The following is a 72,089-nucleotide window of genomic DNA, read 5'->3' on the forward strand; positions in this document are numbered from 1 at the left end:
AAACTTGTTGGCAAAATGGTAAGTGTTTGTTTATAAAATAAAAAAATGGTTTTATTTTTATATGTTGTTTGACGTATTGTGTTTTTAATAGGATAAGATTATTTTAAATTCTAATATTTTAAATTTTGTCTGCTTATATTTTTGGATATTTGATATAAACTTTTTTGTTTTATTTTATAGGAAAGTTCGTCAAAAGATGGCGTACCTGAGTTCGATTGGGAGAGCGTGTCATCCAGATTATTGGACGAATACGAGAAAAAAATCTGGTCCCATTTCTACGTCGAATCCAAACAAAATGTTCTAGTAAGTTTTGGATTTTAATTTTTTACTAATTTGTAAATATAAAACAAATCATGAATAACTATTATTGTTTTTTATTTTACTTAATTTAAATCATTTTTTTGTAGCAAAATACTTCTGATTTACTTTTAGCTATTTTATAATAAAATTCGCAATTACACTTATTCTATTGAAGGATATTTACCATACAAAGCCATAAAATTGTTCCCAAAGCCTGGTTTAGTGCTTTTATTATATAAGATATTTACGACTCTTTTCAATTCTACATTGACGTTTAGAAATGCTTAATACCTTTGCCCGTAAATAATACAACAAGTTTAGACATTAAAAAAGTTAAACTATACTGTGAAATTTCAAGTTTATAACCCAGTTATACTGAAAGCTAAATGCAGTAAAACGGGTCAATAGGTAGTGACGTAATCTATTTACTCAAGAATTTTGACACAGTGATTTAATATGAACCCAACAACGCCACATTACCAGGTAATAGTATGTAGATAGGCTCAATAAGTTTAACAGATAAAAGTTTTAGAGTAACAGTGGTACTCCTTTCGAAGGATATGTTTTTTTGAATTAGTTCAAACCAGTTTATATTTGTTTTAAAGTGTTATGTCATTGTATGACATTTATTCAACTGTTTTACGATTTATTTTTTGACTGAAAAACCTAACTCGGTTTGTCTAGTTTTAAAGGGCGTGTTATTGTAATCGTTTTTTACGATGTCTTATAAAATAAACTAAACAATTATTTTTTATACTGATAAAAAGAGGAAGTTTAGTTTTTAAATTGTAGCTCAAATTTTGACATAACAATTTAAATTAGAAAGCCCACACTACATTTTCGCAAAAAAAGAAATAAAATGGAAAAGAAAAAGTTGCTAAAATAAATTGTTTACAATTTAAACTAAATTGTAAATTTGCGCACAATAAAGTTTAGTTTAAGTTTTATGTCTCGTAGAAATCTATTACAGCTTCGTGTGGGATGTCGTTTCCCAATTTCAGAAATACATTAATCCGCGGATCGTTATAGCACGTCATATTACAAACAACAACGCTATCTCCTGCCGAGATTTGCGGTCAGTATTCGACTCTATTTATTTCCGCGTTATCAAATAGCGGGCTATGTAACAAACCAAGTTTAAAATTCACACAAATTTCGTTTTGGTGAAATGTTTGGCAATGTTTTGACGTGATTTGGCAAAGTCCATACAGCATTGGAAATATTTTTGTGTGCGCCTTAATTAAACTTGCATTTATTACACCTGTATGTCGCATGTGTCTGAGGAATTTTGTTTACTTAGGAAGGGTTGGTTAGTAAATGGATTGTTAATAGCGCGTGAATTAAACACTGAGTGTATTTAATCACCCAAGGAGTCGCTGTAATCGTTTTGTCTGGGTTTTAGTGTACTTTTACGAACGCTAAGTTGCGAAAAAGTCGACAAGAAGTTTTTTTATTACTTTGTCGGAGTATCTTTATGTGATAGTTTTAACTCATGCGAGGGTACACGTTTTACACAGTTTTTTGAATAAGAAAGTAAGGGTAACGCTCATTTCTTTCGCTGTATTTGATGTGTTTTTATCTAATTGATGTTGGTTTAAAATCACAACAACTAGAGACAGGTATCGCGAGCAATTATTTAAAGATCATTGAAGTCGATTTTGTTTAGCTTGTGATTCCTTTCGCATTGTAAATCGGGATTCAGTTTCAATAGAAATTCATCCAAGGACCACCTGCGTGTTCTATTTATTCTTATCTGCGGCTGTTGATGGATCGGAAATTTTGGCATTGGCCATGCTAGGTCTAGATAGCTCGACTTAACTTTTTTATTAACCAGTAAATTGGTTATTAAATAAAACTCCTTGTACGTAGTGTTAAGGCTAGAGTAGATGATTTAGAATTGGGAATTTTTAAAAGTTAAATTATTCAATGTTTTAGAACGTTATAAATATATTATTCCTTTCTATCGGTTATTAAATGTTGATGATGTGCGTTTGATTACATGAGCTTTATTAAATGTAATGGAAAAAGATAAGGGAAAGTTAGCTGGAACAACGATTAAGTCAGCCAGCACTTCCAACGTAGCAAAACCCAGGGAAAAAGCGTTGGCACAAGAATCAAAACGCACCACCGATTCGTCCGTAAACACCGAACTAACTTCGATATGCGAAAATGAGGAACTTAAAACGCTTGCAAAGCGAGACAGTGAAATATCGAATAATTCTACAGTGTCAAAAACCGACACAGACGATGTATCATCTACCAGTAACGAGACATCTAAGCAAAGTTCTAACCGCACAGGTTCTGGAAATCGGAAAAATAAAGCCTTTTCTAAAAGAACGGTATCTTCTCCTCTTATCCTTGGACGCAAACCCGACAAAGCTCCCTTCTCTTCCTCTTTTGCGCCCAGTAGTAGTAACCACTCAACCATATCAGGGCCTGCTTCTACGTCATCACGCCAAACTGTGTCGTCATCGCGAATTTCCGATTTCATTCCGTCTCTTAGAGGCTATATGGGGGGCAGTATGGCAAAAATTTTGCCAGTCGGTGATGCTAACAGTCGCTTGCTTAACCTGTCCATAAAACGGGACTGGACACAGGTTGATGTAGTGTTAAGGTATATGGAAAAGGGTGACCCCGAGTTATATGTAGTAGATGATGTAAGTATTGGATTTTAGGGGCAAATATAGTATTTCAACATTTATTGCTTACAAAATCGAATTCTACTCATCTAAAATTACGCAACCTAAATTTGTTCAGTGTAAATTGAGGCATTTTATTATGCGTTTACGCACAAGGCAACGTGCTTAAGTACAATGTTTTATTTATTATATTGATCGTATTTTAAACATTGAAATATGCAAATTTTGTTTCAGGAAACTGGAGTAAATCCTTTTATGTTGGCGGCCAGAGACAATAGATTAGTGATCGTGGAAAGGTTGATAGACATGGGAGTCAATGTAAACGACAGAGCCAGGGTAACTATATTATATTAGTTAATTTGAATTTAATAAACAATAAATAAATAAATTCAATCTGTTTAAAAAAAAACTATACTATATACTTTATACCCATTTAATTTAAAAACTATTATTTTATTTTAAACAAAAAAATGATTTATTTTAGTAACGGCCATATAAATATCAAACTTATTTAATTTGTCATAACTGAATGCTGTTTATTGCACATATATTAATGTTTGTTGATTTGCATTAGTGTCTTGGTTTTTAATTAAAAAGTCAACGGATCGAAGGTTTAATATCATTCAGTTACTAAGTAACAAAGTTTGCTTATAATTATTTAAACTGTTTGACGCACTTGCTGAAATTCCCAATTTCTTGCCGTAATTTAAATGGCGGTTTTAGTTGATCGAAATTTGGGAATTTTTGCTTTAAGTGCTGGGCCTTTAACCAAAACGTGTATTTTTTAAATAATAAAATATTTCACATCACGGGAGGTGTTTGCCAAGTATTATAATGTAAATACAAATTACTTTCAGCACTACTTTATTTTAAATTTATTTGGTGTACACATACTGAAGTTATATTGTTAAAAGGAATACAGTTATTCATATAGAAAGCTTGTGTAAAAGATAACAACGTTATCTTAAATTTATAATCTTATCCCTTGACTAATGTAATTAAGCTAAAAAAAGAAGTTAAAAGTTTTTTAAAGAAAGGCTAAAATATCAAAAATGTAAAAGAGATAAATTAATTAATATTTAAGATGTCAGTAAATAGAAAGCGACCTGCCAAAAAGGTAATTTAAAAATACCTAAAAATCTAATTTGACTATTTTTATATGATTTTTGTGTATTATAGGACGGCCAAGCAGCAATTCATTACGCTGTTCAAAATGGACGAGAAGATATTGTCAATTTACTTATTAAGAAAAAAGTGGATTTAAACGTGAAAGGAGGGGTAAGTGATTTTAGTAATTATTATAACAGTTTTAACAGTTTTAAATTGCATTTGAAGGGTAGTTAAATTAGGCTTTCAACCTGAAATAGCTAATTTATTTTTTGAATACAACTATTTATGTTCTACAGCAAAACAATAACATGTTGAGCTATATGAAAAAAACAATTTTTTATACTAATTGGGGTGATTTTTTAGGAAAAACAGCAACTACCCTTGCACATGGCTTGTTCTAGATCGGGTAACAACGCGTCAGCCGTATCTCAAGCCGTGATTCGAGCCGCACATAAATCAGCCAGACTGGAAAAAGATGCGGTAACTTGTTTTGTTTTTTTAGCCTCAAAAAATAAATATTCCGTCGTTAGTCGACAAGATTTAATTGTGGCGAGAGTTTAAACAGCTGACGTCATATTTTAAACTTAGGCGGTTTGATTAACAAATATGTGTTGAAATAAGAAAATTAGGGAAGTAAAGTTCAAAAGACAATATAACCACTTTTTTTTATAATTTCGTAATTGGTTATGTTACTATTCAAGTTTTTAATTCTTAGCACTTGGCTTTAACTACGTGATTTGTTTAAATACAGCTGATTTAAGTAAGGCTTCCTTATTTATTTTACTGTTTTGGTTCTTATTAGTTAAAGGGTGTGCCAGGTTTAAATATTTCTTTTTAAATGGGACTTCCGTGTATCGGTAACTTTTGATCACAATACAACAATACAAAGTCAGGTTTACTTAAAGGCGCTGGCACAATGCAAACGCATTGACTTATCGGTCAACTACTTAAAAAATACCTTTACTTTAAACAAATGAACCTTTAGAATGGAAATATTGCTTTGTTTTTGGCCATCGAAGCTAACAACCAGGCCGCGTATCGCGACTTGTTACTTCAGCAAGTCGACGAGCAACTGAGATATCAAAATCCTCGTACTGGCGAGACTGTGTTGCACATGGCTTGCGAAAAACGAGATGCTGAGATGGTGAGGCTATTCTGCAAAAAGGGGTCACCTATAAACGTACAAAATGTAAGTGGTGGTGTTGCATTTTTTAATCCATAAATTTATGCTATTTGTAAAGGTTTTTAAATAAACAAACAACCTTAACTTAGTAGGACAACTAAACATTGGTTATGATCATAAGATCGACTTGTAAATTTGTCTAATATTTTTTTTACAAACTACACTTCCTAAAATTACACTTTTTTACTTGTTTAGAATGAAGGCTCGACAGCACTACATATTGCATCTTCCATGGGCGATCCAGTAATAATCGAATGTTTATATTTACACAAAGCTGATCCAACTTTACTGGACAAACTTGATCGCACACCTTTACACATTGCTGCAGAAAAGGGTAAGATCTCAAAGCCTAGGTACAATTTACAATATTATTAAGTTAAATGCAAAAGTTTAGATAATTAATATATTGTTTAAGTAGTTTTGACGGTATTCGCTTAGATTATTGAAAACCATTTCAGCAAATGGCATACTCTCTCGAAAACTAAAATTTTAAAGCAACAATTCACAGAAATTCAGATTAACATTTTTTTGAAATAAAAAGGCAAATTCTTAACGAGGGTTAGGGTAGGAAGGTGTTAATAAAAAATTTCTTACTGTTAGTAAAATGGCGTTTTTTTTAAATATGGCTTTCGTACAATTGTATATTCGATAAAATTATTTTCGGTGAAGCGACAGCAATCCGTATTTATGATGACTTTGATGTGTTTGCAATACCACAGGGGTAAACACTTAGGTGTTTATATTTATTATAAATTTTGATGTTATTTTCAAGGCGTGGTGTTAAAATATTTGTTAAACATGAAATAATTTTCACCTCCGATAAATTTTGGTATTTAGAAGTTGTTAACATTTGATTTAAATTTTTGGTGGTTAAGTGTTTTTAAAACTACTGAAAGCCTATTACAAACAGTCAAATTTTTTATTGTTTTCTATTGTGTGTTGACAAAAAATCTGTATGTTTCTTTTTCATTAGCAATATAAATACTTGCTTGTTTGTTATTGAAAAGTAAAGGTATTAAAATCAAGATTACCAAACAAACTTTTTGTATTGAATTGTAATAAATTAATTTTATTAGTAGTTTATACAATGCATTACAAGGGTTTTTATGTTACATTTACTATACACCATTCTAAATTGTATGCAATATGATGAATTAAATACTCAAATTTACAATAAGTGATTAAATTTATTTCATCGTTAGGACATACTGCTGTGGTTGATCTGCTGGTCGAACGATTTCCTAAAACAGTTCTTCGCAGAACTCGGGTAAATACACTTTGTTAGTTACTCCTTGTGTAAATTCAGTACAAGTTGTAATAGTCAAATTCTGATAAACTGTAGGTTAAACACACAACACTTTGCAATGAATGCAAATTTGTATTTTTTAAGCTAATAAATTTATTGAAGTCTATGTATTGTTGCACATATTTATTTAAAGTTAATGTTTTTAGGATGGCAGTACGTTAATGCATATCGCATCCGAATGTGGTCATCCTGAAACTGCACTGGCGTTTTTAAAGAAAGGAGTTCCACTGCACATGCCCAACAAATCGGGTAACTAATTTTAACTGTTATTTTTATTAAAAATATAAAATCCTAAAATTCATTTATGTTTTCAAAAATAGAATTTTAAATTTTTAAAGATTTTTTTTCGTAAATTTTAGGAGCTGTATGCTTGCATTCTGCTGCCAAGAACAACCACGTCGACGTCGTAAAAACTTTGTTGATGAAAGGAGCTCATGTTGATGCTAGAACCAAAGTAAGTTTATCAAAACATGAATTGATAATTTAAATATGTAGACAATTTGTACCTAACTTGAAGTTTATTACCCTAGCTTAGTTTTTAGCATTTTACTTCTTTTTTTGATGTTCTGTTAAAATTGTTGTGAACAAAATATTTAAAGCTTTTACACTACAGTTGATATCTCTTGAAAATTAGTCTTTTTGTAAACATAGGACAAGTTGACAGCTTTGCATGTAGCAGTTCAAAATTGTCGCCCGTTTGTCGTTCAAATGTTATTAGGATTTGGAGCTCCAGTTCAAATCAAAGGAGGCGACCAACAAGAAACACCGCTGCATCTCGCTGCACAAATATCAGATGGTCAGTAAAGTCAATTTTTCTAATGATAAAATTTCTAATTCGATTTATTAAAAACGAAGTCTCGATATGGCATGTATTATTTATTAAATTTTTAGATAACCTAAAAGCCTTCCCTTCACATTCTTTTTTTACCGGTATTCGTTTCTTAATTCTTATTTCTGTTTTGCAAAGATATTTGTAATGTATTTTTATGTTATAGTTTTATAAATTTTTAACCGTTTTAGGGGAGCAAGTATCTGAGATGTTAATTAAGTCTGGTGCTGATGTGAATTGTGCAAGGGAAGATGGAGAAACTGCAGTGCACATGGCAGCAAGAAAAGGAAACTTAAAAACCTTTAAACTTTTGTTGGAAGAGGGCGGTGATGCGAGGACACAATCAAAGGTAAATACAAAGGAATAAATGTTTCTTTTTAATATAGTTGAAAAAAATTACCATGCGTAGTTAAGTTATCTAGGGAAAACTGCCAAACTTATAAAAAAGCTAGGTTTTTCGTAAATTTAAAATGCTGAGTTTTTTTCCCTTAATATTTGTTTCATCTTGTACTTTTTAAGGTTGGAGAAAATGCTCTTCATCTTGCTGTACGTCATTGTAGATCTGAGATCGTGAATTTCACCATCGAATTTCTAAAGAAAACATTTTCGAAATACGATGCCACAATGTGTGTTAACATGGAAAATAAAGTAAGTTAGCCTTTTAATATTTACATCATACCTACATTGTTTCGATAGTATTGCAAATAGTGCAATGTAAAGGCGAAAAACCAAACACATTTTGCATAGAGTTAACTTTTATAACCATTAGCTCACATACTTGAATTAGATTTTACATCGTTTTTATTTTTTTTCAAAACTTAATTTTTTTGTTCTGACAGGAAGGTGAAACGCCTCTTCATATCGCAGCAGAACTTACAAAAGAACGAGCTCACTTTGAAAACGAAGAACTTGAAATAATTAAGAAGCTATTGGAATATGATGGAGATGTGAATTTTTGTACAAAACTAACTCAGGTTAATACAATGTTTACAGCATACACTATGGTATTTTTATTGTAAGACATATTACAATAACCCTAAACAATTAAGTCTACATGAGAATGTCAAATGACAAAGTATATAACATATTCTAATAAAAGGTAAACAAATGTAAAAAAAATAAACAAATTTCTTAATGCAAGTATTACTTTTCAGGAGACTCCTTTGCATTATTGTGCTCGAGCTGGCAACGACAAAATGTTGAGAATTCTACTTTCACACGTCAGCAAAAATCAAGAAAAAATGACAAGTATTATAAACCGGCAAGCTAAGGTAATGCTGCTAAAAATACTTACGTTTTTTTATATTGCTCCACCAACGAAATATACTTTTTGTTTAATCATAAAATGCGTTTTTTTGTTAAAACTTAGTTTTTTTTCTGTAGAACGGATGGTCTCCTCTGTTATTTGCAAGTGACGAAGGCCACCACGAATGTGTTGACGTTCTTTTAAACCAAAGTGCAAGAGTTGATGTTTTTGATGAGGTATGTGAACATTAATTAGTCTGTAACGAATCCGCCATATTGTTGTTTACTCTATAAGTCTTATCTATTTTTTGTCAAGTGTTTACACCAAGAGTCCCGTCTTTATACCTTATCATTATCACGTGTTCTGTATCACGTGACTAGTTGCTTTAACTGTTTAATTGTATTGTATATTGTTATTCGTGATACGAGTTTGTGGACGGTTGACGTAAATCTTACGAAATAAAATACTATAAAATATCAATAAGGCTTTTATGCAAAAAACTATCAGGCAAAATCGTAACAAGTTTTAAACCAAATACAAAATTACAAGTTGCTGTAATTCGATAAAATGTTATATAGGGTACTTAGTGCAACAACTTTTTTTATTCTGAAATATAGTTTACGAAAAATATGTGTATGACTATTATTTAACACATGCTAATTATTACAGAACGGTAAAGCAGCGTTACATCTTGCCGCTGAAAATGGTCACGACATTATAGCCGACATGTTGATACGCAAAAAAGCTTTTATAAATGCCAAGACCAAGTTGGGCTTGACGCCATTACATCTTGCTTCACAGCGAGGATACAAAACTTTAGTAAAAAAGCTTATCAAACCTGTCGGCTCGGACCATAAGGCTACAATCGATGCTTTAAGCTTAGTAAGTAGATTTGTTTGCCAAGTTAAATGACAATCATAATTCAATAAATATTTTAAGATTTTTCAACTTTTAAACACTTATTATTTTTTCCAACAAAAACATTTTTTAACCAAGTATACTTGTAGATTTTAAATTACTAGTTCAAATGTTAATTGAAAAATATTATAGTAACAGAGCCTTACTTTATTTTCAGGATAAAAAGACTCCACTTCATAAAGCTGCCGAGGATGGAAAATTTGAAGTTTGTGACATTTTGTTGGCTGCTGGAGCGGACGTGGAAGCTGCGGACAGTGTAAGAATATTAATTAAAACAAAATTTTAACATTTTAAGTATTTGAATATTTTAGTTGGAAGATTCGACCTAAACGTAACCCTGTTACAGCTAAATCAAATCAAAATTAACTAAGTTGATATATTGGGTGTTATTAAATTAAGTATTTTTTAAATTAATTTTTACCCAGAATGGACAAACACCATTGCACTTAGCAGCAGAAAACGATCATTCCAACGTCGTAAAACTATTCCTGGCACGTCGCAGTGACTTGGTCACAGTTGCCAACAAGAACGGGGCCACCTGTGCACATATTGCTGCTTCGAAAGGAAGCGTGGCAGTCATTCGAGAACTTTTAAATTCCAATAAAGAAAGTGTCACAACAGCAACTGACGCGGTTTGTATATTAAGTTAAATAGATTTTATTTAAACGGTGCATGTTTGATATAAGTTGACAATTTCTGTATCACAAGTTACCAAGATGTATAAAAACATTTAAATAAATCAGCATATGCTTGTACTTAAAACTACATTTTTAAACTTATCTTAAAAATTTTTTTTTTTTTGAAATTAATTTTAGACGTCAAACTCAACTGCACTTCACATAGCAGCAAGTAGAGGTCATGCTGAAGTAGTTACTGAACTAATTCTGAATGGTGCTAACTTAATGGACGAAGACGCGGTAAATACTTGTACAGCTACATCTTTAGGGCATGAATAAAGCAAAGTGTTAACTGTTAACCATCTTAATATGTGGATGTGTTTTTTTCTTATAGTTAATATAAAGTTAGCTTACGGCTGTCGTTGCTGATAGATAAACTCCATTTTTTTTTAAATTTGTTTTTAGGTATTTACCGCCTTAAAATGTAAGTGTTATTTTAATAAATGTTTTATCAACTTGATTTTTAAAGGATGGTATGAACGCATTACATTTAAGTGCAAAATATGGACACTGCAACGTTATCGAAATACTGAGTCGAAACAAATCGGCAATCGAAGAAAAAATGAATAAATCTTTAACGAAATTATGGCAAACTGTTTCATCAAAAACTGGATTTAATGTTTTACACATAGCTACGCAATCCGGAAACGTAAATTTTGTTTTAAAATTTTAACAAGTCTTTTATATATTTTAAAACTATATCAACCGTAATGTGTTTTATAATTAGGAAGAATTTGCCAGAGAAATGTTGCATCGAATAAGTGCAGCCGAAGCAAGTAAGTTGCCTGGAATCAAAATCGACGATGCCAGAGAAACAACACGAGATGTGAGTAAAGGCATTTTATTAAAAATAATGACAACATCCTCACACTCTAAAAAACCTAAAACCGATTTTTAAGTGATTTCAAAAAAATTCAAACCAAAAGAATGTGATAAAACCCCTGCGCTTGATTATCAGAAAATTGATACTTGATACTTAGAAGTGTGTATAGAAGTAATAAAATATTTACGATAAAATTTATAGCACGGTTTTACACCTCTCCATTTGGCCTCGCAATCAGGTCACGTGAACCTAGTGCGCATGATTTTAAATTATCCTGGAGTTCGTGTGGAAGCATCCAGTGTTGTACAGGTACAATCTTAACAAACTAGATTCTAATTGATTACTTTAATATGAAATTGAAAAGATTATATTTGCATCAATTAGAGATACATCTATAATTTAAATCTTTTAAAAATCATAACTTTGTTTAACTCTTCAGAAAGTTACGCCTCTACATTTAGCAGCACGGAGTGGTTTTGTGTCAGTGGTCGGGTTACTTTTAAGTAAGTCGATCACTCAGCTCCGAACAACTGATTCAAAGGGGTATACATGTTTGCATTACGCTGCCTGTTATGGACATTTAGATATGGCTTCTCTGCTGCTGGGTCAAGGCGCTGATATAGCATCAGCGGACAGGGTATTTAAAGTTTTGGTTGTGTTAAACTTAATATTATTGTGTTTGCCTTAGTTTACAACCAAATTTTTGGTATAATTTTTCTAAATTAAAAAAACTTTTTTGACCTTATGATTTAAATGTTATTTGTACATTGTTAGAATGGCATGACACCGCTGCATCTTGCTGCAAAATCGGGTTCGTTAAGTATGGTCAAACTACTCACCGAAGCAGGTGCACAAACTAACCAAGAAAATAAAGAAAGAAAGATAGCAATTCAGTTTGCGGCTTCTTCGAGACATTATGTAAGTTGAAAGTTTTGTAACTAGGATGTGAATAATATAGGTTGAATATGACACTTTTTTGCTTATTTTAATATTAAAAAAAATTGCTTATTTTTATTATGTTTAGTGCGTCGTAAGTTACTTACTGAAGTGCAATCACAATACTTACCAACTAATCGAGGACAAATCTTTTGTTTGCGACCTTATGCTAGTAGCAAAGTCGCCTTCCACCAACGACGCACCTAAGAAAATTTTAGCAACAAACAATAGAACTAATCGAAAAAATTCAAAGGATGATACACAAATGTCAAGTAACATGGCTATTTTGGAAGAGTTTATTTTATCATCTACTGCGCCTATAGACACTGCTACCAAATTATCAAGAGCTTTTTTACTGTCAAGTAATCGTGAAAAAGAGCAGGCTAAAGGGCTGGTAGACTGTGCTTGTTTTTGCGAAGACCTAGCAGTGGAATTGCTAGAAATTTGCAGGTAGATTTGCTAATTCAATACTAAAATCCAGTTTTATAGCGTACTAGCTTGTAAATATCAAAATTGCATGAGAAGTATTTAACCAATCCTTTACAATCTATATCAAAATCTTTAGATTGCGAAATTTAAAGTTAATGAAGTTTAAAAACACTTAACAATAAACTTAATGGCAAACTTAATTTTATGTTTTTCACAAAATAGTGCTACGAACGGGGCTAACGACATTTTAAAAGCAGTTGATCAACGTTCATCACCATTTTTAGATGTTCTAATCGAATGCGAACAGAAAAATGTTATTGCACACCCAGCAGTACAGAAATACCTTTCCGATATTTGGGTAACTATAACATTTAAATTAAGGTTGTTAAATATAATATTATGAATTTAAGGTGTTTGTAATAAATGTATTGAACTTTATTGAAAAAAACTTTGTTTGGATGTTAAAAATTTCGGACTAGAAACAGAAGTTAATGTTTAGGTTGGAAATCTTGGATGGTCAGACTGGAAACTAGTTTGTTTATTTTTTGCAATTCTTTTTATTCCTCTCCTGTGGTTGTTTCTTTCTTTGCCTTTGCCTGTTAAGCTTAACCGAACACCTATCATTAAATTTATGGTTTACCTCGTTAGTCACTTTTATATGGTAAGTAATGTTCTTAAATACATCTTACGGTAATTTAAGCTAGCCAGCGTTTTTTTTATTGTATTTTAAATGTAAGGCAACAATGATTAACGCAATTGGGTATAAGTGTTAAAATATTAAATGTAGACTAATGGTAAACTAAGTTACTTCCAAATAAACCTAAACATTTACAAATTTTAGGAATCTTTTTTGTTTGTTACTAGGTTACTCTTTTTGTATTAACTGTTGCTATACCTATTACACCAATTTACAATACACCAATTGTACCAACGTGGAATGAGTGGCTGTTGCTGGTGTGGGTTACTGGTGTTTTAGTTAACGAACTAACCAGTCCAGGAAAGCGTTCCGGTATAGCTCAAGTAAGTGAATATATTTAAACCAAAGCATTCCGTAGCTTTTTTCAAAAAGAAAATTTTGTAATGGTTTTGATAACTCTTTTGATAACTAATTTAGGACCTTGTATTTAGCATACATTTTTTGCAATTTAGAAATTAATAATCTAAAACAATTTTCTTTTTTTAGATACGTTCCATTGTAATAGTTTTATGTGCAATAGCGGTTGTAATTCATATTTCTTCGATTGCCTATCGGTTAACGCCCCCAGGTGGCGCTAACCAAACGTATTGGGACATTATTTATATTCGCAACATTTTAATCTCAGCCGCCATGACTTTTTCATTTGTGCAATTCTTAGAGTTTTTAAGGTAAAACATTATTTGAAATATTAAATATTTATATATAAATATTAAATCTCTAAATTGTCTAATTAAGACGCAGTATTATTTTGTTTCTAGTTTTCATTACCTTTTTGGGCCGTGGACGATTATTATTGAAGGTCTTTTAAATGACTTGTTTAAATTTGGTGTCATAGTTCTTATGTTTATCGTAAGTATTATTTAACTTAAAATACAGATAGAAATACGCCGGGTTGTGTAGTTTATTTTAAACGAAATGCATTTGTTGACAGGTTGCATTTACAATGTGGTTATCAGCGGTATATCAACCTGTGTACGTCAATGAAACTTCTACAATCGATATTGTGGGTAAGTTGAATGCCACGTTGCTTATATAAGTTTAAATGTGAGCTTTAAATATTCTTATATTTATTTATAAACATTTTTACCGATAGACGGAGTAAATGGCGGTGGAAGTTCTACAGCAAGACTTCTGACGCCACTTGACACATTTCAAATTCTATTTTTTGCTCTTTTTGGTTTAATCGAACCCGACAACCTTCCGCCCATAAGTAGAAATCCAGAATTCACAATTTATCTCGTTCAAATTGTGTTTGGTTTATATCACGTGATTACCTTGATCGTTTTGATCAATCTTCTCATTGCCATGATGTCGGATACATATCAAAGAATACAGGTAGGTTTTATATTACTTTAAGCTAGGCTACAGAGAATTTGTATATCAGCCAAACAAAATCAAATTTTGACTAAGATAAATTTACACCTTACGGCTTACAGCATCTAAGTACTTGATTGTATTGCAGGCTCAATCAGACACAGAATGGAAATTTGGTAGAGCAAAACTAATTCGAAATATGAAGAAGACAAGTTTGTCCCCAGCGCCTATCAATCTACTTGTTACTGCATATCAATATACTAAACTTACTATAAAACACAAAGGTTTATTAAAAATATTTTTCTGAAAATAGTTTTAATTTTACAATTATTTTTAGTATTTTAACTGGTTTGGTTAACATTTTAGGTCGAGCTTGTGATGTGGGCATGAACCACTCTGATGATGACGACATCGATAATTCGTTTGATGAAAACCCAAACACAATCATTTACAATCATAACAATGTAAATATTATTTTTTAGCAATAGGAATTACTGATAGATATCATACATATTATGTTATATAATAATACTGGCATAACTATAACATTACCATTGTGCGAGTTAAAGAAATTAAATTTGATGACATTTTGCAAATAATAGTAATCAACAAAAAAACAGTTGTTTGTTACTATAAGCATTGCCACATAACACAAAAAATTTGTTTTTTTAATTAATTTCCTTGGTATTATTATTTATTTAATAAATATTTAAATGGTAAAGGTTCATTCGAATTCGTCCAGCGCAAATGCTAACAAAAAGGATGGCGCTAATCAACCGAAAACCTTCACCCTGGAAAGCGCTAAAAGAAATGCTACTTTGGAGCGTGTGGTCGATTGGGAAACTATTAAACAAAAGTACTGGACAAGAAAGGTAAATATCACATTTAACTATAAATTGAAAGGATGATAAACAAACTTTTTTAACCTGAGCATTGGTTTATCAGAAAACTGTTACATGCAACTTTAGAAATGTCAGAGTTAAGTAAATTGTGCTTATTTTGGATTCGGTCTAAAAAAGTCAAACTCAAGTTTAAAAAAATGTTAAATATAATAATTTTTTGTCAGGGAATTACACAGTCGGGAGATTTACCCTTCAGTATTATACAGAGGGACAATTCAAACTCGTATGCAGTATCAAATGACTCACCTCATGCCATAAATCGAAAACAGCCAAGAAGTCATAACAATTCGAACGATGTAACTTTAAACGATAATATGCCACATACAGTTATATATAAATAAAGCTTACAATTTTAACTATTGCTTTGTTTATGAATATTTTTGACTTATTACTACACCCAACCTAAGTCATTTAAGCTTGTAAATGATAAATATGCAACGTCCAAAACTACAAGTTGCCAATATTGCCTACATTTGTTGTGTTACAACTTTTTTTGTCGACCAAGACTTAAAAGTAAAATGTAGATTAATAAACCTAAATGTATTTAGTTTTGTTGTAACTACCCAATTAAAAAAGAGTTGTGGTTAATAAGCAACACGTTGGCCAACCAGTTATAAAACAAATAATTTTCTTAAAACTTGTTAAATAAGATATTTTTCTAATCTAAATATATATTACACAAAATAACGTTTTTTTATAAAAATTGGGTATTAATTCATACATTTTAAATTTACCTAAAGTTAAAACAAAGTAAAATTAAACATTTAAAATCATAAATGTTTTATATTAAACTACACATATCGGTTACAAGTCTGAGATAATAACAATAACAAACAGATAAGAAAATAAAAAGGTAAAGAGATAGTTATTTAAAAACTAGTAGTAATAATTTTTATGAATAATTTATAACAAGTACATCTTTTTTTAGGAAATTTATTTTTTGAAGCTTTTAAGATTAAAAAAGAAAATATTTTCATAATTAAAATTCTTAAGTAGCCCATTTAAAGCGTAATACAACAAACATAAATAAAAAATACAATCGCTAAAAATCAGTTCATGTTCATTTATAAAGTGTTAAATATTGCAAAAGCTAAAAAAATATTTGTAAAGTATTCAGAAATAAGTGGGTAGCCTATTGTTTTAGTCAGTATAACCTCTAAAGCTTTTGTTAAAGTTTTGGAGGTCAATTACTTTTTTCGGATAACAAACCAGTTTATAAAGCATAACTCAATCCAATAAAAACATTCAGAAACATTATTCATCTTTGTTTGCTCTTTATTAAATTGTTGTTGAATTTCGATAGAGGTTTGAAAACTGGATGACGCTTTTTTATATTGACCTAGTTTGTATTTGCACTTTCCAATGCCAATATGACAATCAGAAATGTCAGTACTTTTTGAATCATGACGATCTTGTTCAAAGATTTGAAGAGAAAGTTGAAAACATGATAATGCTTTTTTAAATTGACTAAGTTTATATTTGCACAATCCGATCCAACAGCAACAATCAGCAATATAAGTTAGATCATCTCCCTGCGGAAGGATTTCAAGAAAATTGTTAAGTGCCTCTTTATGTTGAAAAAGTTCATATTTGCACCTTCCAAACCAATAATAAAAATCAAAAATACTGTCTTGAACATAATCAAATTTACCTGGAGCAGATGTTAAAATTTCTTTTTCATAATCCAAAGCATATTTGTAAATTTTAAAATTGTAACAAATGTATGGGACCAAGAATAATTTGTAGTTAGGTAAATCATCAGGTAAATTATCTTCTACCAATAAAAATATTATTACAAAAAATTCCACAAAACTTTTTAATCCAACTGTGTCATCTATAATTTTTTGTATTTCAGATTGCCGAACAACATCATTCTGGGATTTTCTTATCAGGTAGACCCTTGCTCTTATTTCACATGCAACAGCAACAGCAAATTTAAGATCACAGTACTCATTTTCTGGCAGAGTGAATGAAAAAAAGTCCAAAATGTCAAAAGAACTTTTTATTTTAGGGACAAAAAGTTGACCTGCGGTAGATATTATTAAAGTCGAACTTCTATAAATCATATTTTTCAAGTTGAGTTCGGATGTCATTTGTAATTGTTTAAACTGATCAATTAAATTAAAATTCTTGAAAATACTTTTAATATTTTTAAGCAGTGAGTTTTCAATTTGCTCTAAGGAAAAATCTACTCTTTTTTTTCAATAAAATTTTCAAACTGATAAAAAACTTGCTTATTACCAGCAACAAAACATGACGTCATCAACATATCAGCCAAATGGTAACCATTATTAATATCTTTATCTGACCCAATAAAACTTGCCATTTCACTAGCGGTTTGAATTAGTTCAAGTGTAAATGGTTTGTTTTTCGTTGTAAGTTGTCTTCCAAGTGGAAATTTACAAGCATATGGCATCATTCCATCAAAGGAAATCCCTAGGGGTGTAACAGCATCATAAAATTCAAGTGGATCTTTACTGCGCAAACCTGGAATATGAACTCGAGAAATATTTGTTTCTCCCAGATTAATCAAAATAATTTGAAATATTACAGAAAACCACCTGAAATATTCTTTTATTTCTTTTTGTTTATTTAATGGCAATTGGTCAATATTATTTTCAAGAATAATGATGTTTTCAAAATCAGAATAAGGAGTAATTTCTTTTCGAGCAAGAGATCCAAGTCCTACCAAAGCATATTTACATGGAAGTTTTCCCATTCTTCTTCTGCAAAACCCAGCGATACGTTTCATAATTTTTGTGTAATCTGCAGTTAAACTATTTTGCAGGTTGCACATAGCCTTAACTTTTTCACTTTTAAGTTTAGTAAATTTTGTGTTTGATATGTCTTCAGGAATAGGAGAAATAAATTTAAGTTTTTTATCAACCCTTTTTCTCATTATTTGGATGTCTTTAGCAATTTCTTTAGAGTAGGTAACTAAATCTGTTTCTCGATTTTTAGCATTTGCAACTTGAAGTATTTTAAAGCAAAATTGACAAAGATCTTTTTTAATTTTTTCCACATTTTCAGGATTTCTTACAATAGCGGCATTAAGCAAAGCTGCACTTTGTATTAATTCAATTTTGCAAGTGAATTTTGATCTTCTTGTATTGTAAAAATGGTTTAAAGCTTTATTTTTGTAAATTAAACCAAGTTTATGCAAAAATTTTGCAGATTCTTTAGAATCTTTCTCTTTACCATTATTATCACGAATTCCTTCTAGAATTTCCTTTTCTAAAACCATTTTTAGAAAACGAACTTTGTCTTGTTACTACCTGTTGCAATAAAATCCCTAAAAAAGTTTTTAAATATTGGTAATATATTGATAAACTCAAGATTACAAAAAAACAGTATTTAGTATACATTCTGCTTTAATTTTATTTAATAATATATACTAATTATTAGGAACTGTTTTATGTTTAAATCTAATTTAATTAGAATGTTATAAATCAATTTATCAGCATTAACGATTATTAAAGGTTTAAATAAATATAATTCCTTTCTTTAACCTACGTATTGTAGCTTGAACATTAAAAACAAAATGTTGTTTTTTATTACTGTAATACAATTATTACGTTATTGATATAATCCGTTAAGTTTTCTTATATATAACAACTAAAAAATTATTTCCATTTTAGATTAATGGTAATTATTTAACTAAAATTTAAAAAAATAGTATTCTTCGTTTTTATAAAAGCAATCTCTAAATAAAAAATGGCAAGTAGACTGTTTAACTGATTTCAAAACTATGTTTACAAAACTATTGCAAAACAGCTATTGACAAAATTAAGCGTAGTTGCTATACAGCTTTTTTAATTTATAAACCCTAGTTAATGTTTAATTTATAAACCCTAGTTAATGTTTTATATAAAGGCTGCGTCTAAAAAAATATTTGGTACCAAGTGATACACAAATATTGTTTGATACACAAATAGAGGTTTGAAAGCTAGATAACCCTTTTTTTATTTGCTAAGTTTGTATTTGCATTTTCCAATCCTGTAATAATAACCAGGGAAATTATTTTTAATAGTTGGATCTTGGTTAATTTTATAGGTGGGCACCGTTACTTGAAAAATCAACTTCGATAACAGGTGTTTCGTTAATAAAATCGTGAACTTCGATAAAACTATACCGTTACTTAAATACGAATGTATCGAAAGTTACGCTATAAAGGAACGCTATAAACCTTTTAGTGTTTTAAAACGAAATGGAGAATGCCAGTTGCGTGAATCACGTTTTATTAGAGAGCTTATTAAAGTCAAGTTTTGAATAAACTTCTATATTATTACGAATTTCTATATTATTATGAATATTTCGTGTTCACAAAATATTTAAAAAAAATATTAATATTCATAAAAGTTATGACACTTTTATTAAAAATTGATGAAATCTGAAAACCTAAAATATGAGGCAAATTTTATTTTGTATATTATTAGGTTAGGCTATGTCATATGGCTTTGTAATCAATTATTTTTTCGTTTGATTAACAAAAAGGGTTGGCAATAAGATTTTAAGATATTGTAATCGCATTATTGACACTTTTAGCCTTTTAATTATATTGAAATCAAGTTAAAAAGTATAATCTGTAAGCCTAATATTGTTTAAATTATAAAAACTTTTTTTTGGTTTTAATTTTTTTTTGAAAAAATGATGTAGTTGCAATAACGTAAAGCTTAACCATCCACCCTCAAGGCTTGAAAGTTAGTACCCTCGACTTTCGTCCAGACTTCCCATGTTCAAACCCAGCTAAGAGCGCAAATATTATATTTTTATTATGTTTTGATATCTTAGACGAAATCTTAGATAACGAGTTAAAAAATTAAACATTGTTTGTTTATTGTATCAAAACGCTTGTTTTTTTATTAAAAAAATGAAGATTGATATAAAGCTTTTAAAATTTAGTCCAATGTATATTTTGATATTATTAACTTAAGACAGGTTAAAAAATTAATTTTTGTTTGTTTATTATTTTTTAAAGCTTGTTTATTTATTAAAAATCGTTCAATTTTAGGCTTTCAAAATTTGGTATAATAAATATTCTGATATCACCAACTTTCAACTGGGTTAAAAAAAGGATTTTTGTTTGTTTAGTATATTTGAAATCTTGTTTGTTCATTAAAAACATGTATAATCTAACATATAACATAACATTATTAACTTAAAACTGGTTTTAATATCAATTATTTTGTTTATTAAAATTTGAAAAAAAATAATAATCATTCACTCGGGTAATTGTATATGTAAATATCAATAAAAAACTAGATTTATTTAATAAATAAAATATGGTTCGAAATTACTTGATAGTTTTTAACATAAAATTTTATAAATAAAAAAATATATGTATAAACATTAACTAAGAATATTACAAACCTTTGATTTTTAATAAACAAACCAGCATTTAAATATAACAAACAAACAAGAATTATTTTTTAATTCATTTTCAAATTATAAATATTATAAGATATAACCGACCAAAATTTAAAAACCTAATAACAACCTTTAAATTTTCATAAACAAACAATATTATTTAGTATTTAGTGACAAAAATAAAAATTTTAATTTATTTTCAAGTTATCAATATCATGATAAACAATTGACCATAATTTAAGAAATTAATAACAATCTTTAAATTTTAATAAACAAACACCTATTAATTAGTAATAAAAATAAAAATATTAATTTATTTTTGAGTTACTAATATCATTATATACAATTGACCAAAATCTAAAAAGTTAATAACAACCTTTAAATTTTAATAAATAAACACCTATTAATTAGTAATTAGTGATAATTAAATGTTGTAAATAGGAGAATGAAAACACAATCTGATAATAAACAACATAATAAAATTTCAAAACTGCAAATGTTCACAAACAAAAGTTATGTTAACTCAAAATTTACAGCTTATAAGACACTGGAAAAGATTAATAATAATAATAACAATAACAATATGTTTCGAAATCTAAGATTTCGAGCCATAATAATAAATACACTGACAATAACAATATGTTTCGAAATCTAAGATTTCGAACCATAATAAGGGTTCAATAGTAAATTAAAATAAAAAAATAATTAAATTAAAAAAATTATTTTACAGTTAAATTAAAAAAAAATGATTCAAAACATATTAAAGTTTTAAAAACTATTTTTTTTGTTATCTTAAAGTTAACTGAATTTTTAACATTCAGTTAAATACATAATTTAGCATTTTTTTAAAAACTAAAAAAGTTAAAAATTAAATAGATATTTATTTTTAAATTTAAGAAATTTAAATGATTGTTTGATGTGTTCGATAGTGTATCAAGTTTAAGAGCTTTAAAGTATTTGATTTAGTATGGGAATCTAAATAAATACATCCCAAAAAATAAATATTTATGTAGTAATAACAATATATCAAAGTTGGTTAATTAATGATAATTTTTGTAAATTTTTAAAAAAACTTGAAATATTTAACTGTTATTTAAATTTTTTGATTAACACAAAAAAATAATAACTTATTAAGAACAAAAATTTGTTACATACATTGTGATTCAATTTATATTTAAAAATGTAAAATATTAATTAACATGAAATATTATATAATCGCGGATAAAGCAATTTACATCTAAAACCATCCGAGCGTGATAAATAAAAACAGAAATCGAGGAGTTCCCCGAAGCGTCTTGAAGAAAATTGTAATTTCTTTTTTCTTTTTGATTAGGTTTTTCTCGCTTTCACGTAAATAGTTGGAAGGTTAACAAAAGAAGTTCATCAAGTGCAACCTAAAAATGACGAAGTTAAATTCATAGTTTTAACATGTTATTAATATTAACTGTTTACAAAAGTATTTCTTTATGCCAAAGTGTCTTGTTATATCTCTAATATTGTTATATCTCTACTGACGATCACAAAATTTCATTTCTGCGTTTATCAAGTTTAAATAAATTTAATTTGTTGATTACTTTTAGGTTTAAGGCTCGTTTGCTTTAACTTTTAAAATGTATTTGGCTTAAACAATCATAGTAAAATTTTATTTTTAAAGTACTTCAAAATAGTTGGATGTCGTTACTTTAACTTGAGATTATATTTATGTTAAAACACTCAAAAGAACCCCTAAGATAAAAAGAAAAATTCAAAAAATATTGAACAGAACAAAAATTACATCATTTTTACATTACGTATACAGTTTATATTCATATATCGCGTGTAATTTAAGTTTTCAAATTACGTTATGTAATATTTTATTAAATATATTTTTTGTTTTACAGGCAGTATTGATCATTACAACACATAACAACATCGGTTGTTCAACTTTATAAAATCATTTTTGTTTAATAAAATTGATCATAATATTTTTTTCTTATCGAAAGTCTTAAACATATGTATATAAATAAGTAACGCTTATATATCCAGTCCGGTAGCTCAACGCGTATTGCCATACTTTGTAAGTAGCAAAGTCTTAAGTTCGAAACCTAGCTTCCCCATCGAAAATAACTTTTTTTTCACGCATAGCTTTAGTCACGACCTGTAATATAAAAAAAATTTATGTTATGAATACGCAAAGAAAAAAGTGCACTTTTTTGTATGATCATTGGTCGAGCTAAGTATACAGTTTTAATGGGTCAAAAGGTCACGCGGACATATTTTTGGCCAATAATATTGCATACAAATTAAAAAAAAAAACTTTTAAATCAAAAAATAATTGTTTTGTTAGAACCGTAGGTCTTATTATAATGTTTACATAATATTTTTCGAAAATATTAATATTCATAAAAGTTATGATACTTTTATTAAAAATTGACAAAATCTCAAAACTTAAAATTTTATATTTAATTAAACGCGCATTGGCCTAACTAACATTCAAGATTAAACATTTTGCAAATATTTTCAGTAAAACAAAAGTCTGAGGTAATTTTTATTTTGGGTTTAATTAGGTCACGTGATATTTTTGGCCAATGATATTTGCATACAAATTTTTTTAAAAAATTAAAAATTTTAAATCGAAAAATAATTGTTGTGTTAGAACCGCACAGGTCCAATTACCGTGTTTACAAAATATTTTTCGAAAATATTAATATTCATAAAAATTATGAAATTTTTATTAAAAATTTATGAAATCTCAAAACCTAAAATTTTGTATTTTATTAGACGCGCATTGGCCTAACTAACATTCAAGATAAAACATTTCGCGAAAATTTTAAGTAAAACAAAAGTTTGAGGTAATTTTTATTTTGGGTTTAATTAAGTCACGTGATATTTTTGGCCAATGATATTGCATACAAATTTAAAAAAAAAAATAAAAAATTTTAAATCGAAAAATAGTTGTTGCGTTAGAACCGCACAGGTCCAATTACCGTGTTTACAAAATATTTTTCGAAAATATTAATATTCATAAAAGTTATGAAACTTTTATTAAAAATTTATGAAATCTAAAAATCTAAAATTTTATATTTAATTAGGCGCGCATTGGCCTAACTAACATTCAAGATAAAACATTTTGCAAAAATTTTGAGTAGAACTAAAGTTTGAGATAATTTTTATTTTGGGTTTAATTAGGTCACGTGATATTTTTGGCCAATGATATTGCATACAAATTTTTTGAAAAAAAATAAAAAATTTTAAATCGAAAAATAATTGTTGTGTTAGAACCGCACAGGTCCAATTACCGCGTTTACATAATATTTTTCGAAAATATTAATATTCATAAAAGTTATAAAACTTTTACTAAAAATTTATGAAATCTCAAAACCTAAAATTTTGTATTTTATTAGACGCGCATTGGCCTAACTAACATTCAAGATAAAACATTTCGCGAAGATTTTAAGTAAAATAAAAGTTTGAGGTAATTTTTATTGTGTGTTTAATTAGGTCACGTGATATTTTTGGCCAATGATATTGCATACAAATTTTTTTAAAATTGTTTTGTTAGAACCGTAGGTCTTATTATAATATTTACATAATATTTTTCGAAAATATTAATATTCATAAAAGTTATGATACTTTTATTAAAAATTGACAAAATCTCAAAACTTAAAATTTTATATTTAATTAGACGCGCATTGGCCTAACTAACATTCAAGATTAAACATTTTGCGAATATTTTCAGTAAAACAAAAGTCTGAGGTAATTTTTATTTTGGGTTTAATTAGGTCACGTGATATTTTTGGCCAATAATATTTGCATACAAATTTTTTTAAAAAATTAAAAATTTTAAATCGAAAAATAATTGTTGTGTTAGAACCGCACAGGTCCAATTACCGTGTTTACAAAATATTTTTCGAAAATATTAATATTCATAAAAATTATGAAATTTTTATTAAAAATTTATGAAATCTCAAAACCTAAAATTTTGTATTTTATTAGACGCGCATTGGCCTAACTAACATTCAAGATAAAACATTTCGCGAAAATTTTAAGTAAAACAAAAGTTTGAGGTAATTTTTATTTTGGGTTTAATTAAGTCACGTGATATTTTTGGCCAATGATATTGCATACAAATTTAAAAAAAAAAATAAAAAATTTTAAATCGAAAAATAGTTGTTGCGTTAGAACCGCACAGGTCCAATTACCGTGTTTACAAAATATTTTTCGAAAATATAAATATTCATAAAAGTTATGAAACTTTTATTAAAAATTTATGAAATCTAAAAATCTGAAATTTTATATTTAATTAGGCGCGCATTGGCCTAACTAACATTCAAGATAAAACATTTCGCGAAAATTTTCAGTAGAACTAAAGTTTGAGATAATTTTTATTTTGGGTTTAATTAGGTCACGTGATATTTTTGGCCAATGATATTGCATACAAATTTTTTGAAAAAAAATAAAAAATTTTAAATCGAAAAATAATTGTTGTGTTAGAACCGCACAGGTCCAATTACCGCGTTTACATAATATTTTTCGAAAATATTAATATTCATAAAAGTTATAAAACTTTTACTAAAAATTTATGAAATCTCAAAACCTAAAATTTTGTATTTTATTAGACGCACATTGGCCTAACTAACATTCAAGATAAAACATTTTGCAAAAATTTTAAGGAGAACAAAAGTTTGAGATAATTTTTTATTTTGAGTTTAATTAGGTCACGTGATATTTTTGGCCAATGATATTGCATACAATTTTTTTTTTTAAAATAACAAATTTTAAATCAAAAAATAATTGTTGTGTTAGAACCGCACACGTCCAATTACCATGTTTACAAAATATTTTTCGAAACTATTAATATTCATAAAAGTTATAAAACTTTTATTAAAAATTTATGAAATCTCAAAATCTGAAGTTTTATATTTAATTAGGCGCGCGTTGGCCTAACTAATATTCAAGATAAAACATTTTGCAAAAATTTTGAGTAAAACAAAAGTTTGAGATAATTTTTATTTTGGGTTTAATTAGGTCACGTTATATTTATGGCCAATGATATTTCATACAAATTTTTTGAATAAAAATAATACAAATTTTTTGAAAAAAAATAAAAAATTTTAAATCGAAAAATAATTGTTGTGTTAGAACCGCACAGGTCCAATTACCCGGTTTACAAAATATTTTTTGAAAATATTAATATTCATAAAAGTTATGAAACTTTTATTAAAAATTTATGAAATCTCAAAATCTGAAATTTTATATTTAATTAGGCGCGCGTTGGCCTAACTAACATTCAAGATAAAACATTTTGCAAAAATTTTGAGTAGAACAAAAGTTTGAGATAAGTTTTATTTTGGGTTTAATTAGGTCACGTGATATTTTTGGCCAATGATATTGCATACAAATTTAAAAAAAAAAATAAAAAATTTTAAATCGAAAAATAGTTGTTGCGTTTGAACCGCACAGGTCCAATTACCGTGTTTACAAAATATTTTTCGAAAATATTAATATTCATAAAAATTATGAAACTTTTATTAAAAATTTATGAAATCTCAAAACCTAAAATTTTGTATTTTATTAGACGCGCATTGGCCTAACTAACATTCAAGATAAAACATTTTGCGAAAATTTTAAGTAAAACAAAAGTTTGAGGTAATTTTTATTTTGGGTTTAATTAAGTCACGTGATATTTTTGGCCAATGATATTGCATACAAATTTAAAAAAAAAAATAAAAAATTTTAAATCGAAAAATAGTTGTTGCGTTAGAACCGCACAGGTCCAATTACCGTGTTTACAAAATATTTTTCGAAAATATTAATATTCATAAAAGTTATGAAACTTTTATTAAAAATTTATGAAATCTAAAAATCTAAAATTTTATATTTAATTAGGCGCGCATTGGCCTAACTAACATTCAAGATAAAACATTTTGCAAAAATTTTGAGTAGAACTAAAGTTTGAGATAATTTTTATTTTGGGTTTAATTAGGTCACGTGATATTTTTGGCCAATGATATTGCATACAAATTTTTTGAAAAAAAATAAAAAATTTTAAATCGAAAAATAATTGTTGTGTTAGAACCGCACAGGTCCAATTACCGCGTTTACATAATATTTTTCGAAAATATTAATATTCATAAAAGTTATAAAACTTTTACTAAAAATTTATGAAATCTCAAAACCTAAAATTTTGTATTTTATTAGACGCGCATTGGCCTAACTAACATTCAAGATAAAACATTTCGCGAAGATTTTAAGGAAAATAAAAGTTTGAGGTAATTTTTATTGTGGGTTTAATTAGGTCACGTGATATTTTTGGCCAATGATATTGCATACAAATTTTTTTAAAATTGTTTTGTTAGAACCGTAGGTCTTATTATAATGTTTACATAATATTTTTCGAAAATATTAATATTCATAAAAGTTATGATACTTTTATTAAAAATTGACAAAATCTCAAAACTTAAAATTTTATATTTAATTAGACGCGCATTGGCCTAACTAACATTCAAGATTAAACATTTTGCGAATATTTTCAGTAAAACAAAAGTCTGAGGTAATTTTTTTTTTGGGTTTAATTAGGTCACGTGATATTTTTGGCCAATGATATTTGCATACAAATTTTTTTAAAAAATTAAAAATTTTAAATCGAAAAATAATTGTTGTGTTAGAACCGCACAGGTCCAATTACCGTGTTTACAAAATATTTTTCGAAAATATTAATATTCATAAAAATTATGAAATTTTTATTAAAAATTTATGAAATCTCAAAACCTAAAATTTTGTATTTTATTAGACGCGCATTGGCCTAACTAACATTCAAGATAAAACATTTCGCGAAAATTTAAAGTAAAACAAAAGTTTGAGGTAATTTTTATTTTGGGTTTAATTAAGTCACGTGATATTTTTGGCCAATGATATTGCATACAAATTTAAAAAAAAAAATAAAAAATTTTAAATCGAAAAATAGTTGTTGCGTTAGAACCGCACAGGTCCAATTACCGTGTTTACAAAATATTTTTCGAAAATATAAATATTCATAAAAGTTATGAAACTTTTATTAAAAATTTATGAAATCTAAAAATCTAAAATTTTATATTTAATTAGGCGCGCATTGGCCTAACTAACATTCAAGATAAAACATTTCGCGAAAATTTTCAGTAGAACTAAAGTTTGAGATAATTTTTATTTTGGGTTTAATTAGGTCACGTGATATTTTTGGCCAATGATATTGCATACAAATTTTTTAAAAAAAAATTTTAAATCGAAAAATAATTGTTGTGTTAGAACCGCACAGGTCCAATTACCGTGTTTACAAAATATTTTTCAAAAATATTAATATTCATAAAAGTTATGAAACTTTTATTAAAAATTTATGAAATCTCAAAACCTAAAATTTTGTATTTTATTAGACGCACATTGGCCTAACTAACATTCAAGATAAAACATTTTGCAAAAATTTTAAGGAGAACAAAAGTTTGAGATAATTTTTTATTTTGGGTTTAATTAGGTCACGTGATATTTTTGGCCAATGATATTGCATACAATTTTTTTTTTTAAAATAACAAATTTTAAATCAAAAAATAATTGTTGTGTTAGAACCGCACACGTCCAATTACCGTGTTTACAAAATATTTTTCGAAACTATTAATATTCATAAAAGTTATAAAACTTTTATTAAAAATTAATGAAATCTCAAAATCTGAAGTTTTATATTTAATTAGGCGCGCGTTGGCCTAACTAACATTCAAGATAAAACATTTTGCAAAAATTTTGAGTAAAACAAAAGTTTGAGATAATTTTTATTTTGGGTTTAATTAGGTCACGTTATATTTATGGCCAATGATATTGCATACAAATTTTTTGAATGAAAATAATACAAATTTTTTGAAAAAAAATAAAAAATTTTAAATCGAAAAATAATTGTTGTGTTAGAACCGCACAGGTCCAATTACCCGGTTTACAAAATATTTTTTGAAAATATTAATATTCATAAAAGTTATGAAACTTTTATTAAAAATTTATGAAATCTCAAAATCTGAAATTTTATATTTAATTAGGCGCGCGTTGGCCTAACTAACATTCAAGATAAAACATTTTGCAAAAATTTTGAGTAGAACAAAAGTTTGAGATAAGTTTTATTTTGGGTTTAATTAGGTCACGTGATATTTTTGGCCAATGATATTGCATACAAATTTAAAAAAAAAAATAAAAAATTTTAAATCGAAAAATAGTTGTTGCGTTAGAACCGCACAGGTCCAATTACCGTGTTTACAAAATATTTTTCAAAAATATTAATATTCATAAAAGTTATGAAACTTTTATTAAAAATTTATGAAATCTCAAAACCTAAAATTTTGTATTTTATTAGACGCGCATTGGCCTAACTAACATTCAAGATAAAACATTTCGCGAAAATTTTAAGTAAAATAAAAGTTTGAGGTAATTTTTATTTTGGGTTTAATTAGGTCACGTGATATTTTTGGCCAATGATATTGCATACAAATTTTTTTAAAAAAAATAAAAAATTTTAAATCGAAAAATAATTGTTGTGTTAGAACTGCACAGGTCCAATTACCGTGTTTACAAAATATTTTTCGAAAATATTAATATTCATAAAAGTTATGAAACTTTTATTAAAAATTTATGAAATCTAAAAATCTAAAATTTCGTATTTTATTATACGCGCATTGGCCTAACTAACATTCAAGATAAAACATTTCGCGAAAATTTTCAGTAAAACAAAAGTTTGAGGTAATTTTTATTTTAGTTTTCATTAGGTCACGTGATATTTTTGGCCAATGATATTGCATACAAATTTTTTGAAAAAAAATAAAAAATTTTAAATCGAAAAATAATTGTTGTGTTAGAACCGCACAGGTCCAATTACCGTGTTTACAAAATATTTTTCAAAAATATTAATATTCATAAAAGTTATGAAACTTTTATTAAAAATTTATGAAATCTCAAAACCTAAAATTTTGTATTTTATTAGACGCACATTGGCCTAACTAACATTCAAGATAAAACATTTTGCAAAAATTTTAAGGAGAACAAAAGTTTGAGATAATTTTTTATTTTGGGTTTAATTAGGTCACGTGATATTTTTGGCCAATGATATTGCATACAATTTTTTTTTTTAAAATAACAAATTTTAAATCAAAAAATAATTGTTGTGTTAGAACCGCACACGTCCAATAACCGTGTTTACAAAATATTTTTCGAAACTATTAATATTCATAAAAGTTATGAAACTTTTATTAAAAATTCATGAAATCTCAAAATCTGAAGTTTTATATTTAATTAGGCGCGCGTTGGCCTAACTAACATTCAAGATAAAACATTTTGCAAAAATTTTGAGTAAAACAAAAGTTTGAGATAATTTTTATTTTGGGTTTAATTAGGTCACGTTATATTTATGGCCAATGATATTTCATACAAATTTTTTGAATAAAAATAATACAAATTTTTTGAAAAAAAATAAAAAATTTTAAATCGAAAAATAATTGTTGTGTTAGAACTGCACAGGTCCAATTACCCGGTTTACAAAATATTTTTTGAAAATATTAATATTCATAAAAGTTATGAAACTTTTATTAAAAATTTATGAAATCTCAAAATCTGAAATTTTATATTTAATTAGGCGCGCGTTGGCCTAACTAACATTCAAGATAAAACATTTTGCAAAAATATTGAGTAGAACAAAAGTTTGAGATAAGTTTTATTTTGGGTTTAATTAGGTCACGTGATATTTTTGGCCAATGATATTGCATACAAATTTAAAAAAAAAAATAAAAAATTTTAAATCGAAAAATAGTTGTTGCGTTAGAACCGCACAGGTCCAATTACCGTGTTTACAAAATATTTTTCGAAAATATTAATATTCATAAAAGTTATGAAACTTTTATTAAAAATTTATGAAATCTAAAAATCTAAAATTTTATATTTAATTAGGCGCGCATTGGCCTAACTAACATTCAAGATAAAACATTTTGCAAAAATTTTGAGTAGAACTAAAGTTTGAGATAATTTTTATTTTGGGTTTAATTAGGTCACGTGATATTTTTGGCCAATGATATTGCATACAAATTTTTTGAAAAAAAATAAAAAATTTTAAATCGAAAAATAATTGTTGTGTTAGAACCGCACAGGTCCAATTACCGCGTTTACATAATATTTTTCGAAAATATTAATATTCATAAAAGTTATAAAACTTTTACTAAAAATTTATGAAATCTCAAAACCTAAAATTTTGTATTTTATTAGACGCGCATTGGCCTAACTAACATTCAAGATAAAACATTTCGCGAAAATTTTAAGTAAAATAAAAGTTTGAGGTAATTTTTATTTTGGGTTTAATTAGGTCACGTGATATTTTTGGCCAATGATATTGCATACAAATTTTTTTAAAAAAAATAAAAAATTTTAAATCGAAAAATAATTGTTGTGTTAGAACTGCACAGGTCCAATTACCGTGTTTACAAAATATTTTTCGAAAATATTAATATTCATAAAAGTTATGAAACTTTTATTAAAAATTTATGAAATCTAAAAATCTAAAATTTTGTATTTTATTACACGCGCATTGGCCTAACTAACATTCAAGATAAAACATTTCGCAAAAATTTTCAGTAAAACAAAAGTTTGAGGTAATTTTTATTTTAGTTTTCATTAGGTCACGTGATATTTTTGGCCAATGATATTGCATACAAATTTTTTAAAAAAAAATAAAAAATTTTAAATCGAAAAATAATTGTTGTGTTAGAACCGCACAGGTCCAATTACCGGGGTACAAAATATTTTTCAAAAATATTAATATTCATAAAAGTTATGAAACTTTTATTAAAAATTTATGAAATCTCAAAACCTAAAATTTTGTATTTTATTAGACGCACATTGGCCTAACTAACATTCAAGATAAAACATTTTGCAAAAATTTTAAGGAGAACAAAAGTTTGAGATAATTTTTTATTTTGGGTTTAATTAGGTCACGTGATATTTTTGGCCAATGATATTGCATACAATTTTTTTTTTTAAAATAACAAATTTTAAATCAAAAAATAATTGTTGTGTTAGAACCGCACACGTCCAATAACCGTGTTTACAAAATATTTTTCGAAACTATTAATATTCATAAAAGTTATGAAACTTTTATTAAAAATTCATGAAATCTCAAAATCTGAAGTTTTATATTTAATTAGGCGCGCGTTGGCCTAACTAACATTCAAGATAAAACATTTTGCAAAAATTTTGAGTAAAACAAAAGTTTGAGATAATTTTTATTTTGGGTTTAATTAGGTCACGTTATATTTATGGCCAATGATATTTCATACAAATTTTTTGAATAAAAATAATACAAATTTTTTGAAAAAAAATAAAAAATTTTAAATCGAAAAATAATTGTTGTGTTAGAACTGCACAGGTCCAATTACCCGGTTTACAAAATATTTTTTGAAAATATTAATATTCATAAAAGTTATGAAACTTTTATTAAAAATTTATGAAATCTCAAAATCTGAAATTTTATATTTAATTAGGCGCGCGTTGGCCTAACTAACATTCAAGATAAAACATTTTGCAAAAATATTGAGTAGAACAAAAGTTTGAGATAAGTTTTATTTTGGGTTTAATTAGGTCACGTGATATTTTTGGCCAATGATATTGCATACAAATTTAAAAAAAAAAATAAAAAATTTTAAATCGAAAAATAGTTGTTGCGTTAGAACCGCACAGGTCCAATTACCGTGTTTACAAAATATTTTTCGAAAATATTAATATTCATAAAAGTTATGAAACTTTTATTAAAAATTTATGAAATCTAAAAATCTAAAATTTTATATTTAATTAGGCGCGCATTGGCCTAACTAACATTCAAGATAAAACATTTTGCAAAAATTTTGAGTAGAACTAAAGTTTGAGATAATTTTTATTTTGGGTTTAATTAGGTCACGTGATATTTTTGGCCAATGATATTGCATACAAATTTTTTGAAAAAAAATAAAAAATTTTAAATCGAAAAATAATTGTTGTGTTAGAACCGCACAGGTCCAATTACCGCGTTTACATAATATTTTTCGAAAATATTAATATTCATAAAAGTTATAAAACTTTTACTAAAAATTTATGAAATCTCAAAACCTAAAATTTTGTATTTTATTAGACGCGCATTGGCCTAACTAACATTCAAGATAAAACATTTCGCGAAAATTTTAAGTAAAATAAAAGTTTGAGGTAATTTTTATTTTGGGTTTAATTAGGTCACGTGATATTTTTGGCCAATGATATTGCATACAAATTTTTTTAAAAAAAATAAAAAATTTTAAATCGAAAAATAATTGTTGTGTTAGAACTGCACAGGTCCAATTACCGTGTTTACAAAATATTTTTCGAAAATATTAATATTCATAAAAGTTATGAAACTTTTATTAAAAATTTATGAAATCTAAAAATCTAAAATTTTGTATTTTATTACACGCGCATTGGCCTAACTAACATTCAAGATAAAACATTTCGCAAAAATTTTCAGTAAAACAAAAGTTTGAGGTAATTTTTATTTTAGTTTTCATTAGGTCACGTGATATTTTTGGCCAATGATATTGCATACAAATTTTTTAAAAAAAAATAAAAAATTTTAAATCGAAAAATAATTGTTGTGTTAGAACCGCACAGGTCCAATTACCGGGGTACAAAATATTTTTCAAAAATATTAATATTCATAAAAGTTATGAAACTTTTATTAAAAATTTATGAAATCTCAAAACCTAAAATTTTGTATTTTATTAGACGCACATTGGCCTAACTAACATTCAAGATAAAACATTTTGCAAAAATTTTAAGGAGAACAAAAGTTTGAGATAATTTTTTATTTTGGGTTTAATTATGTCACGTGATATTTTTGGCCAATGATATTGCATACAATTTTTTTTTTTAAAATAACAAATTTTAAATCAAAAAATAATTGTTGTGTTAGAACCGCACACGTCCAATTACCGTGTTTACAAAATATTTTTCGAAACTATTAATATTCATAAAAGTTATGAAACTTTTATTAAAAATTTATAAAATCTCAAAACCTAAAATTTTGTATTTTATTAGACGCGCATTGGCCTAACTAACATTCAAGATAAAACATTTCGCGAAAATTTTAAGTAAAATAAAAGTTTGAGGTAATTTTTATTTTGGGTTTAATTAGGTCACGTGATATTTTTGGCCAATGATATTGCATACAAATTTTTTTAAAAAAAATAAAAAATTTTAAATCGAAAAATAATTGTTGTGTTAGAACCGCACAGGTCCAATTACCGTGTTTACAAAATATTTTTCGAAATTATTAATATTCATAAAAGTTATGAAACTTTTATTAAAAATTTATGAAATCTAAAAATCTAAAATTTTGTATTTTATTACACGCGCATTGGCCTAACTAACATTCAAGATAAAACATTTCGCAAAAATTTTCAGCAAAACAAAAGTTTGAGGTAATTTTTATTTTAGTTTTCATTAGGTCACGTGATATTTTTGGCCAATGATATTGCATACAAATTTTTTGAAAAAAAATAAAAAATTTTAAATCGAAAAATAATTGTTGTGTTAGAACCGCACAGGTTCAATTACCGTGTTTACAAAATATTTTTCAAAAATATTAATATTCATAAAAGTTATGAAACTTTTATTAAAAATTTATGAAATCTCAAAACCTAAAATTTTGTATTTTATTAGACGCACATTGGCCTAACTAACATTCAAGATAAAACATTTTGCAAAAATTTTAAGGAGAACAAAAGTTTGAGATAATTTTTTATTTTGGGTTTAATTAGGTCACGTGATATTTTTGGTCAATGATATTGCATACAATTTTTTTTTTTAAAATAACAAATTTTAAATCAAAAAATAATTGTTGTGTTAGAACCGCACACGTCCAATTACCGTGTTTACAAAATATTTTTCGAAACTATTAATATTCATAAAAGTTATAAAACTTTTATTAAAAATTTATGAAATCTCAAAATCTGAAGTTTTATATTTAATTAGGCGCGCGTTGGCCTAACTAACATTCAAGATAAAACATTTTGCAAAAATTTTGAGTAAAACAAAAGTTTGAGATAATTTTTATTTTGGGTTTAATTAGGTCACGTTATATTTATGGCCAATGATATTGCATACAAATTTTTTGAATAAAAATAATACAAATTTTTTGAAAAAAAATAAAAAATTTTAAATCGAAAAATAATTGTTGTGTTAGAACCGCACAGGTCCAATTACCCGGTTTACAAAATATTTTTTAAAAATATTAATATTCATAAAAGTTATGAAACTTTTATTAAAAATTTATGAAATCTCAAAATCTGAAATTTTATATTTAATTAGGCGCGCGTTGGCCTAACTAACATTCAAGATAAAACATTTTGCAAAAATTTTGAGTAGAACAAAAGTTTGAGATAAGTTTTATTTTGGGTTTAATTAGGTCACGTGATATTTTTGGCCAATGATATTGCATACAAATTTTTTGAAAAGAAATAAAAAATTTTAAATCGAAAAATAATTGTTGTGTTAGAACCGCACAGGTCAAATTACCGTGTTTACAAAATATTTTTCAAAAATATTAATATTCATAAAAGTTATGAAACTTTTATTAAAAATTTATGAAATCTCAAAACCTAAAATTTTGTATTTTATTAGACGCACATTGGCCTAACTAACATTCAAGATAAAACATTTCGCAAAAATTTTCAGTAAAACAAAAGTTTGAGGTAATTTTTATTTTGGGTTTAATTAGGTCACGTGATATTTTTGGCCAATGATATTGCATACAAATTTAAAAAAAAAAAATAAAATATTTTAAATCGAAAAATAATTGTTGTGTTAGAACCGCACAGGTCCAATTACCGTGTTTACAAAATATTTTTCGAAACTATTAATATTCATAAAAGTTATAAAACTTTTATTAAAAATTTATGAAATCTCAAAATCTGAAATTTTATATTTAATTAGGCGCGCATTGGCCTAACTAACATTCAAGATAAAACATTTTGCAAAAATTTTAAGGAGAACAAAAGTTTGAGATAATTTTTTATTTTGGGTTTAATTAGGTCACGTTATATTTATGGCCAATGATATTGCATACAAATTTTTTGAATAAAAATAATACAAATTTTTTGAAAAAAAATAAAAAATTTTAAATCGAAAAATAATTTTGTGTTAGAACCGCACAGGTCCAATTACCCGGTTTACAAAATATTTTTCGAAAATATTAATATTCATAAAAGTTATGAAACTTTTATTAAAAATTTATGAAATCTCAAAATCTGAAATTTTATATTTAATTAGGCGCGCGTTGGCCTTACTAACATTCAAGATAAAACATTTTGCAAAAATTTTGAGTAGAACAAAAGTTTGAGATAAGTTTTATTTTGGGTTTAATTAGGTCACGTGATATTTTTGGCCAATGATATTGCATACAAATTTTTTGAAAAAAAATAAAAAATTTTAAATCGAAAAATAATTGTTGTGTTAGAACCGCACAGGTCCAATTACCGTGTTTACAAAATATTTTTCGAAAATATTAATATTCATAAAAGTTATGAAACTTTTATTAAAAATTTATGAAATCTAAAAGTCTAAAATTTTGTATTATATTACACGCGCATTGGCCTAACTAACATTCAAGATAAAACATTTCGCGAAAATTTTCAGTAAAACAAAAGTTTGAGGTAATTTTTATTATGGGTTTAATTAAGTCACGTGATATTTTTGGCCAATGATATTGCATGCAAATTTAAAAAAAAAAATAAAAAATTTTAAATCGAAAAATAATTGTTGTGTTAGAACCGCACAGGTCCAATTACCGTGTTTACATAATATTTTTCAAAAATATTAATAGTCATAAAAGTTATGAAACTTTTATTAAAAATTTATGAAATCTCAAAACCTAAAATTTTGTATTTTATTAGACGCGCATTGGCTTAACTAACATTCAAGATAAAACATTTCGCGAAAATTTTCATTAAAACAAAAGTTTGAGGTAATTTTTATTTGGGGTTTAATTAGGTCACGTGATATTTTTGGCCAATGATATAGCATACAAATTTTTTAAAAAAATAAAAAATTTTAAATCGAAAAATAATTGTTGTGTTAGAACCGCACAGGTCCAATTACCGTGTTTACAAAATATTTTTCAAAAATATTAATATTCATATAAGTTATGAAACTTTTATTAAAAATTTATGAAATCTCAAAACCTAAAATTTTGTATTTTATTAGACGCGCATTGGCCTAACTAACATTCAAGATAAAACATTTCGCGAAAATTTTTAGTAAAACAAAAGTTTGAGGTAATTTTTATTTTGGTTTTCATTATGTCACGTGATATTTTTGGCCAATGATATTGCATACAAATTTTTTGAAAAAAAATAAAAAATTTTAAATCGAAAAATAATTGTTGTGTTAGAACCGCACAGGTCCAATTACCGTGTTTACAAAATATTTTTCAAAAATATTAATATTCATAAAAGTTATGAAACTTTTATTAAAAATTTATGAAATCTCAAAACCTAAAATTTTGTATTTTATTAGACGCACATTGGCCTAACTAACATTCAAGATAAAACATTTTGCAAAAATTTTAAGGAGAACAAAAGTTTGAGATAATTTTTTATTTTGGGTTTAATTAGGTCACGTGATATTTTTGGCCAATGATATTGCATACAATTTTTTTTTTAAAATAACAAATTTTAAATCAAAAAATAATTGTTGTGTTAGAACCGCACACGTCCAATTACCGTGTTTACAAAATATTTTTCGAAACTATTAATATTCATAAAAGTTATAAAACTTTTATTAAAAATTTATGAAATCTCAAAATCTGAAGTTTTATATTTAATTAGGCGCGCGTTGGCCTAACTAACATTCAAGATAAAACATTTTGCAAAAATTTTGAGTTAAACAAAAGTTTGAGATAATTTTTATTTTGGGTTTAATTAGGTCACGTTATATTTATGGCCAATGATATTGCATACAAATTTTTTGAATAAAAATAATACAAATTTTTTGAAAAAAAATAAAAAATTTTAAATCGAAAAATAATTGTTGTGTTAGAACCGCACAGGTCCAATTACCCGGTTAACAAAATATTTTTTGAAAATATTAATATTCATAAAAGTTATGAAACTTTTATTAAAAATTTATGAAATCTCAAAATCTGAAATTTTATATTTAATTAGGCGCGCGTTGGCCTAACTAACATTCAAGATAAAACATTTTGCAAAAATTTTGAGTAGAACAAAAGTTTGAGATAAGTTTTATTTTGCGTTTAATTAGGTCACGTGATATTTTTGGCCAATGATATTGCATACAAATTTTAAAAAAAATAAAAAATTTTAAATCGAAAAATAATTGTTGTGTTAGAACCGCACAGGTCCAATTACTCTGTTTACGAAATATTTTTCGAAAATATTAATATTCATAAAAGTTATGAAACTTTTATTAAAAATTTATGAAATCTTAAAACCTAAAATTTTGTATTTTATTACACGCGCATTGGCCTAACTAACATTCAAGATAAAACATTTCGCGAAAATTTTCATTAAAACAAAAGTTTGAGGTAATTTTTATTTTAGTTTTCATTAGGTCACGTGATATTTTTGGCCAATGATATTGCATACAAATTTTTTAAAAAAAAAAAAAAATTTTAAATCGAAAAATAATTGTTGTGTTAGAACCGCACAGGTCAAATTACCGTGTTTACAAAATATTTTTCAAAAATATTAATATTCATAAAAGTTATGAAACTTTTATTAAAAATTTATGAAATCTCAAAACCTAAAATTTTGTATTTTATTAGACGCACATTGGCCTAACTAACATTCAAGATAAAACATTTCGCAAAAATTTTCAGTAAAACAAAAGTTTGAGGTAATTTTTATTTTGGGTTTAATTAGGTCACGTGATATTTTTGGCCAATGATATTGCATACAAATTTAAAAAAAAAAAATAAAATATTTTAAATCGAAAAATAATTGTTGTGTTAGAACCGCACAGGTCCAATTACCGTGTTTACAAAATATTTTTCGAAACTATTAATATTCATAAAAGTTATAAAATTTTTATTAAAAATTTATGAAATCTCAAAATCTGAAATTTTATATTTAATTAGGCGCGCATTGGCCTAACTAACATTCAAGATAAAACATTTTGCAAAAATTTTAAGGAGAACAAAAGTTTGAGATAATTTTTTATTTTGGGTTTAATTAGGTCACGTAATATTTTTGGCCAATGATATTGCATACAAATTTAAAAAAAATAAATAAAAAATTTTAAATCGAAAAATAATTGTTGTGTTAGAACCGCACAGGTCCAATTACCGTGTTTACATAATATTTTTCGAAAATATTAATATTCATAAAAGTTATAAAACTTTTATTAAAAATTTATGAAATCTCAAAACCTAAAATTTTGTATTTTATTAGACGCGCATTGGCCTAACTAACATTCAAGAAAAAACATTTCGCGAAAATTTTAAGTAAAACAAAAGTTTGAGGTAATTTTTATTATGGGTTTAATTAGGTCACGTGATATTTTTGGCCAATGATATAGCATACAAATTTTTTAAAAAAATAAAAAATTTTAAATCGAAAAATAATTGTTGTGTTAGAACCGCACAGGTCCAATTACCGTGTTTACAAAATATTTTTCAAAAATATTAATATTCATATAAGTTATGAAACTTTTATTAAAAATTTATGAAATCTCAAAACCTAAAATTTTGTATTTTATTAAACGCGCCCAACTAACATTCAAGATAAAACATTTCGCGAAAATTTTCAGTAAAACAAAAGTTTGAGGTAATTTTTATTTTGGGTTTAATTAGGTCACGTGATATTTTTGGCCAATGATATTGCATACAAATTTTAAAAAAAAAAATAAAAAATTTTAAATCGAAAAAAAATTGTTGTGTTAGAACCGCACAGGTCCAATTACCGTGTTTACAAAATATTTTTCGAAAATATTAATATTCATAAAAGTTATGAAACTTTTATTAAAAATTTATGAAATCTAAAAATCTAAAATTTTGTATTATATTACACGCGCATTGGCCTAACTAACATTCAAGATAAAACATTTCGCGAAAATTTTCAGTAAAACAAAAGTTTGAGGTAATTTTTATTTTGGGTTTAATTAAGTCACGTGATATTTTTGGCCAATGATATTGCATACAAATTTAAAAAAAAAAATAAAAAATTTTAAATCGAAAAATAATTGTTGTGTTAGAACCGCACAGGTCCAATTACCGTGTTTACAAAATATTTTTCAAAAATATTAATAGTCATAAAAGTTATGAAACTTTTATTAAAAATTTATGAAATCTCAAAACCTAAAATTTTGTATTTTATTAGACGCACATTGGCCTAACTAACATTCAAGATAAAACATTTCGCAAAAATTTTCAGTAAAACAAAAGTTTGAGGTAATTTTTATTTTGAGTTTAATTAGGTCACGTGATATTTTTGGCCAATGATATTGCATACAAATTTAAAAAAAAAAATAAAATATTTTAAATCGAAAAATAATTGTTGTGTTAGAACCGCACAGGTCCAATTACCGTGTTTACAAAATATTTTTCGAAACTATTAATATTCATAAAAGTTATGAAACTTTTATTAAAAATTTATGAAATCTCAAAATCTGAAATTTTATATTTAATTAGGCGCGCATTGGCCTAACTAACATTCAAGATAAAACATTTTGCAAAAATTTTAAGGAGAACAAAAGTTTAAGATAATTTTTTATTTTGGGTTTAATTAGGTCACGTTATATTTATGGCCAATGATATTGCATACAAATTTTTTGAATAAAAATAATACAAATTTTTTGAAAAAAAATAAAAAATTTTAAATCGAAAAATAATTGTTGTGTTAGAACCGCACAGGTCCAATTACCCGGTTTACAAAATATTTTTTGAAAATATTAATATTCATAAAAGTTATGAAACTTTTATTAAAAATTTATGAAATCACAAAATCTGAAATTTTATATTTAATTAGGCGCGCGTTGGCCTTACTAACATTCAAGATAAAACATTTTGCAAAAATTTTGAGTAGAACAAAAGTTTGAGATAAGTTTTATTTTGGGTTTAATTAGGTCACGTGATATTTTTGGCCAATGATATTGCATACAAATTTTTTGAAAAAAAATAAAAAATTTTAAATCGAAAAATAATTGTTGTGTTAGAACCGCACAGGTCCAATTACCGTGTTTACAAAATATTTTTCGAAAATATTAATATTCATAAAAGTTATGAAACTTTTATTAAAAATTTATGAAATCTAAAAGTCTAAAATTTTGTATTATATTACACGCGCATTGGCCTAACTAACATTCAAGATAAAACATTTCGCGAAAATTTTCAGTAAAACAAAAGTTTGAGGTAATTTTTATTATGGGTTTAATTAAGTCACGTGATATTTTTGGCCAATGATATTGCATGCAAATTTAAAAAAAAAAATAAAAAATTTTAAATCGAAAAATAATTGTTGTGTTAGAACCGCACAGGTCCAATTACCGTGTTTACAAAATATTTTTCAAAAATATTAATATTCATATAAGTTATGAAACTTTTATTAAAAATTTATGAAATCTCAAAACCTAAAATTTTGTATTTTATTAGACGCGCATTGGCCTAACTAACATTCAAGATAAAACATTTCGCGAAAATTTTTAGTAAAACAAAAGTTTGAGGTAATTTTTATTTTGGTTTTCATTATGTCACGTGATATTTTTGGCCAATGATATTGCATACAAATTTTTTAAAAAATAATAAAAAATTTTAAATCAAAAAATTTTTGTTGTGTTAGAACCGCACAGGTCCAATTACCGTGTTTACAAAATATTTTTCGAAAATATTAATAGTTATAAAAGTTATGAAACTTTTATTAAAAATTTATGAAATCTCAAAACCTAAAATTTTGTATTTTATTAGACGCGCATTGGCCTAACTAACATTCAAGATAAAACATTTCGCGAAAATTTTCAGTAGAACAAAAGTTTGAGATAATTTTTATTTTGGGTTTAATTAGGTCACGTGATATTTTTGGCCAATGATATTGCATACAAATTTTTTGAAAAAAAATAAAAAATTTTAAATCGAAAAATAATTGTTGAGTTAGAACCGCACAGGTCCAATTACCGTGTTTACATAATATTTTTCGAAAATATTAATATTCATAAAAGTTATAAAACTTTTATTAAAAATTTATGAAATCTCAAAATCTGAAATTTTATATTTAATTAGGCGCGCATTGGCCTAACTAACATTCAAGATAAAACATTTTGCAAAAATTTTATGGAGAACAAAAGTTTGAGATAATTTTTTATTTTGGGTTTAATTAGGTCACGTTATATTTATGGCCAATGATATTGCATACAAATTTTTTGAATAAAAATAATACAAATTTTTTGAAAAAAAATAAAAAATTTTAAATCGAAAAATAATTGTTGTGTTAGAACCGCACAGGTCCAATTACCCGGTTTACAATTTTTTTTGAAAATATTAATATTCATAAAAGTTATGAAACTTTTATTAAAAATTTATGAAATCTCAAAATCTGAAATTTTATATTTAATTAGGCGCGCGTTGGCCTAACTAACATTCAAGATAAAACATTTTGCAAAAATTTTGAGTAGAACAAAAGTTTGAGATAAGTTTTATTTTGGGTTTAATTAGGTCACGTGATATTTTTGGCCAATGATATTGCATACAAATTTAAAAAAAAATAAAAAATTTTAAATCGAAAAATAATTGTTGTGTTAGAACCGCACAGGTCCAATTACCCTGTTTACGAAATATTTTTCGAAAATATTAATATTCATAAAAGTTATGAAACTTTTATTAAAAATTTATGAAATCTTAAAACCTAAAATTTTGTATTTTATTACACGCGCATTGGCCTAACTAACATTCAAGATAAAACATTTCGCGAAAATTTTCAGTAAAACAAAAGTTTGAGGTAATTTTTATTTTAGTTTTCATTAGGTCACGTGATATTTTTGGCCAATGATATTGCATACAAATTTTTTGAAAAAAAATAAAAAATTTTAAATCGAAAAATAATTGTTGTGTTAGAACCGCACAGGTCAAATTACCGTGTTTACAAAATATTTTTCAAAAATATTAATATTCATAAAAGTTATGAAACTTTTATTAAAAATTTATGAAATCTCAAAACCTAAAATTTTGTATTTTATTAGACGCGCATTGGCCTAACTAACATTCAAGATAAAACATTTCGCGAAAATTTTAAGTAAAACAAAAGTTTGAGGTAATTTTTATTTGGGGTTTAATTAGGTCACGTGATATTTTTGGCCAATGATATAGCATACAAATTTTTTAAAAAAATAAGAAATTTTAAATCGAAAAATAATTGTTGTGTTAGAACCGCACAGGTCCAATTACCGTGTTTACAAAATATTTTTCAAAAATATTAATATTCATATAAGTTATGAAACTTTTATTAAAAATTTATGAAATCTCAAAACCTAAAATTTTGTATTTTATTAGACGCGCATTGGCCTAACTAACATTCAAGATAAAACATTTCGCGAAAATTTTTAGTAAAACAAAAGTTTGAGGTAATTTTTATTTTGGTTTTCATTATGTCACGTGATATTTTTGGCCAATGATATTGCATACAAATTTTTTAAAAAATAATAAAAAATTTTAAATCAAAAAATTTTTGTTGTGTTAGAACCGCACAGGTCCAATTACCGTGTTTACAAAATATTTTTCGAAAATATTAATAGTTATAAAAGTTATGAAACTTTTATTAAAAATTTATGAAATCTCAAAACCTAAAATTTTGTATTTTATTAGACGCGCATTGGCCTAACTAACATTCAAGATAAAACATTTCGCGAAAATTTTCAGTAGAACAAAAGTTTGAGATAATTTTTATTTTGGGTTTAATTAGGTCACGTGATATTTTTGGCCAATGATATTGCATACAAATTTATTGAAAAAAAATAAAAAATTTTAAATCGAAAAATAATTGTTGAGTTAGAACCGCACAGGTCCAATTACCGTGTTTACATAATATTTTTCGAAAATATTAATATTCATAAAAGTTATGAAACTTTTATTAAAAATTTATGAAATCTAAAAATCTAAAATTTTATATTTTATTACACGCGCATTGGCCTAACTAACATTCAAGATAAAACATTTTGCAAAAATTTTCAGTAAAACAAAAGTTTGAGGTAATTTTTATTTTGGTTTTCATTAGGTCACGTGATATTTTTGGTCAATGATATTGCATACAAATTTTTTAAAAAAAATTAAAAATTTTAAATCAAAAAATGATTGTTGTGTTAGAACCGCACAGGTCCAATTACCGTGTTTACAAAATATTTTTCGAAAATATTAATATTCATAAAAGTTACAAAACTTTTATTAAAAATTTATGAAATCTCAAAATCTGAAATTTTATTTTTAATTAGGCGCGCATTGTCCTAACTAACATTCAAGATAACACATTTTGCAAAAATCTTGAGTAGAACAAAAGTTTGAGATAATTTTTATTTTGGGTTTAATTAGGTCACGTTGTATTTATGGCCAATGAGATTGCAAACAAATTTTTTGAAAAAAAATAAAAAATTTAAATCGAAAAATAATTGTTGTGTTAAAACCGCAAAGGTCCAATTACCGTGTTTACAAAATATTTTTCAAAAATATTAATATTCATAAAAGTTATGAAACTTTTATTAGAAATTTATGAAATCTCAAAACCTAAAATTTTGTATTTTATTAAACGCGCATTGGCCTAACTAACATTCAAGATAAAACATTTCGCGAAAATTTTCAGTAAAACAAAAGTTTGAGGTAATTTTTATTTTGGTTTTCATTATGTCACGTGATATTTTTGGCAAATGATATTGCATACAAATTTTTTAAAAAATAATAAAAAATTTTAAATTAAAAAATGATTGTTGTGTTAGAACTGCACAGGTCCAATTACCGTGTTTACAAAATATTTTTCGAAAATATTAATATTCATAAAAGTTACGAAACTTTTATTAAAAATTTATGAAATCTCAAAATCTGAAATTTTATATTTAATTAGGCGCGCATTGTCCTAACTAACATTCAAGATAACACATTTTGCAAAAATTTTGAGTAGAACAAAAGTTTGAGATAATTTTTATTTTGGGGATAATTAGGTCACGTTGTATTTATGGCCAATGAGATTGCATACAAATTTTTTGAAAAGAAATAAAAAATTTAAATCGAAAAATAATTGTTGTGTTAAAACCGCAAAGGTCCAATTACCGTGTTTACAAAATATTTTTCGAAAATATTAATATTCATAAAAGTTATGAAACTTTTATTAAAAATTTATGAAATCTCAAAACCTAAAATTTTGTATTTTATTAAACGCGCATTGGCCTAACTAACATTCAAGATAAAACATTTCGCGAAAATTTTCAGTAAAACAAAAGTTTGAGGTAATTTTTATTTTGGTTTTCATTATGTCACGTGATATTTTTGGCCAATGATATTGCATACAAATTTTTTAAAAAATAATAAAAAATTTTAAATCAAAAAATGATTGTTGTGTTAGAACCGCACAGGTCCAATTACCGTGTTTACAAAATATTTTTCGAAAATATTAATAGTTATAAAAGTTATGAAACTTTTATTAAAAATTTATGAAATCTCAAAACCTAAAATTTTGTATTTTATTAGACGCGCATTGGCCTAACTAACATTCAAGATAAAACATTTCGCGAAAATTTTCAGTAGAACAAAAGTTTGAGATAATTTTTATTTTGGGTTTAATTAGGTCACGTGATATTTTTGGCCAATGATATTGCATACAAATTTTTTGAAAAAAAATAAAAAATTTTAAATCGAAAAATAATTGTTGAGTTAGAACCGCACAGGTCCAATTACCGTATTTACATAATATTTTTCGAAAATATTAATATTCATAAAAGTTATGAAACTTTTATTAAAAATTTATGAAATCTATAAATCTAAAATTTTATATTTTATTACACGCGCATTGGCCTAACTAACATTCAAGATAAAACATTTCGCGAAAATTTTCAGTAAAACAAAAGTTTGAGGTAATTTTTATTTTGGTTTTCATTATGTCACGTGATATTTTTGGCCAATGATATTGCATACAAATTTTTTAAAAAATAATAAAAAATTTTAAATCAAAAAATGATTGTTGTGTTAGAACCGCACAGGTCCAATTACCGTGTTTACAAAATATTTTTCGAAAATATTAATATTCATAAAAGTTACGAAACTTTTATTAAAAATTTATGAAATCTCAAAATCTGAAATTTTATATTTAATTAGGCGCGCATTGTCCTAACTAACATTCAAGATAACACATTTTGCAAAAATTTTGAGTAGAACAAAAGTTTGAGATAATTTTTATTTTGGGTTTAATTAGGTCACGTTGTATTTATGGCCAATGAGATTGCATACAAATTTTTTGAAAAGAAATAAAAAATTTAAATCGAAAAATAATTGTTGTGTTAAAACCGCAAAAGTCCAATTACCGTGTTTACAAAATATTTTTCAAAAATATTAATATTCATAAAAGTTATAAAACTTTTATTAGAAATTTATGAAATCTCAAAACCTAAAATTTTGTATTTTATTAAACGCGCATTGGCCTAACTAACATTCAAGATAAAACATTTCGCGAAAATTTTCAGTAAAACAAAAGTTTGAGGTAATTTTTATTTTGGTTTTCATTATGTCACGTGATATTTTTGGCCAATGATATTGCATACAAATTTTTTAAAAAATAATAAAAAATTTTAAATCAAAAAATGATTGTTATGTTAGAACCGCACAGGTCCAATTACCGTGTTTACAAAATATTTTTCGAAAATATTAATAGTTATAAAAGTTATGAAACTTTTATTAAAAATTTATGAAATCTCAAAACCTAAAATTTTGTATTTTATTAGACGCGCATTGGCCTAACTAACATTCAAGATAAAACATTTTGCGAAAATTTTCAGTAGAACAAAAGTTTGAGATAATTTTTATTTTGGGTTTAATTAGGTCACGTTGTATTTATGGCCAGTTAGAACCGCACAGGTCCAATTACCGTGTTTACAAAATATTTTTCGAAAATATTAATATTCATAAAAGTTACGAAACTTTTATTAAAAATTTATGAAATCTCAAAATCTGAAATTTTATATTTAATTAGGCGCGCATTGTCCTAACTAACATTCAAGATAACACATTTTGCAAAAATTTTGAGTAGAACAAAAGTTTGAGATAATTTTTATTTTGGGTTTAATTAGGTCACGTTGTATTTATGGCCAATGAGATTGCATACAAATTTTTTGAAAAGAAATAAAAAATTTAAATCGAAAAATAATTGTTGTGTTAAAACCGCAAAGGTCCAATTACCGTGTTTACAAAATATTTTTCAAAAATATTAATATTCATAAAAGTTATAAAACTTTTATTAGAAATTTATGAAATCTCAAAACCTAAAATTTTGTATTTTATTAAACGCGCATTGGCCTAACTAACATTCAAGATAAAACATTTCGCGAAAATTTTCAGTAAAACAAAAGTTTGAGGTAATTTTTATTTTGGTTTTCATTAGGTCACGTGATATTTTTGGTCAATGATATTGCATACAAATTTTTTAAAAAAAATTAAAAATTTTAAATCAAAAAATGATTGTTGTGTTAGAACCGCACGGGTCCAATTACCGTGTTTACAAAATATTTTTCGAAAATATTAATATTCATAAAAATTACAAAACTTTTATTAAAAATTTATGAAATCTCAAAATCTGAAATTTTATTTTTAATTAGGCGCGCATTGTCCTAACTATCATTCAAGATAACACATTTTGCAAAAATTTTGAGTAGAACAAAAGTTTGAGATAATTTTTATTTTGGGTTTAATTAGGTCACGTTGTATTTATGGCCAATGAGATTGCATACAAATTTTTTGAAAAAAAATAAAAAATTTAAATCGAAAAATAATTGTTGTGTTAAAACCGCAAAGGTCCAATTACCGTGTTTACAAAATATTTTTCAAAAATATTAATATTCATAAAAGTTATGAAACTTTTATTAGAAATTTATGAAATCTCAAAACCTAAAATTTTGTATTTTATTAAACGCGCATTGGCCTAACTAACATTCAAGATAAAACATTTCGCGAAAATTTTCAGTAAAACAAAAGTTTGAGGTAATTTTTATTTTGGTTTTCATTATGTCACGTGATATTTTTGGCCAATGATATTGCATACAAATTTTTCAAAAAATAATAAAAAATTTTAAGTTAAAAAATGATTGTTGTGTTAGAACCGCACAGGTCCAATTACCGTGTTTACAAAATATTTTTCGAAAATATTAATATTCATAAAAGTTACGAAACTTTTATTAAAAATTTATGAAATCTCAAAATCTGAAATTTTATATTTAATTAGGCGCGCATTGTCCTAACTAACATTCAAGATAACACATTTTGCAAAAATTTTGAGTAGAACAAAAGTTTGAGATAATTTTTATTTTGGGGATAATTAGGTCACGTTGTATTTATGGCCAATGAGATTGCATACAAATTTTTTGAAAAGAAATAAAAAATTTAAATCGAAAAATAATTGTTGTGTTAAAACCGCAAAGGTCCAATTACCGTGTTTACAAAATATTTTTCAAAAATATTAATATTCATAAAAGTTATGAAACTTTTATTAGAAATTTATGAAATCTCAAAACCTAAAATTTTGTATTTTATTAAACGCGCATTGGCCTAACTAACATTCAAGATAAAACATTTCGCGAAAATTTTCAGTAAAACAAAAGTTTGAGGTAATTTTTATTTTGGTTTTCATTATGTCACGTGATATTTTTGGCCAATGATATTGCATACAAATTTTTTAAAAAATAATAAAAAATTTTAAATTAAAAAATGATTGTTGTGTTAGAACCGCACAGGTCCAATTACCGTGTTTACAAAATATTTTTCGAAAATATTAATATTCATAAAAGTAACGAAACTTTTATTAAAAATTTATGAAATCTCAAAATCTGAAATTTTATATTTAATTAGGCGCGCATTGTCTTAACTAACATTCAAGATAACACATTTTGCAAAAATTTTGAGTAGAACAAAAGTTTGAGATAATTTTTATTTTGGGGATAATTAGGTCACGTTGTATTTATGGACAATGAGATTGCATACAAATTTTTTGAAAAGAAATAAAAAATTTAAATCGAAAAATAATTGTTGTGTTAAAACCGCAAAGGTCCAATTACCGTGTTTACAAAATATTTTTCAAAAATATTAATATTCATAAAAGTTATGAAACTTTTATTAGAAATTTATGAAATCTCAAAACCTAAAATTTTGTATTTTATTAAACGCGCATTGGCCTAACTAACATTCAAGATAAAACATTTCGCGAAAATTTTCAGTAAAACAAAAGTTTGAGGTAATTTTTATTTTGGTTTTCATTATTTCACGTGATATTTTTGGCCAATGATATTGCATACAAATTTTTTAAAAAATAATAAAAAATTTTAAATCAAAAAATGATTGTTGTGTTAGAACCGCACAGGTCCAATTACCGTGTTTACAAAATATTTTTCGAAAATATTAATAGTTATAAAAGTTATGAAACTTTTATTAAAAATTTATGAATACTCAAAACCTAAAATTTTGTATTTTATTAGACGCGCATTGGCCTAACTAACATTCAAGATAAAACATTTCGCGAAAATTTTCAGTAGAACAAAAGTTTGAGATAATTTTTATTTTGGGTTTAATTAGGTCACGTGATATTTTTGGCCAATGATATTGCATACAAATTTTTTGAAAAAAAATAAAAAATTTTAAATCGAAAAATAATTGTTGAGTTAGAACCGCACAGGTCCAATTACCGTATTTACATAATATTTTTCGAAAATATTAATATTCATAAAAGTTATGAAACTTTTATTAAAAATTTATGAAATCTATAAATCTAAAATTTTATATTTTATTACATGCGCATTGGCCTAACTAACATTCAAGATAAAACATTTCGCGAAAATTTTCAGTAAAACAAAAGTTTGAGGTAATTTTTATTTTGGTTTTCATTATGTCACGTGATATTTTTGGCCAATGATATTGCATACAAATTTTTTAAAAAATAATAAAAAATTTTAAATCAAAAAATGATTGTTGTGTTAGAACCGCACAGGTCCAATTACCGTGTTTACAAAATATTTTTCGAAAATATTAATATTCATAAAAGTTACGAAACTTTTATTAAAAATTTATGAAATCTCAAAATCTGAAATTTTATATTTAATTAGGCGCGCATTGTCCTAACTAACATTCAAGATAACACATTTTGCAAAAATTTTGAGTAGAACAAAAGTTTGAGATAATTTTTATTTTGGGTTTAATTAGGTCACGTTGTATTTATGGCCAATGAGATTGCATACAAATTTTTTGAAAAGAAATAAAAAATTTAAATCGAAAAATAATTGTTGTGTTAAAACCGCAAAGGTCCAATTACCGTGTTTACAAAATATTTTTCAAAAATATTAATATTCATAAAAGTTATAAAACTTTTATTAGAAATTTATGAAATCTCAAAACCTAAAATTTTGTATTTTATTAAACGCGCATTGGCCTAACTAACATTCAAGATAAAACATTTTGCGAAAATTTTCAGTAAAACAAAAGTTTGAGGTAATTTTTATTTTGGTTTTCATTATGTGACGTGATATTTTTGGCCAATGATATTGCATACAAATTTTTTAAAAAATAATAAAAAATTTTAAATCAAAAAATGATTGTTGTTTTAGAACCGCACAGGTCCAATTACCGTGTTTACAAAATATTTTTTGAAAATATTAATATTCATAAAAGTTACGAAACTTTTATTAAAAATTTATGAAATCTCAAAATCTGAAATTTTATATTTAATTAGGCGCGCATTGTCCTAACTAACCTTCAAGATAACACATTTTGCAAAAATTTTGAGTAGAACAAAAGTTTGAGATAATTTTTATTTTGGGTTTAATTAGGTCACGTTGTATTTTTGGCCAGTTAGAACCGCACAGGTCCAATTACCGTGTTTACAAAATATTTTTCGAAAATATTAATATTCATAAAAGTTACGAAACTTTTATTAAAAATTTATGAAATCTCAAAATCTGAAATTTTATATTTAATTAGGCGCGCATTGTCCTAACTAACATTCAAGATAACACATTTTGCAAAAATTTTGAGTAGAACAAAAGTTTGAGATAATTTTTATTTTGGGTTTATTTAGGTCACGTTGTATTTATGGCCAATGAGATTGCATACAAATTTTTTGAAAAGAAATAAAAAATTTAAATCGAAAAATAATTGTTGTGTTAAAACCGCAAAGGTCCAATTACCGTGTTTACAAAATATTTTTCAAAAATATTAATATTCATAAAAGTTATGAAACTTTTATTAGAAATTTATGAAATCTCTATATTTTTGAAAAGTATTTTGTAAACACGGTAATTGGACCTTTGCGGTTTTAACACAACAATTATTTTTCGATTTAAATTTTTTATTTTTTTTCAAAAAATTTGTATGCAATCTCATTGGCCATAAATACAACTTGACCTAATTAAACCCAAAATAAAAATTATCTCAAACTTTTGTTCTACTCAAAATTTTTGCAAAATGTGTTATCTTAAATGTTAGTTAGGACAATGCGCGCCTAATTAAATATAAAATTTCAGATTTTGAGATTTCATAAATTTTTAATAAAAGTTTCGTAACTTTTATGAATATTAATATTTTCGAAAAATATTTTGTAAACACGGTAATTGGACCTGTGCGGTTCTCATTGGCCTAACTAACATTCAAGATAAATCATTTCGCGAAAATTTTCATTAAAACAAAAGTTTGAGGTAATTTTTATTTTAGTTTTCATTAGGTCACGTGATATTTTTGGCCAATGATATTGCATACAAATTTTTTGAAAAAAAATAAAAAATTTTAAATCGATAAATAATTGTTGTGTTAGAACCGCACAGGTCAAATTACCGTGTTTACAAAATATTTTTCAAAAATATTAATATTCATAAAAGTTATGAAACTTTTATTAAAATTTTATGAAATCTCAAAACCTAAAATTTTGTATTTTATTAGACGCACATTGGCCTAACTAACATTCAAGATAAAACATTTCGCAAAAATTTTCAGTAAAACAAAAGTTTGAGGTAATTTTTATTTTGGGTTTAATTAGGTCACGTGATATTTTTGGCCAATGATATTGCATACAAATTTAAAAAAAATAAATAAAATATTTTAAATCGAAAAATAATTGTTGTGTTAGAACCGCACAGGTCCAATTACCGTGTTTACAAAATATTTTTCGAAACTATTAATATTCATAAAAGTTATAAAACTTTTATTAAAAATTTATGAAATCTCAAAATCTGATATTTTATATTTAATTAGGCGCGCATTGGCCTAACTAACATTCAAGATAAAACATTTTGCAAAAATTTTGAGTAGAACAAAAGTTTGAGATAATTTTTATTTTGGGGATAATTAGGTCACGTTGTATTTATGGCCAATGAGATTGCATACAAATTTTTTGAAAAGAAATAAAAAATTTAAATCGAAAAATAATTGTTGTGTTAAAACCGCAAAGGTCCAATTACCGTGTTTACAAAATATTTTTCAAAAATATTAATATTCATAAAAGTTATGAAACTTTTATTAGAAATTTATGAAATCTCAAAACCTAAAATTTTGTATTTTATTAGACGCGCATTGGCTTAACTAACATTCAAGATAACACATTTTGCAAAAATTTTGAGTAGAACAAAAGTTTGAGATAATTTTTATTTTGGGGATAATTAGGTCACGTTGTATTTATGGCCAATGAGATTGCATACAAATTTTTTGAAAAGAAATAAAAAATTTAAATTGAAAAATAATTGTTGTGTTAAAACCGCAAAGGTCCAATTACCGTGTTTACAAAATATTTTTCAAAAATATTGATATTCATAAAAGTTATGAAACTTTTATTAGAAATTTATGAAATCTCAAAACCTAAAATTTTGTATTTTATTAAACGCGCATTGGCCTAACTAACATTCAAGATAAAACATTTCGCGAAAATTTTCAGTAAAACAAAAGTTTGAGGTAATTTTTATTTTGGTTTTCATTATGTCACGTGATATTTTTGGCCAATGATATTGCATACAAATTTTTTAAAAAATAATAAAAAATTTTAAATTAAAAAATGATTGTTGTGTTAGAACCGCACAGGTCCAATTACCGTGTTTACAAAATATTTTTCGAAAATATTAATATTCATAAAAGTAACGAAACTTTTATTAAAAATTTATGAAATCTCAAAATCTGAAATTTTATATTTAATTAGGCGCGCATTGTCCTAACTAACATTCAAGATAACACATTTTGCAAAAATTTTGAGTAGAACAAAAGTTTGAGATAATTTTTATTTTGGGGATAATTAGGTCACGTTGTATTTATGGCCAATGAGATTGCATACAAATTTTTTGAAAAGAAATAAAAAATTTAAATCGAAAAATAATTGTTGTGTTAAAACCGCAAAGGTCCAATTACCGTGTTTACAAAATATTTTTCAAAAATATTAATATTCATAAAAGTTATGAAACTTTTATTAGAAATTTATGAAATCTCAAAACCTAAAATTTTGTATTTTATTAAACGCGCATTGGCCTAACTAACATTCAAGATAAAACATTTCGCGAAAATTTTTAGTAAAACAAAAGTTTGAGGTAATTTTTATTTTGGTTTTCATTATGTCACGTGATATTTTTGGCCAATGATATTGCATACAAATTTTTTAAAAAATAATAAAAAATTTTAAATCAAAAAATGATTGTTGTGTTAGAACCGCACAGGTCCAATTACCGTGTTTACAAAATATTTTTCGAAAATATTAATAGTTATAAAAGTTATGAAACTTTTATTAAAAATTTATGAATACTCAAAACCTAAAATTTTGTATTTTATTAGACGCGCATTGGCCTAACTAACATTCAAGATAAAACATTTCGCGAAAATTTTCAGTAGAACAAAAGTTTGAGATAATTTTTATTTTGGGTTTAATTAGGTCACGTGATATTTTTGGCCAATGATATTGCATACAAATTTTTTGAAAAAAAATAAAAAATTTTAAATCGAAAAATAATTGTTGAGTTAGAACCGCACAGGTCCAATTACCGTATTTACATAATATTTTTCGAAAATATTAATATTCATAAAAGTTATGAAACTTTTATTAAAAATTTATGAAATCTATAAATCTAAAATTTTATATTTTATTACACGCGCATTGGCCTAACTAACATTCAAGATAAAACATTTCGCGAAAATTTTCAGTAAAACAAAAGTTTGAGGTAATTTTTATTTTGGTTTTCATTATGTCACGTGATATTTTTGGCCAATGATATTGCATACAAATTTTTTAAAAAATAATAAAAAATTTTAAATCAAAAAATGATTGTTGTGTTAGAACCGCACAGGTCCAATTACCGTGTTTACAAAATATTTTTCGAAAATATTAATATTCATAAAAGTTACGAAACTTTTATTAAAAATTTATGAAATCTCAAAATCTGAAATTTTATATTTAATTAGGCGCGCATTGTCCTAACTAACATTCAAGATAACACATTTTGCAAAAATTTTGAGTAGAACAAAAGTTTGAGATAATTTTTATTTTGGGTTTAATTAGGTCACGTTGTATTTATGGCCAATGAGATTGCATACAAATTTTTTGAAAAGAAATAAAAAATTTAAATCGAAAAATAATTGTTGTGTTAAAACCGCAAAGGGGCAATTACCGTGTTTACAAAATATTTTTCAAAAATATTAATATTCATAAAAGGTATAAAACTTTTATTAGAAATTTATGAAATCTCAAAACCTAAAATTTTGTATTTTATTAAACGCGCATTGGCCTAACTAACATTCAAGATAAAACATTTCGCGAAAATTTTCAGTAAAAAAAAAGTTTGAGGTAATTTTTATTTTGGTTTTCATTATGTGACGTGATATTTTTGGCCAATGATATTGCATACAAATTTTTTAAAAAATAATAAAAAATTTTAAATCAAAAAATGATTGTTGTTTTAGAACCGCACAGGTCCAATTACCGTGTTTACAAAATATTTTTCGAAAATATTAATATTCATAAAAGTTACGAAACTTTTATTAAAAATTTATGAAATCTCAAAATCTGAAATTTTATATTTAATTAGGCGCGCATTGTCCTAACTAACCTTCAAGATAACACATTTTGCAAAAATTTTGAGTAGAACAAAAGTTTGAGATAATTTTTATTTTGGGTTTAATTAGGTCACGTTGTATTTTTGGCCAGTTAGAACCGCACAGGTCCAATTACCGTGTTTACAAAATATTTTTCGAAAATATTAATATTCATAAAAGTTACGAAACTTTTATTAAAAATTTATGAAATCTCAAAATCTGAAATTTTATATTTAATTAGGCGCGCATTGTCCTAACTAACATTCAAGATAACACATTTTGCAAAAATTTTGAGTAGAACAAAAGTTTGAGATAATTTTTATTTTGGGTTTATTTAGGTCACGTTGTATTTATGGCCAATGAGATTGCATACAAATTTTTTGAAAAGAAATAAAAAATTTAAATCGAAAAATAATTGTTGTGTTAAAACCGCAAAGGTCCAATTACCGTGTTTACAAAATATTTTTCAAAAATATTAATATTCATAAAAGTTATGAAACTTTTATTAGAAATTTATGAAATCTCTATATTTTTGAAAAGTATTTTGTAAACACGGTAATTGGACCTTTGCGGTTTTAACACAACAATTATTTTTCGATTTAAATTTTTTATTTTTTTTCAAAAAATTTGTATGCAATCTCATTGGCCATAAATACAACTTGACCTAATTAAACCCAAAATAAAAATTATCTCAAACTTTTGTTCTACTCAAAATTTTTGCAAAATGTGTTATCTTAAATGTTAGTTAGGACAATGCGCGCCTAATTAAATATAAAATTTCAGATTTTGAGATTTCATAAATTTTTAATAAAAGTTTCGTAACTTTTATGAATATTAATATTTTCGAAAAATATTTTGTAAACACGGTAATTGGACCTGTGCGTTTCTCATTGGCCTAACTAACATTCAAGATAAATCATTTCGCGAAAATTTTCATTAAAACAAAAGTTTGAGGTAATTTTTATTTTAGTTTTCATTAGGTCACGTGATATTTTTGGCCAATGATATTGCATACAAATTTTTTGAAAAAAAATAAAAAATTTTAAATCGATAAATAATTGTTGTGTTAGAACCGCACAGGTCAAATTACCGTGTTTACAAAATATTTTTCAAAAATATTAATATTCATAAAAGTTATGAAACTTTTATTAAAATTTTATGAAATCTCAAAACCTAAAATTTTGTATTTTATTAGACGCACATTGGCCTAACTAACATTCAAGATAAAACATTTCGCAAAAATTTTCAGTAAAACAAAAGTTTGAGGTAATTTTTATTTTGGGTTTAATTAGGTCACGTGATATTTTTGGCCAATGATATTGCATACAAATTTAAAAAAAATAAATAAAATATTTTAAATCGAAAAATAATTGTTGTGTTAGAACCGCACAGGTCCAATTACCGTGTTTACAAAATATTTTTCGAAACTATTAATATTCATAAAAGTTATAAAACTTTTATTAAAAATTTATGAAATCTCAAAATCTGATATTTTATATTTAATTAGGCGCGCATTGGCCTAACTAACATTCAAGATAAAACATTTCGCGAAAATTTTCAGTAAAACAAAAGTTTGAGGTAATTTTTATCTTGGTTTTCATTATGTCACGTGATATTTTTGGCCAATGATATTGCATACAAATTTTTTAAAAAATAATAAAAAATTTTAAATTAAAAAATGATTGTTGTGTTAGAACCGCACAGGTCCAATTACCGTGTTTACAAAATATTTTTCGAAAATATTAATATTCATAAAAGTTACGAAACTTTTATTAAAAATTTATGAAATCTCAAAATCTGAAATTTTATATTTAATTAGGCGCGCATTGTCCTAACTATCATTCAAGATAACACATTTTGCAAAAATTTTGAGTAGAACAAAAGTTTGAGATAATTTTTATTTTGGGGATAATTAGGTCACGTTGTATTTATGGCCAATGAGATTGCATACAAATTTTTTGAAAAGAAATAAAAAATTTAAATCGAAAAATAATTGTTGTGTTAAAACCGCAAAGGTCCAATTACCGTGTTTACAAAATATTTTTCAAAAATATTAATATTCATAAAAGTTATGAAACTTTTATTAGAAATTTATGAAATCTCAAAACCTAAAATTTTGTATTTTATTAAACGCGCATTGGCCTAACTAACATTCAAGATAAAACATTTCGCGAAAATTTTCAGTAAAACAAAAGTTTGAGGTAATTTTTATTTTGGTTTTCATTATGTCACGTGATATTTTTGGCCAATGATATTGCATACAAATTTTTTAAAAAATAATAAAAAATTTTAAATCAAAAAATGATTGTTGTGTTAGAACCGCACAGGTCCAATTACCGTGTTTACAAAATATTTTTCGAAAATATTAATAGTTATAAAAGTTATGAAACTTTTATTAAAAATTTATGAAATCTCAAAACCTAAAATTTTGTATTTTATTAGACGCGCATTGGCCTAACTAACATTCAAGATAAAACATTTCGCGAAAATTTTCAGTAGAACAAAAGTTTGAGATAATTTTTATTTTGGGTTTAATTAGGTCACGTGATATTTTTGGCCAATGATATTGCATACAAATTTTTTGAAAAAAAATAAAAAATTTTAAATCGAAAAATAATTGTTGTGTTAGAACCGCACAGGTCCAATTACCGTATTTACATAATATTTTTCGAAAATATTAATATTCATAAAAGTTATGAAACTTTTATTAAAAATTTATGAAATCTATAAATCTAAAATTTTATATTTTATTACACGCGCATTGGCCTAACTAACATTCAAAATAAAACATTTCGCGAAAATTTTCAGTAAAACAAAAGTTTGAGGTAATTTTTATTTTGGTTTTCATTATGTCACGTGATATTTTTGGCCAATGATATTGCATACAAATTTTTTAAAAAATAATAAAAAATTTTAAATCAAAAAATGATTGTTGTGTTAGAACCGCACAGGTCCAATTACCGTGTTTACAAAATATTTTTCGAAAATATTAATATTCATAAAAGTTACGAAACTATTATTAAAAATTTATGAAATCTCAAAATCTGAAATTTTATATTTAATTAGGCGCGCATTGTCCTAACTAACATTCAAGATAACACATTTTGCAAAAATTTTGAGTAGAACAAAAGTTTGAGATAATTTTTATTTTGGATTTATTTAGGTCACGTTGTATTTATGGCCAATGAGATTGCATACAAATTTTTTTAAAAGAAATAAAAAATTTAAATCGAAAAATAATTGTTGTGTTAAAACCGCAAAGGTCCAATTACCGTGTTTACAAAATATTTTTCAAAAATATTAATATTCATAAAAATTATGAAACTTTTATTAGAAATATATGAAATCTCTATATTTTTGAAAAGTATTTTGTAAACACGGTAATTGGACCTTTGCGGTTTTAACACAACAATTATTTTTCGATTTAAATTTTTTATTTTTTTTCAAAAAATTTGTATGCAATCTCATTGGCCATAAATACAACTTGACCTAATTAAACCCAAAATAAAAATTATCTCAAAGTTTTGTTCTACTCAAAATTTTTGCAAAATGTGTTATCTTAAATGTTAGTTAGGACAATGCGCGCCTAATTAAATATAAAATTTCAGATTTTGAGATTTCATAAATTTTTAATAAAAGTTTCGTAACTTTTATGAATATTAATATTTTCGAAAAATATTTTGTAAACACGGTAATTGGACCTGTGCGGTTCTCATTGGCCTAACTAACATTCAAGATAAATCATTTCGCGAAAATTTTCATTAAAACAAAAGTTTGAGGTAATTTTTATTTTAGTTTTCATTAGGTCACGTGATATTTTTGGCCAATGATATTGCATACAAATTTTTTGAAAAAAAATAAAAAATTTTAAATCGAAAAATAATTGTTGTGTTAGAACCGCACAGGTCCAATTACCGTGTTTACAAAATATTTTTCGAAACTATTAATATTCATAAAAGTTATAAAACTTTTATTAAAAATTTATGAAATCTCAAAATCTGATATTTTATATTTAATTAGGCGCGCATTGGCCTAACTAACATTCAAGATAAAACATTTTGCAAAAATTTTAAGGAGAACAAAAGTTTGAGATAATTTTTTATTTTGGGTTTAATTAGGTCACGTGATATTTTTGGGCAATGATATTGCATACAAAATTTTTAAAAAATAATAAAAAATTTTAAATCGAAAAAGAATTGTTGTGTTAGAACCGCACAGGTCCAATTACCGTGTTTACATAATATTTTTCGAAAATATTAATATTCATAAAAGTTATAAAACTTTTATTAAAAATTTATGAAATCTCAAAACCTAAAATTTTGTATTTTATTAGACGCGCATTGGCCTAACTAACATTCAAGATAAAACATTTCGCGAAAATTTTAAGTAAAACAAAAGTTTGAGGTAATTTTTATTTGGGGTTTAATTAGGTTACGTGATATTTTTGGCCAATGATATAGCATACAAATTTTTTAAAAAAATAAAAAATTTTAAATCGAAAAATAATTGTTGTGTTAGAACCGCACAGGTCCAATTACCGTGTTTACAAAATATTTTTCGAAAATATTAATATTCATAAAAGTTATGAAACTTTTATTAAAAATTTATGAAATCTAAAAATCTAAAATTTTGTATTATATTACACGCGCATTGGCCTAACTAACATTCAAGATAAAACATTTCGCGAAAATTTTCAGTAAAACAAAAGTTTGAGGTAATTTTTATTTTGGGTTTAATTAAGTCACGTGATATTTTTGGCCAATGATATTGCATACAAATTTTAAAAAAAAAATAAAAAATTTTAAATCGAAAAATAATTGTTGTGTTAGAACCGCACAGGTCCAATTACCGTGTTTACAAAATATTTTTCAAAAATATTAATAGTCATAAAAGTTATGAAACTTTTATTAAAAATTTATGAAATCTCAAAACCTAAAATTTTGTATTTTATTAGACGCACATTGGCCTAACTAACATTCAAGATAAAACATTTCGCAAAAATTTTCAGTAAAACAAAAGTTTGAGGTAATTTTTATTTTGGGTTTAATTAGGTCACGTGATATTTTTGGCCAATGATATTACATACAAATTTAAAAAAAAAAAAAAAAATATTTTAAATCGAAAAATAATTGTTGTGTTAGAACCGCACAGGTCCAATTACCGTGTTTACAAAATATTTTTCGAAACTATTAATATTCATAAAAGTTATAAAACTTTTATTAAAAATTTATGAAATCTCAAAATCTGAAATTTTATATTTAATTAGGCGCGCATTGGCCTAACTAACATTCAAGATAAAACATTTTGCAAAAATTTTAAGGAGAACAAAAGTTTGAGATAATTTTTTATTTTGGGTTTAATTAGGTCACGTTATATTTATGGCCAATGATATTGCATACAAATTTTTTGAATAAAAATAATACAAATTTTTTGAAAAAAAATAAAAAATTTTAAATCGAAAAATAATTGTTGTGTTAGAACCGCACAGCTTCAATTACCCGGTTTACAAAATATTTTTTGAAAATATTAATATTCATAAAAGTTATGAAACTTTTATTAAAAATTTATGAAATCTCAAAATCTGAAATTTTATATTTAATTAGGCGCGCGTTGGCCTAACTAACATTCAAGATAAAACATTTTGCAAAAATTTTGAGTAGAACAAAAGTTTGAGATAAGTTTTATTTTGGGTTTAATTAGGTCACGTGATATTTTTGGCCAATGATATTGCATACAAATTTTTAAAAAAAAAATAAAAAATTTTAAATCGAAAAATAATTGTTGTGTTAGAACCGCACAGGTCCAATTACCGTGTTTACAAAATATTTTTCGAAAATATTAATATTCATAAAAGTTATGAAACTTTTATTAAAAATTTATGAAATCTAAAAATCTAAAATTTTGTATTATATTACACGCGCATTGGCCTAACTAACATTCAAGATAAAACATTTCGCGAAAATTTTCAGTAAAACAAAAGTTTGAGGTAATTTTTATTATGGGTTTAATTAGGTCACGTGATATTTTTGGCCAATGATATTACATACAAATTTAAAAAAAAAAAATAAAATATTTTAAATCTAAAAATAATTGTTGTGTTAGAACCGCACACGTCCAATTACCGTGTTTACAAAATATTTTTCGAAACTATTAATATTCATAAAAGTTATAAAACTTTTATTAAAAATTTATGAAATCTCAAAATCTGAAATTTTATATTTAATTAGGCGCGCATTGGCCTAACTAACATTCAAGATAAAACATTTTGCAAAAATTTTAAGGGGAACAAAAGTTTGAGATAATTTTTTATTTTGGGTTTAATTAGGTCACGTTATATTTATGGCCAATGATATTGCATACAAATTTTTTGAATAAAAATAATACAAATTTTTTGAAAAAAAATAAAAAATTTTAAATCGAAAAATAATTGTTGTGTTAGAACCGCACAGGTCCAATTACCCGGTTTACAAAATATTTTTTGAAAATATTAATATTCATAAAAGTTATGAAACTTTTATTAAAAATTTATGAAATCTTAAAATCTGAAATTTTATATTTAATTAGGCTCGCGTTGGCCTAACTAACATTCAAGATAAAACATTTTGCAAAAATTTTGAGTAGAACAAAAGTTTGAGATAAGTTTTATTTTGGGTTTAATTAGGTCACGTGATATTTTTGGCCAATGATATTGCATACAAATTTAAAAAAAAAAATAAAAAATTTTAAATCGAAAAATAATTGTTGTGTTAGAACCGCACAGGTCCAATTACCGTGTTTACAAAATATTTTTCGAAAATATTAATATTCATAAAAGTTATGAAACTTTTATTAAAAATTTATGAAATCTAAAAATCTAAAATTTTGTATTATATTACACGCGCATTGGCCTAACTAACATTCAAGATAAAACATTTCGCGAAAATTTTCAGTAAAACAAAAGTTTGAGGTAATTTTTATTATGGTTTTAATTAGGTCACGTGATATTTTTGGCCAATGATATTACATACAAATTTAAAAAAAAAAAATAAAATATTTTAAATCGAAAAATAATTGTTGTGTTAGAACCGCACAGGTCCAATTACCGTGTTTACAAAATATTTTTCGAAACTATTAATATTCATAAAAGTTATAAAACTTTTATTAAAAATTTATGAAATCTCAAAATCTGAAATTTTATATTTAATTAGGCGCGCATTGGCCTAATTAACATTCAAGATAAAACATTTTGCAAAAATTTTAAGGAGAACAAAAGTTTGAGATAAGTTTTATTTTGGGTTTAATTAGGTCACGTGATATTTTTGGCCAATGATATTGCATACAAATTTTAAAAAAAAAAATAAAAAATTTTAAATCAAAAAATAATTGTTGTGTTAGAACCGCACAGGTCCAATTACCGTGTTTACAAAATATTTTTCGAAAATATTAATATTCATAAAAGTTATGAAACTTTTATTAAAAATTTATGAAATCTAAAAATCTAAAATTTTGTATTATATTACACGCGCATTGGCCTAACTAACATTCAAGATAAAACATTTCGCGAAAATTTTCAGTAAAACAAAAGTTTGAGGTAATTTCTATTATGGGTTTAATAAAGTCACGTGATATTTTTGGCCAATGATATTGCATACAAATTTAAAAAAAAAAATAAAAAATTTTAAATCGAAAAATAATTGTTGTGTTAGAACCGCACAGGTCCAATTACCGTGTTTACAAAATATTTTTCAAAAATATTAATAGTCATAAAAGTTATGAAACTTTTATTAAAAATTTATGAAATCTCAAAATCTGAAATTTTATATTTAATTAGACGCGCATTGGCCTAACTAACATTCAAGATAAAACATTTTGCAAAAATTTTATGGAGAACAAAAGTTTGAGATAATTTTTTATTTTGGGTTTAATTAGGTCACGTTATATTTATGGCCAATGATATTGCATACAAATTTTTTGAATAAAAATAATACAAATTTTTTGAAAAAAAATAAAAAATTTTAAATCGAAAAATAATTGTTGTGTTAGAACCGCACAGGTCCAATTACCGTGTTTACAAAATATTTTTCGAAACTATTAATATTCATAAAAGTTATGAAACTTTTATTAAAAATTTATGAAATCTCAAAATCTGAAATTTTATATTTAATTAGGCGCGCGTTGGTCTAACTAACATTCAAGATAAAACATTTTGCAAAAATTTTGAGTAGAACAAAAGTTTGAGATAAGTTTTATTTTGGGTTTAATTAGGTCACGTGATATTTTTGGCCAATGATATTGCATACAAATTTTAAAAAAAATAAAAAATTTTAAATCGAAAAATAATTGTTGTGTTAGAACCGCACAGGTCCAATTACCCTGTTTACGAAATATTTTTCGAAAATATTAATATTCATAAAAGTTATGAAACTTTTAATAAAAATTTATGAAATCTTAAAACCTAAAATTTTGTATTTTATTACACGCGCATTGGCTTACCTAACATTCAAGATAAAACATTTCGCGAAAATTTTCATTAAAACAAAAGTTTGAGGTAATTTTTATTTTAGTTTTCATTAGGTCACGTGATATTTTTGGCCAATGATATTGCATACAAATTTTTTGAAAAAAAATAAAAAATTTTAAATCGAAAAATAATTGTTGTGTTAGAACCGCACAGGTCAAATTACCGTGTTTACAAAATATTTTTCAAAAATATTAATATTCATAAAAGTTATGAAACTTTTATTAAAAATTTATGAAATCTCAAAACCTAAAATTTTGTATTTTATTAGACGCGCATTGGCCTAACTAACATTCAAGATAAAACATTTCGCGAAAATTTTAAGTAAAACAAAAGTTTGAGGTAATTTTTATTTGGGGTTTAATTAGGTCACGTGATATTTTTGGCCAATGATATAGCATACAAATTTTTTTAAAAAATAAAAAATTTTAAATCGAAAAATAATTGTTGTGTTAGAACCGCACAGGTCCAATTACCGTGTTTACAAAATATTTTTCAAAAATATTAATATTCATATAAGTTATGAAACTTTTATTAAAAATTTATGAAATCTCAAAACCTAAAATTTTGTATTTTATTACACGCGCATTAGCCTATCTAACATTCAAGATAAAACATTTCGCGAAAATTTTCAGTAAAACAAAAGTTTGAGGTAATTTTTATTTTGGTTTTCATTATGTCACGTGATATTTTTGGCCAATGATATTGCATACAAATTTTTTAAAAAATAATAAAAAATTTTAAATCAAAAAATTTTTGTTGTGTTAGAACCGCACAGGTCCAATTACCGTGTTTACAAAATATTTTTCGAAAATATTAATATTCATAAAAGTTACAAAACTTTTATTAAAAATTTATGAAATCTCAAAATCTGAAATTTTATATTTAATTAGGCGCGCATTGTCCTAACTAACATTCAAGATAACACATTTTGCAAAAATTTTGAGTAGAACAAAAGTTTGAGATAATTTTTATTTTGGGTTTAATTAGGTCACGTTGTATTTATGGCCAATGAGATTGCATACAAATTTTTTGAAAAGAAATAAAAAATTTAAATCGAAAAATAATTGTTGTGTTAAAACCGCAAAGGTCCAATTACCGTGTTTGCAAAATATTTTTCAAAAATATTAATATTCATAAAAGTTATGAAACTTTTATTAGAAATTTATGAAATCTCAAAACCTAAAATTTTGTATTTTATTAAACGCGCATTGGCCTAACTAACATTCAAGATAAAACATTTCGCGAAAATTTTCAGTAAAACAAAAGTTTGAGGTAATTTTTATTTTGGTTTGTTTTCATTATTTCACGTGATATTTTTGGCCAATGATATTGCATACAAATTTTTTAAAAAATAATAAAAAATTTTAAATCAAAAAATGATTGTTGTGTTAGAACCGTACAGGTCCAATTACCGTGTTTACAAAATATTTTTCGAAAATATTAATATTCATAAAAGTTACGAAACTTTTATTAAAAATTTATGAATTCTCAAAATCTGAAATTTTATATTTAATTAGGCGCGCATTGTCCTAACTAACATTCAAGATAACACAATTTGCAAAAATTTTGAGTAGAACAAAAGTTTGAGATAATTTTTATTTTGGGTTTAATTAGGTCACGTGATATTTATGGCCAATGAGATTGCATACAAATTTTTTGAAAAAAAATAAAAAATTTAAATCGAAAAATAATTGTTGTGTTAAAACCGCAAAGGTCCAATTACCGTGTTTACAAAATATTTTTCAAAAATATTAATATTCATAAAAGTTATGAAACTTTTATTAGAAATTTATGAAATCTCAAAACCTAAAATTTTGTATTTTATTAAACGCGCATTGGCCTAACTAACATTCAAGATAAAACATTTCGCGAAAATTTTCAGTAAAACAAAAGTTTGAGGTAATTTTTATTTTGGTTTTCATTATGTCACGTGATATTTTTGGCCAATGATATTGCATACAAATTTTTTAAAAAATAATAAAAAATTTTAAATCGAAAAATTTTTGTTGTGTTAGAACCGCACAGGTCCAATAACCGTGTTTACAAAATATTTTTCGAAAATATTAATAGTTGTAAAAGTTATGAAACTTTTATTAAAAATTTATGAAATCTCAAAACCTAAAATTTTGTATTTTATTAGACGCGCATTGGCCTAACCAACATTCAAGATAAAACATTTCGCGAAAATCTTTAGTAAAACAAAAGTTTGAGGTAATTATTATTTTGGGTTTAATAAGGTCACGTGATATTTTTGGCAAATGATGTTGCATACAAATTTAAAAAATAAAAAATAAAAAATTTTAAATCGAAAAATAATTGTTGTGTTAGAACCGCACAGGTCCAATTACCGTGTTTACAAAATATTTTTCGAAAATATTAATATTCATAAAAGTTATGAAACTTTTATTAAAAATTTATGAAATCTCAAAACCTAAAATTTTGTATTTTATTAGACGCGCATTGGCCTAACTAACATTCAAGATAAAACATTTCGCGAAAATTTTTAGAAAAACAAAAGTTTGAGGTAATTTTTATTTTGGTTTTCATTAGGTCACGTGATATTTTTGGCCAATGATATTGCATACAAATTTTTTGAATAAAAATAATACAAATTTTTTGAAAAAAAATAAAAAATTTTAAATCGAAAAATAATTGTTGTGTTAGAACCGCACAGGTCCAATTACCGTGTTTACAAAATATTTTTCGAAAATATTATTATTCATAAAAATTATGAAACTTTTATTAAAAATTTATGAAATCTCAAAACCTAAAATTTTGTATTTTATTAGGCGCGCATTGGCCTAACCAACATTCAAGATAAAACATTTCGCGAAAATCTTAAGTAAAACAAAAGTTTGAGGTAATTTTTATTTTGGGTTTAATTAGGTCACGTGATATTTTTGGCCAATGATGTTGCATACAAATTTAAAAAATGAAAAATAAAAAATTTTAAATCGAAAAATAATTGTTGTGTTAGAACCGCACAGGTCCAATTACCGTGTTTACAAAATATTTTTCGAAAATATTAATATTCATAAAAGTTATGAAACTTTTATTAAAAATTTATGAAATCTCAAAACCTAAAATTTTGTATTTTATTAGACGCGCATTGGCCTAACTAACATTCAAGATAAAACATTTCGCGAAAATTTTCAGAAAAACAAAAGTTTGAGGTAATTTTTATTTTGGTTTTCATTAGGTCACGTGATATTTTTGGCCAATGATATTGAATACAAATTTTTTGAAAAAAAATAAAAAATTTTAAATCGAAAAATAATTGTTGTGTTAGAACCGCACAGGTCCAATTACCGTGTTTACAAAATATTTTTCGAAAATATTAATATTTATAAAAGTTATGAAACTTTTATTTAAAATTTATGAAATCTCAAAATCTAAAATTTTGTATTTTATTAGACGCGCATTGACCTAACTAACATTCAAGATAAAACATTTCGCGAAAATTATCAGTAAAACAAAAGTTTGGGGTAATTTTTATTTTGGGTTTAATAAGGTCACGTGATATTTTTGACCAATGATATTGCATACAAATTTTTTTTAAAAAAATAAAAAATTTTAAATCGAAAAATAATTGTTGTGTTAGAACCGCACAGGTCCAATTACCGTGTTTACAAAATATTTTTCGAAAATATTAATATTTATAAAAGTTATGAAACTTTTATTAAAAATTTATGAAATCTCAAAACCTAAAATTTTGTATTTTATTAGGCGCGCATTGGCTTAACTAACATTCAAGATAAAACATTTCGCGAATATTTTCAGTAAAACAAAAGTTTGAAGTAATTTTTATTTTGGGTTTAATTAGGTCACGTGATATTTTTGGCCAATGATATTGCTTACAAATTTAAAAAAAAAATAAAAAATTTTAAATCGAAAAATAATTGTTGTGTTAGAACCGCACAGGTCCAATTACCTTGATTACAAAATATTTTTCGAAAATATTAATATTCATATAAGTTATGAAACTTTTATTAAAAATTTATGAAATCTCAAATCCTAAAATTTTGTATTTTATTAGACGCGCATTGGCCTAACTAACATTCAAGATAAAACATTTTGCGAAAATTTCCAGCAAAACAAAAGTTTGTGGTAATTTTTCATTTGGGTTTAATTAGGTCACGTGATATTTTTGGCCAATAATATTGCATACAAATTTTTTGAAAAAAAATAAAAAATTTTAAATCGAAAAATATATGTTGCGTTAGAACCGCACAGGTCCAATTACCGTGTTTACAAAATATTTTTCGAAAATATTTATATTAATAAAAGTTATAAAACTTTTATTAAAAATTTATGAAATCTCAAAACCTAAAATCTTGTATTTTATTAGACGGGCATTGGTCTAACTAACATATAAAATAAAATATTTCGCGAAAATTTTCAGTAAAACAAAAGTTTGAGGTAATTTTTATTTTGGGTTTAATTAGGTCACGTGATATTTTTGGCCAATGATATTGCATACAAATTTTTTGAAAAAAAATTAAAAATTTTAAATCAAAAAATAATTGTTGTGTTAGAACCGCACAGGTCCAATTACCGTATTTACAAAATATTTTTCGAAAATATTAATATTCATAAAAGTTATGAAACTTTTATTAAAAATTTATGAAATCTTAAAACCTAAAATTTTGTATTTTATTAGACGCGCATTGGCCTAACTAACATTTAAGATAAAACATTTCGCGAAAATTTTGAGTAAAACAAAAGTTTGAGGTAATTTTTATTTTGGGTTTAATTAGGTCAAAAGGTCGCGCGAACAATATAATGTACGCGAAATAAAAAATGTTTTTTTGTTCTTTTAATTATTTTCGAAATATTCTTTATCTTGAGCATTAGTTATACCAAAAAAATTAAAAATTAATGTCATAAATTTGTCATAACTCTCGGAATTATTAATGTTTGCTAAAAATTTTTTGTAAACACGGCTGTTAGAACAGTGCGGTTTTATTGTTATAGTTATCTTTTGATTTAAAAAAAAAAAAAAAATTTTTACTAGAGTGCTAGGTCACGTGATCATATGACCGGCCCTATGTACGCAAAATACAAAAAAATTGTAAGTTGATTATTTTAAGGAGTCTAAGTTGGAACCAAACCTCGGAACTCAGTAATGAGAGTTGTGGGCCCTTCGCACTGAGCTAACTGCCACGACCTTTCAATGATGCAAAATTGTATACATAGCTTAAGTAAGCACTTGTAATAATAAAAAAACTAGATTTATTTGATAAATAAAATATGGTTTGAAAATATTTGATTATTTTTAACATAAATTTTTATAAATAAAAAAAGATATGCATATACATTAACTAAAAATATTACAAACCTTTGATTTTTAATAAACAAACAAGCATTTATATATATAATACAAACAATAACTAATATTTAACCCAGTTTTAAGTTGGTGATATTAGAATATAAATTATAGTAAATTTTAAATTCTTAAAATTGATTTTTATTAAATAAACAAGCATTTAAATATGATAAATAAACGAAAATTATTTTTGTAATAAGTTTTTTAATTACTTATATTATAAAATACATCATACCAAATTTTTAATGCTTAATGTCGAACTTTAATTTTTAATGAACAAACCAGCATTCAAATATAAAAATCAAACAAGAATTATTTTTTAATTTATTTTCAAATTATAAATATTATAAGATAAAACCGCCAAAATTTAAAAACCTAATAAAAAGCTTTAAATTTAAATAAACAAACACCTATTAATTAGTAATTAGTTACAAAAATTAAATTCGTTTTTGAGTTACTAATATCATGATATACAATTGACAAAAATTTAAAAAATTAATAACAACCTTTAAATTTTAATAAACAAACACCTATTATTTATTAAGTAATTAGTGATAAAAATTAAAATTTTAATTTATTTTTGAGTTAGTTATATCATAATATACAATTGACCAAGATTTAAAAAATTAATAGCAACCTTTAAATTTTAATAAACAAACACCTATTAATTAGTAATTAGTGATAATTAAATGTTGTAAATAGGAGGTTTGCGATTCGTTGGGATAATAACCAACATACTAAAAATTTAGAACTTTTAGTTTTAAAGAACAAAAGTTATCGTCTTTCAAAATTCTGACTAGAAAGAATAAAAACAATAACTAGATTTATTTGATAAATAAAATATGGTTCGAAATTATTTGATTATTTTTAAAATTAATATTTATTGTAAATAAATTTATAGACAAACATTACCTATTTAAAAAGATTAACTGAACTAATTAATCAAATATTACGTATACCTTTTTTAATTATTACACTAAAAAATAATTTTTTTTTTGTTCTGCGCTTAAATAACAATCTTTAGTGTGTATGGAATAAACAAGCATTTAAATATGATAAATAAACGTAAATTATTTTTCTTATATGTTTTTTAACTACTTATATTATAAAATAAATACATCATACCAAATTTTTAATGCTTAATGTCGAACTTTAATTTTTAATGAACAAACCAGCATTTAAATAAAAAAAACAAACAAGAATTATTTTTTAATTCATTTTCGAAATATAAATATTATAAGATATAACCGACCAAACTTTAAAAACCTAATAACAATCTTTAAATTTAAATAAACAAACACCTATTAATTAGTAATTAGGGACAAAAATTAGAATTTTAATTCATTTTTGAGTTACCAATAAAATGATATACATTTGACAAAAATTTAAAAAATTAACAACAACCTTTGAGTTTTAATAAACAAACACTTCTTAATTGATAATTAGTAATAAAAATTAAAATATTAATTCATTTTTGAGTTAGTAATATCATAATATACAATTGACTAAGAAAAAAAAAATTAATAACAACCATTAAATTTTAATAAACAAACACCTATTAATTAGTAATTAGTAATAATTAAATTTCATAAATAGGAGGTTTGCGATTCGTTGAGATAATAACAAACATATTAGAAATTTAGACATTTTAGTTTTAAAGAACAAAAGTTATCGTCTTTCAAAATTCTGACTAGAAAGAATAAAAACAATAATAAATACACTGACAATAACAATATGTTTCGAAATCTAAGATTTCGAACCATAATAATAAATATAATGACAATAACAATATGTTTCGAAATCTAAGATTTCGAACCATAATAACTAGATTTATTTGATAAATAAAATATGGTTCGAAATTGTTTGATTCTTTTTTATAAATATAATTTATTTAGTAGGTTTATTAATTAAATTATAAATTTAAATATGAACTTTTTTATATTTAAACCTAATTTTAACAAACGAACACGCATTCATTGATATTGTAATAGAAAAGTAAACTAAATTTAAAGCAAAATACCGATCTTAATTTTTTAGTAATCAAACGAGTATTAAAATATAATAATAACAAAACAATTAAAAAAAAATTTTACACATTTTTGACTTATACTTTAACATTTTACTTAAATTTTCAACCAATATTTTTTACTTTAATAGACAGCGAAAAGGACGATTTTTGACGGCGACCAGAACGCTATTAAATTATTCAAGCGTTAAACTTACACTGATTCGTTATTTTATAAAAAAACTAAAATAATGATTAAACGATATTTAGCTAGAGTTAAATCTTCATTTTAAATAGCAACATACCAAATAATAATACCAACAACATTTTAAAATTTCAGAAAATTTAATCTTTAAATTTTAATAATAAAATATATTAATTAGTAACTAGTGACATTTAAATGTCGTAAATAGGAGGTTTGCGATTCGTTGGGATAATAACAAACATACTAAAAATTTAGAACTTTTACTTTTAAAGAACAAAAGTTATCGTCTTTCAAAATTCGGTCAAATAAGAATAAAAACAATAACTAGATTTATTTGATAAATAAAATATGGTTCGAAATCGTTTGATTTTTTTTATAAATATAATTTATTTAGTAGGTTTATTAAATAAATTATAAATTTAAATATTAACTTTTTTTAATTTAAACCTAATTTTAACAAACGAACACGCATTCATTGATATTGTAATATAAAAGTAAACTAAATTTAAAAGCAAAATACCCATCTTAATTTTTGGTAATCAAACGAGCATTAAAATATAATAATAACAGAACAATTAAAAAAAAAATTTACACATTTTTTACTTATAATTTAACATTTTACTTAAATTTTTAACCAATATATTTTACTTTAATGGACAGCGAAAAGGACGATTTTTGACGGCGACCAGAACGCTCTTAAATTATTTAAGCGTTAAACTCACACTGATTCGTTATTTTATAAAAAAAATAATAATTACACCTTAACTAAGAATATTTCATATTTTCGATTTTTAATAAACAAACAAGCATTTATATATATTATACAAATAAAATTAATTTTTTAACCCAGTTTTATGTTGTTAATATCAAGATATACATTTTACTAAATTTTAAATTCCCAAAATTGATTTTTGATTTTTAATAAATAAACAAGCATTTAAATAAAATAAACAAACAAAAATTATTTTTTAAACATGTATTTTAATTACTAATATCATAAAATACATTATATTAAATTTTAAATGCTTAATATCAAACTTTAATTTTTAATAAACAAACAAGAATTTAAATATAATAAACAAACAAAAATTAAATTTGTAATCCATTTTC

General features: G+C 25.1%; 1 protein-coding gene across 2 annotated transcripts; it reads left to right on the forward strand.

Annotated features, from left to right (window-relative positions):
* Positions 1-2,854: 2,854 nt before the first annotated feature.
* Positions 2,855-15,971, forward strand: LOC145749353 (uncharacterized). Of its 2 annotated transcripts, none has more exons than XM_082565102.1 (36): positions 2,855-2,957; positions 3,174-3,275; positions 4,119-4,217; positions 4,413-4,529; positions 5,035-5,238; positions 5,428-5,566; positions 6,435-6,499; positions 6,685-6,787; positions 6,898-6,992; positions 7,190-7,334; positions 7,559-7,716; positions 7,887-8,015; positions 8,207-8,341; positions 8,522-8,638; positions 8,751-8,849; positions 9,283-9,495; positions 9,689-9,787; positions 9,957-10,163; positions 10,347-10,448; positions 10,678-10,857; positions 10,936-11,034; positions 11,233-11,340; positions 11,471-11,668; positions 11,806-11,949; positions 12,056-12,417; positions 12,619-12,754; positions 12,896-13,057; positions 13,261-13,416; positions 13,580-13,761; positions 13,852-13,942; positions 14,025-14,100; positions 14,187-14,428; positions 14,556-14,691; positions 14,774-14,871; positions 15,130-15,279; positions 15,474-15,971. In XM_082565102.1, exons 1-36 carry the CDS (start codon positions 2,919-2,921, stop codon positions 15,648-15,650), a joined length of 5,064 nt encoding a protein of 1,687 aa, XP_082421228.1. In that variant the 5' UTR covers positions 2,855-2,918; the 3' UTR covers positions 15,651-15,971. The 2 variants fall into 2 exon arrangements, with proteins under 2 accessions (XP_082421228.1, XP_082421226.1); XM_082565100.1 differs by having other exon boundaries at positions 9,689-9,785; positions 9,931-10,163.
* Positions 15,972-72,089: the final 56,118 nt, after the last annotated feature.

The sequence above is a fragment of the Corella eumyota genome, chromosome 4 (assembly GCF_963082875.1).
Source record: "Corella eumyota chromosome 4, kaCorEumy4.1, whole genome shotgun sequence".
In the NCBI taxonomy this organism is placed as follows: domain Eukaryota; kingdom Metazoa; phylum Chordata; class Ascidiacea; order Phlebobranchia; family Corellidae; genus Corella; species Corella eumyota.

Bases quoted from the DNA above. Each gene is read 5' to 3' on its own strand.
- LOC145749353 (XM_082565100.1), top strand. From the start codon at position 2,919: ATGGAAAAGGGTGACCCCGAGTTATATGTAGTAGATGAT. The intron at 7,717-7,886 runs GTAAATACAAAG...GTACTTTTTAAG, and splicing joins ATGCGAGGACACAATCAAAG to GTTGGAGAAAATGCTCTTCA. The intron at 9,496-9,688 runs GTAAGTAGATTT...CTTTATTTTCAG, and splicing joins CAATCGATGCTTTAAGCTTA to GATAAAAAGACTCCACTTCA.